Here is a 72,089-nt window from a genome sequence, read left to right on the forward strand (position 1 = left end):
TTTCCTATAAAGAATAGCACACGAGCGACAAATCGTTATTAAACAACCATAGCAGCAAGTACTGTTCAGAGAGTGCTCCAGAAAGAGATTTCACTTAATCACTCTCTCTCAACTATAACACTAACTGATTCTTCAGCTGTGACTATCATATTTTCATAGAACTCATGGTAGTAAAAAGACGCTTCCAGAACTAAAAACGAAATTTAATATGATATCACCAAGATTCTCGAATATCCTGAGATATTCATTTCTTCGCCAAAGTCACCAAATTCTTTGCCAACGCACCAAATGTTCTTTAAGGCTTTACTGACTCGCTATCCACTCAGAATCCCTTGCATTCTATAAAACTCTCCTCCTTCCTAGGAGATTTATTACTCAGTTAAGCAATGATACAAATCGTTACATTATTGTTTTCCTTGTTCATATTCTTCTTCGGAAGTACATTTTCTCTACATCATTTTTTTTTCTTTTAATCATCAAGAAAAGTGTACATTTTTCTCAAATTTTATTACTTTGATTTGGTATTATTGTTTCAATTTGAGACAGAATCAGGTTCATTAAGCCTATTTAATCGGCCGTAAAAATACGGTAGTTATGAAACATTTTTTTTAGAAAGTAAAGACTGAGTAACAATTTCTTTTAGATGCTGGAAGTCAAGAATGGTTTTCAGATATTTTATTTATTTTACCGTATATTGATTTTTTATTTACTGAAAATCAATGACGTCTGAAATAAGTGTTTCATATTTAATGCGCAATAAGTTTTTGTTTCAGTTCTGACATATCTGAAGTCATTGTAACAATTTATTTTTTATTCTACGGTGTCATTTGTAATGAACTTCATTAAAAGTTAGATATTAATATAAATTCATTTTTAATGAGTATCAAGGAAATTGCACTTTTAATTTTTTAAAAAAAATATTTTTCAATTAATTACTTAATGGATGTAAACGGACAAACATAATGCAGATATTATAAAATGTATTGATGCAATTTTTTAATATCTTCAGCACTTAATTAACAAATGATAATATGAAATTTTGATTTTTGTGTGCAACGTCGCGTGTAATTTATAATCAATTATTGAAATCTAGAATATAATTAAAATATACATAATTTTTTATTTTTAATACATTATGAAATGTATTTAAAGAAACTATTTTTCTCATACTCATTTATTCTAATATTTACTATAACATTGCTTTCTATTATTATTCGAAAATGATCAATAAAATCTGAAAAAATTAACTAAATTAGAACTTAAAAATATTCGTCATTAAATCTAATAAAATTTCATGCAAGAAGGATGGGAAGCTGGAAAATTGCATTCAGATGTGATTAGTAATATATGTCCCTGTGTCTAAGAGAAAAACCAATTAACTGGAAAAATTATTAATAATAAAAAGACCCGATTCTGAAAAAGGCATATGTAGCTTATATTTTGAAAATAAACAAATTGTCTTTCACTTAATAACAATAATCAAAATGCCTTTCACAAATTGTTTATTGATTTATATTTATATTAAAAAGAAACATCAGAAACAGTGAAATTTTAACATATTTTTATATTAGCATTCAAATTTGAATATCTCTTTTTAAGGAACATTTATAGACATTGTGTTATTCTGAAGTTTCCTGATTTCGATATAGCGTTCATACATTCAGTCAGCTTTTCGGGAAAATATTTGCATATAAAATTTTATATATTTGCATTTTGATTTCTGGAAGCAATAAAAGGAATTTGCCTTCGCATCGAATAATTACACTTATAATTACTTTTTGAGAGGAAAAAATATAGCAGAATGTATAATAAAGATCGAAGTATAATCTATAATAACTTAAAATTTCATGATATATTTGAATGCATTAAATATACATCCAAAAATGCAGGAATTGTTTAAATTAAAACTTAACAATTAATTATATTTTCAAGTCTCCCTGAAACGCAATAAAAATAGATAAAATTATTTTACCTCTAAAAGTTTACTCTTAAGTTCTGAAAAGACACTTATTAATCTGTATGTTTGCTCGTATATGATTATACAGAATGTAAATTTTAAATTCTTCCACTTTTCGCTCAATGTTTGAGCGAATAAAATTTTTATTGAAGTGAGAATATAGTTTGAATAATTTCGTTTTGTTTTTACTTCAAGTGTTAAATTGACACGACTTTCTAATTGGATAGGTTTATTTAAATTACATTCATATATTTAAATAAAATATTGGAATAAAATTATGGAATCTCATTATGATGATTAATATTAGAATTTCATTGTAAGTTAAGAAGTAATAGAAGAAAAAAAAATCTTTCGTATTGTTGATTTTAGAATAGATGCTAATAAGAAATTTATAAAATTTTGTTGTTTTAATATAAATCAGTGCTCTACACTTTCTATATAATGATGAATCGATCAACAAATTAATATACTAACTATTTTATATAATAAAAAATAACATAATTAATATGTCTTGGTGACTAGAAAATATGGATTGTTTTTCAAATAAATTTGATAATATTGAAACTTTCATAATTTCATAAAAACATCAATAATTGCAGTTGCGATACATTTTTATAAGAAACATTTATCGTAGGAAATGCGTTTGCATTTTTTTAGCTGACAAGCTTATATCTTCGATAGTTAAAATATAATGCATCTTAGTTATGGTAAAAAATATGTTTTTCGAATACATTAGAAGAATGACATTTCTTAGAATTATATGCTACTTAACAGTATTAAAAATATATTTTATAAAATTTTTGAAATTATCTGATAGACAATACGATTGAAATTATTTAATGTAAAAACTTCTTTATATTGTAAAATATTTTTTTTCAAACTTTCCTAAAAGTGAAATAACAGAATGAAAACCCAGATTATAATTCATATATATTCTTATTATAAATAAGTATTCATAAATGTGGTAATATTGTGCATTTTTGTCTATATTTTACATAATTAGTAGCAATCATAAATTTATACAAGTGTCATTCCACAACTATTTCTTATTATTCGATTTTATCATATATTATTAGTCTTATTAGTTAATATTTTAAATATAATGCATTTGTAAATATTGTATTCGAGCGAGGTTTATCCATAAAATAAACATGATATTAGCATATAATGGTTTAAATTAATATAATTTTAACGAAAGATTTTGGTGCTATATTTCTTTAAAAAAATATTTTATTCATTTTAGTATGATTTTTTTATATCTATGCAAAATCCAACATTGCTTCTTTATTTAAGTGCATGTAATATTTGTTTAAAAATATCTGAAACCTAAGAAAACTGAAACAAATTATCTATTTCAATGATGAAAATGGTAATTCTGAGATGGATGGAGTTTTAAGAGTTATGTTGATTCTTGAAATAAAACATTTAATTTTTAACATTTAATCGATACGGCAGCGTGTGCCACTGGCATCAGAATCTATCATGGAAGTATTTTTCCATTAAAGTTATCACTGTCAAAATTTCATTTCGGAAATAATTTTAAGCCATTAAAAGGCAGATATCTGTTCATTATTTCTCCCCATTGTATCATGCTTTGACGAAAATACATCCTAAATGCATTGCCTTTTAGCTCACTGTTTGAGAATAGAATTTTTAATGGGGCAAATGCACTATTTGAATAATTTCGTTCTGCTTATTCAAGAAGCAATGTTCTAATATGTCATTCTGAATAAATTATTTTTTGAGAAAAGCATTTCGCATTTGTCTAAATCATCATTTCGAATGAAATTAAGATATTCGATTCTGACATTTGATGTTAGAAATTCGTTTTAATGTATTGCGAAATGAGAGAAAAAAATAAACCTTTTTAGATATTGATAATGGTAATTGAAAGAAATACTCAAAGCCTATCATATAATCTTAATGGTTTCAACTTAAATGCATTGCTATAAGAAACCACTTAACTGAATGATTAAAGAATAAGCTGTGTGCTGAGACTTACGGCACTTTACAAGCCCGCTGACAGTTATCCGTCAGCGACTTAAGCCGAATGAGCGTCTCTTGGTTTTTCAGTAGTGCCAACTAGGGTCAAGAGTACGACTTAGTTACTGCATGTGCCACATTCGCTTGCACAACCCCTTTTTACAGGAGGGGGGACATTCACACACCTCACAAATAGAACACATATAAAGAAAGCCCACGTCCGAATCGGGACTCGAACCTTGGACACCCAGATCAAGGGGAAGAGTTGCTACCCCTATACCAGGACACCGGCAAGAAATAGTATTTATAGAAAATATAATTTTGTTAGTTTAAATTTGTTTTTTTATCCTTTAGATATCGAATTATTTATGATTTGAGGGAAAGCATTGCAAGCCTGGATATAGTACAGATTGAAATGGATATTCCATTTTAATGCTTCACATTTACCTCAATTGGCATTTAACCTCGCTGTATATATGAATGAAATTGTGTAGAAAATACACGGATGTTTTTGGAATAATGGCGTGATTAATAAATTTTATATTTTATATGAAATTAAATATGTTTTAAATAAAATTATATTTTATGAATATATCCAGGGAAGAAAAAATTAATATACGTTTGATGCAAAAATATAAAAGCGAAATTTTAAATTAATACACATTTTATTTAGTATTGTAATTGAAATTTTACAATGAGCTGATTTAAGACCATGCACAACATTTTCGAGGAAATTATTTTGTTTAAATAACTCTTACCACTCTAAAATTATTAATTATAATTAATTGACTATTAATAATTTGTATAACAGAATGCTAAGCAGATTTATTTCCAAGACATTTCATAAATTTCTTGTAAACTCTATTTTAACTCTAAAATATGTAAGAGCAAAATAAATACTTATTATAAATTCACTTATTATAAATATACTTATTATAAAATTCAACATTACGCCATATTTATAATAATTCAGATATCAAATATCTCTGTAAAAATTCTATATATTATTTCAATTGACAACATTCTTTGTTCCAGAAAACAACCTGTAACAAAGAATAAAACATTAACGGATAGGAGTTTATAAAAAAATAATGATAAAACACGTTGTTTAATTTAAAATCCAATTCAAATGGAAAAAAAAAATTCATGCCAAACAATTCCAATTAAATCCTGCAAATAATGTCAAATGACTTTATTAATACAAGTATACTACGTAAATTCTTATTTCTTTTATCTTCGATTTTTTTTCAGTTAATACAAAGCAGATGACGATGAATATGATAGCAGCAGATAAAATACTTGAATCACTTCTAAAATAGTTTTCTCAGGTTTTTACTTAAAATTTAAAATGAAGGGGAAAATAAGGTCAGAGAATACCTTAAATCAAACATGACAAATATTTGGAGGAATTGATTATCTGGCGATAAAGTAGTTTGAAGATATGAGTATGAATTTTCAAAAATAAAAATGCTATTTAGCCAAGCATTTTTTTTTCAACATCAACATATGTAGATAGTTGATGTAGTAGTAAAAGTAGTGTATGTAGATAGTTAAATATAGTTGTTGTACAGCAAGTTTTGTCTTTTTATGGTATTTTGAAAATGAGTAATTTGTTTTTTACTCTGAAAAAAAGCTTAATCATAAATATGCAGTTTCCTCACAGCATTTTTTTTTCAATTTTATAAATCCAATTGTATAAATCACGTAATTTATATAACCTCTTCAAGAGTCAGTAAACCTATGATTGATTTCATATTAATTGTTGAAAATGTTAGGCAAAAATTCAAGATGAGAACATTTTGACATCAAATATTATTTTCAAGGATATATTATAAGTTGAATTTCTATTCATATCAAGAAATTTTATGTGATATTTCGGGTATATACGTCATTAAAAATTTTAAATTTCAGTATTTGAAAGGAAGATGAAACCATTTGAGGGGATTGAACGAAAACTATTAATGGCTAACGGAATATAACTTATTTTAATTAAACATAAAATTTTGTCCCAAAAATGTGTCTTATATATTTGTTAACTTATTATTTTTATATCGCCTTAGAGGGCTTGAAGATTTATACCATATTATACAATGAGGGACATTAATAAAATTTATTGGATATTTCACATATATATTTTAAATAACAGGCCATTAGGCTCTTATCTAAACTGTAACTTCATGTCCAAGTTTTATTTAAATAATTTTTCGGCACTTTTTTATTTTTTCTAGATACATTTAAAAGATTATTTGGTGCGGCTTAATTTATTAAACATTTAATATCGGTGTGATCACCTAAATTGGCCAAACTTAATCATCCACGTTCATGATTTGAGAATCCGTAACAAAAAGAAAGTGTGGCAGCTCTGGATATTCAAAGAACCTTAGTGCATCGTCAGTTTGAGAAATCCGATGTTGGCTCTAAAATGGGAAATATTTGTTTAAATAAATCTTAAATAGCTAATCTGTCGACACCATCTTAAAAGTTGAACAATATGATTCATTTATTTTCATTCATAAGTTGGAATAATCCGTAAATGAAAACAATGCTATTGCATTTAAATTTACACATATGCAATAGCTTTAATGCTGATACCATCTAAGATAATTCATAATAAATAATTAATAAATAAAAATAAATTTAGAATTTTAAGAAGTAAGACTGTTTTCAAAACATCGATTTTTACAAATTAAACAAAAAAGTTAATTTTGGAAAAAAAAATGATGTTAAATTTTTATTCAACACACAAACAATCAGGAACATTTACTCTTTGATATCTTCACATATACACTACATTTCCAGTGTCTTACTTCTAGAACTTTTCATTGAAGTAATACATCAATTCATTTTTCGCTCGATTGTAACGTATTTTGTCAAGATAAAATCTTGAATTCTTTGACTTTTGGTTCAATGTTTAAGAGAAAAAAATATTTAATGGGCACGAGTAATGGCATTTGAATAATTCCATTCTCTTTATGCATGAAGAATTACTTCGATATGCTCTGTTGAAGGATTACATTGCCTGAAATGCATCCGGGTATTTATTTAAGTCTCAGTTTTGAACGGAAGTTACGATATTTGATTATGACATTTGATGCTAGACTTGCATTTCAAGTTAGGTTTATAAAGCTAATGGAAGAGCAGAAAAAAACCTTTCAACTGTAGGACAATTCCACAAGAATAAACAGGTGGTATTACAAATGTAAATTTTAACGCTACTAAATTAAATTCTTTGGAATCAGGGATTTCGAAATTAATTAATTAATAGAATGTGTTTCGCTTCATCATGGAAAATCTCTTTTGTGTTTTCTAATATTTGTTAAAGTTAAATTAGAATATAAGAAAATGCTTTAAAAGCCGTTTTATTATAATAATATCATATCCAATGTAAAGTTCAGCTTTATTTCATAAAATAATTTCCTGAAAACGCTAAATTAGCTTATTGTTAATATGAAATGCTCACTGGTGATTAAATTTTTGCATATAAATTGTTATTCGGGTATAGTCTTCTGTTTTTAATCTTCTTTTGGATAAGTCGATAATAAATTATGTTAATTTAATTATACATTCTATAACACAATAGCAAAGATATCTAATACCTAATGCATTATTTTAAAGAAAATTATTTATTAATATTTTAACAAATTTAGTTCTAAATCAAATGCTAGCAATAAAAAAAAACTGCCACGTTATTACAAATTACAGAGTTAATAGAGTAATTAAAATTAAATGCTATTTAAAGAGAAACAAAACGTGTGAGCTGTGTAATATTCCTATTTAAATAATATGCTCATGTATTATTAATTTAATCACAACAATTTAGTAATTAATACTCGTTGTTCAAAATGTTTTTAATGTACTTAAAATCTTAATTTAATCTTATAAACTTCTAACACTTTAAGCAATAATTACACGTTTTAACATTATTATCCGTTATTAAACTAATAATAATTTAAGGTGTTTTTTTTTTAAATTTTTATCATATTACTATAAAATTTTTACTTGTCATTACTTGATAATACAACATTAATGCTAATTTCTCTTGAAATGATTAATTAGAATAAAGAATATTGTTACGAATCTGTGATGCGGCTTCCCAGCATAGTTGGTTCCATAGGAGGTTCCAGAGCTTGGTGACCATTTTGGCGACTTTGGCGCCAAAATAGATTATACCCGAAACATGGAGAATTTTCCTTATCCGTCCAGTAGGAACTGAGATACGCTTCGAACGTTCCTGATTGTTTGAGAGGCCTCTATCCCCGCCTCCTGAGACCTATAAAAGGAGCAGCCTGTAGCTGCCGGAATAGTGCGAGAATAGTCGGAAGCGACAGAGAAGAGTAGGCGGGATCGACGGTGAAGAGTAGTCGGAATCGACGGTGAGGAACTGGTCTTCCAGGGATAAGCGGAGCAGCGACGGAGTCAAGCTAGTGCTGAACTAAGCTGTGCGCTACTGTCTGCAGTAGAGTCTGGTTGTATGCTGCACGTCTCGGCTGAAGATAATCGTCTTCTGCGCTGTATATAGTTGTCGTCTTTGTGCTGTCCTGTGTGTCTACGGGAAAATAAACATCGTTGTTTCATTTTCTACTGCCGCTTGCTGATTGAGTGTTCTCCACACCATGTAACTCCCACTATCCAAACGAACCCCGGAAATTTCGCAACAATATATTGTTATGAATATAATATTAGTAAAATATTTAATTAAATTGATATACAGCTGATGCACCCTTTAACTTTTATTTGCAATCATTTAACTTAACAATTAATATACTTCTCAGAAAAATTGAAAGATCATTTTGCAAAGAAAATTATTCAAATGCGTTTAGTTAGCAGTCAAATGTTAACTGTAAAATCAAATTTAAATTTTACCACTGATATCCATATAGAGAACTAGTTTTAGCTGCAATTTATAAACAGACTATGCTGAATCAAAAGCTTTTGTTTTGTTAGTTTTACTCTTTTTTAATGGATAGAAAATCAATTTATTGTTTCAGCTGCCTAATGCAAATATTGTTCCATTAAATTATTTAGATTGTCACCATCATTTCCCAAATTAAATTTCTATCTCTTGTTAAACAGCAGCTTATTTTACACTTTAATGTTGCATCTCACCATGTGTGATGGTACAATACAGCGTTATTTTGAAATAAATTTATTGTTTAGGAGAAAGAAATGCTGGAATCGGTCAATTAATTTTCAATCTCAATTAGTGAGAAAGAAAGGCGGAGTAATTTATTTATCAAGAAGGAAAGAGGGTAAAAAGAAAGGTGGAGTCATTTATTTTTTATTTAAATAAGGTATCTTATTTATTCATCAAAACAACCACTTTTTAAAAATTATTTTCCTTTATATTATATTTATTAAATTAGATTTTATCTTTAAGAATTGTATAAATAAAAGTTTTATATTTAAGTTATATTTTTTCATTGTCTTTTGAATGATGTTAATTATTACCGCATAACTTGTATAACTTAAATTTAATTCTATTAGAATTCATATTTATTTAGGATATAAATTTAGTGCTCAAATTTTGTTGATATTCTATTTAATATAAATTTGTTTGTTCTTATAGTTCGATTGTGGTAATCCTGCTTTCCACAAGATTGCGGCGTGGTTTAAGTTGCGTGCTCGTGCCAGCGGTTTAATAATGCGATGCATAAGCTAACTGTATTTTTTTCTGTGTTCACAAGATTTATATATATTTTGCTATATTCCATTAATTAGAAAAATTCTCAATATTTTTTAATAAAAATATTATGTTTAACTAAATTATTTAATTTAATTAATTTATTATGTTATTTTTAAATAAAAAAAATGTTATTTAAAAACATTAAGAAGAACAAAACATATTTAAATCTCGTGAACACAGAAAAAAAATGCTGATGGCTTGTGCATCGCATGATTAATCTGCTGGTACAAGCATGCAGCTTAAACCACGAAATCATCTTGATGAAAGCGGGATCAACACAGATTGTTTGATGTAGTTAAGAACCTGAAGCTTTTTCACACACAATTATTTTATGTTTGAAGAGGTTTCCCATGGAAAGATTTCACCTACTTCAATCTTAGCTCTCCAGCGGAAAGGATATAATCTGGTTAGAGTAGGATACTTCAGTGAAGGTAGATCTAATCTAAAGGAATAGATTCTATGAAATCAAGAAATAAACATGGTCTTTATCACTGAAAACACAGCTAGTATGATCTGGTTCTTTGCAGTTCTTTATGTCCGCAAGGTATTGTGTTCTTTGATTTGCCTTTCACTGATCGGATAATTTTTATAGACTGATTTCCTATTTTTTTGCCACAAGTTGTGTATTATAGTTTTGCGTGCTTCAATGAGTGATTTGATTTCCTTACAATTCATGAATTCGTGTAGCTGTAAATAAATTGTATCAATCATAATCCTCGTCGGTTATAAAACTGTGTTTGGAAATTGTTCTGATGTGTAGAGTTTTCCTAATGTTTTTCTTGCCGCAGTCGGTCTGGTGGAAAGGTCTTGGCTTCGGAACCAGAGGGTTTCAGGTTCGAGAACCGATTACGCTGAAGAATCATCGTGTAAGCGGGTATGGTGCACGATAAATTCGTCGGGGTTAAACATTCTCCCGCTGCTGTGGTGTGGAAGTTTGGAGAGAGGATGCCAGATCAGGTATCGTCCTCGTCATCTGACCACGGTTCAAAATTACGAGGTCCGTCCTAAAACAGCCCAAGTGTTGATTTAAAACGAGACATTAATATAAATAAACTGAACTAAAACAAAACCATAGTGTTTTTCTAGTAGTATCTAAATCATTTGTTTTTTGTTACTTGCAGTGAAACTCATGAATTTGTAAAATTGGTGACTTTCCCTTTTGAAAACATTCGTCTGTTATTCTCGAAATGCTTTAAATGGTTGAAACTATTTTCTTTGCGGAAAGATATTAACAATGACATTTTCCATCATGATTTATTATATTAGTTTTTCATTCCAAATCTTTAATTAACTTTTAACCTCGCATGACCTCGCATGCTTCAACGGAAGACCTCGCATGCTTCAGCGAGTCAATGGAAAACACATTATAGTAGATATCCAACTTTCGGAAATCAGAACGAATACTTTTGGCACATGTGCCAGATTTTGTGTCTATCTTTCTCGAGCCCATAATCATTAAGATCAAAAGACTTGACTCTACAATTGAATCACCAAGGATTTTTAATTACCATAATACAGTATCAAGAATTTTCCAATTAGAAACCACAAAAGTGATCTCATATATACAGGGTGGTTATAATTAAATTTCCCCTATAAACAGCATCCTACCACGCAAACGGGTGAACGGATTCCTGCGAAATTTGGTGTATAGACTATACACGATATACGCTCACGGAATTTCGAAAAAACGGAATTTCGACCACCAGATGACATTTTTTCCGAGGAAAAAATTAATTTTAACACAATAAAAGACTAAAACGGAATACAGAAACAATATTGACTTTTATTGACTAGTTTCTGATCATCTTGTCATCGAGCCACATAAAGTAATGGTAAGGAAAAAATAACAGTACGCTGTCTGAGAGGGGAAAAAAAAAGACAGTTTAGTTTGCAGAAACAAGAACAGATTAGGACGAAATTGCACAAAAGGAGCCGTTGTTAATCACGTCCAAGACGATGTAGACAAAGGTGCTCCATGTGACCATCCTCATTCACCTGCAAAATTTCAAGTCGGTGGACAGTGTGTTCGATAGCAGATCGTAACTGATCAATTGTGATACTTTCACATGAAGCGTGATGGAGTTCTTTAAGTCATTCAAAGTCACATCATCTGAACAGGATACCATCATCATTATAGCCAGGCACATCGATATAAAAAAAGACAACGACTGCAAACGTTTCTTACCCTAACCTGTTTTTATAAAGCTTCCTCTTCTTAGCAAACATGCAAATCTCGACATTTTTTTCCCAGAACTGATAGCTTTGCTCAGTTTTACATTTTATTACTCATAACTCTTGTTCTGGATTGTTAATATTGTTTCTGCGTTCTGTTTCGGTCGTTTATTGTGTTAAAATTAATGTGTTTCCGGAAAAAGCGCCCTCTGGTGGACATTATGGAACTAATTTCTTTTTTCTAAATTCCGTGAGTGTATAGTTTCTATGCCACATTTTGTAGCAATCCATTCACCCGTTTGCGTTGTAGGATGTTGTTTATAGGGGAAGTTTAATTATAACCACCCTGTATATTTTAAGCAGCATTATTTACAAGGAATTACTTAATGCCATGTTTTAAGGATATTTCGCGAGTGACTTGTGTTCTATGTTAATTTGCAGAAACTTTTGGAATTTGACCAAGTATCTTTGTTGGCATCGGTTTGTTTTTTATCGCATTTATGCTTTATATGTATATTTAGGAAGGCTTTCTCTAAAATATATGGATAAATATTGTTACGAATCTGTGATACGGCTTCCCAGCATAGTCAGTTCCATAGGAGGTCCCAGAGCTTGGCGACCATTTGGCGTCTTGGCGACGAATTAGATTATACCCCAAACATCGATAATTTTCCTGATCCGTCCAGTAGGAACGGAGATACGCTTCCAACGTTCCTGATTGGTTGAGAGGCTTCTAGCCCCGCCTCCTGAGACTTATAAAAGGAAGCACCCTCAGCTGCCCCAGTAGTGGTGAGTCGAGCGGTGAACCAGTGGTGAATTGAGTAGTCGGAAGCGACAGAGAAGAGTGGTCGTGAACCAGTGGAGTCGTCGTAGTTGTGAACCGACGGTGAATTGAGTCGTGGACCGGTGGAGTCGAAGAGTAGTCTTAAGCGACGGTGAAGAACTCGTCTTCCAGGGACTAGTGGAACAGCAACGGAGTAGAGCTGCTGTGTATACTGTTGTATGCTGCTGTGCATGCTGTTGTATGCTGCACGTCTCGGCTGAAGATAATAGTCTTCTGTGCTGTATATAGTTGTCATCTTTGTGCTTTCCTGTGTGTCTTCGTGTAAATAAACGTCGTTGTCTTATTTTCTACTGCCGCCTGGTGATTGAGCGTTCTTCACACCATATAACTTCCACTATCCAAACGAACCCGGAAATTTCGTAACAATATTTTTAATCATATAAAGATTCTTAAAAAAAATATTTCTGCAATTTTTTTTTCAGTATCTTCTATGTTTTACTTATCTCCTTTTAAAATTTCTCCGTTCATCTTTATTTTATCTTCATATAAATGCGTTTTTACGCCATTGTGTGTATGTATGTATGTATATTTATATGTAATCCTCAAAGACTGAGATTGTTTAAATAAAAATTTGCATGCTTATTCTTCAAGATAAGAGAAATAATTCTGTCCATATTTTAAAGCTCAAAATTTAATTAAATATTCATCAAATTAGAAATTACCGAAATGTTGTTGCTTTTCTGTAGAAACTTGGAAACGAAAAAATCATACGAGAAATATTTCAAAACTTTTTAAAATTGAAAATTTTACTTTTTTTATGATATCGCTTCCATTTTTTCACAATATATCTTCCAAGTTTTATTAATTTTACGAAGTTTAAAAATAATAAAATTTATGTTAGCATTGAATTATTTTACTAGTATTTTTTTTTAATTTATGTACCATTTTAATATATATATATATATATTTAAGTAGGTTATCATTTGCAACAAAATAGTATTTTAACATCTTCAAAAACAAATGTAAGACAATCACTCAAATGAGAAAAGAAAAACATAAACTTTGCAAACAAATGAAAAAGAAGTATACTGACAACAGCTGCTTTAGACTGAGAGAAATTAACCTATCTTTTGCTTTCTTCCCAAAAAATAAATTTCACCCTCATTGATTTGTTGATGATAATAGATCATTGGTTATTTATTTCAGCCGAATCATAGTGTTTGATACATTTCGAATCAGATTGTGAGGGTATAAGCGATTCGATAAAAGACGTTATCTAATTTTTAAAGATTAAATTTTTTGTGGTACAAGACACTTTGTGCATGTTAGAAATTATCACGAAATACAATTCAATGGTAATAGAAGACAACAATGCTTCAAATGTGATTAAATTAAAAAATAGATTGTACTGAAAACTTATCATCATATTTAAGTAAGAAAATAAAATATCAAATAAAACTGTCATCCTCCGTTGATACTTTCTAATTTAGTGTTGTGTACAAAAAGAGGTATATTTCCAATTATAATACAATATTTACGAGACAAGATGATATTAGAAGAAAGATCGGTTTGGCCTGATCCATTTAAAATTATTGTCTTGTTCTCCACAGCCATCTTCGACATCTAAGAGAAATCTCCGAAATTTGGCAGACTTCTCTGTCGGTCTGCATTTCTCTCTCTCTCTCTGTATATATATATATATATATATATATATATATAATGATAATTTTTTAAAACTTTCATTTTCAATTTTTCTAGCTTGGCAAACAAAGTTTTGGAGCTCGACCGATTTTGAGATGAAATAACAACAGCTATTATTTCATATTTCTACGTCAACCTTTTAAAAACGCATCTACTGTCAAAGAAGCATACAGAATAATAAAGCAATACTGATAAAAGCAGGTCAACTTTTTAAAAACGCATCTGCTTTCAAAGAAGCATACATAATAATAATGCAATGCTGGTAAAAGCAGGTAAAAAAATATATGCGTTTAAAAGATGATGATGAAAATTGCCATTTATGTTTTATTCATTGTCTACGCAATTTCGAGCTTCAATATTCATTGATTACACGATTTCGAGCTTCAAAATCCCCTAACCAAAACAACATCATGTTCTTACATGATAAAATATTATCAGAACATATTTCATTAAATACTCCAGAAAATATGTATGAAAATAATGTGTGGAAAAAATGAGAATTTTTCACCTTATATTTGATTCTGCAATATTTATTTACATTTATAATGTTAACTTGATAACGATGTAAACCGTAGTTTTTCTAGATGATTCATTTATTCAGACTGAAAAAAAAAAATCACAAATTTTCATGCTAATTTCACAAACTAAATGATTAATGGTCTCCAATAGATTGTTTTTCATGTCCCAAGAATCAATTCCCAACATGGATTCACTGAAACGAAATGCTACTTTGATGAGATTTATTGATGAAGCAGCAAAATGGAGCCCCGGAATAATTAAGAGGAACTCATTAACTTAATAAATGCAAATTTATTGCTGGGTTCTTTTCCGTCAACTTCTATGTCAAGAAGCAAATCTTTGAAATGTAGTTCAGAAACAAACTTTTCCTTTATTTTTTTTCACTCTCTCCCCTTGTTCTTCTCTCCCAAAATCCATTAACAGAAGCGCAAGGAACAGTAATGCAAGGAACTTGAAGACGAAACAATGAGTTCCAGCACTCGCCGAGAGCTTACAATAGCAGGTACAAGACCATTAATGAAGGATCTTTAACCTGTGGTGTGATAAACAGGGCTGTTAATGATGCCAATGGCATTTCATTGGAGAATTAGTTTGTTGGCGAATGCACTAAAAGTCGATAGCCTTTTCTTTGGCTTCGAACGGTCGGAATTCTCAAAAGATGCCCCATTGGATTGTTTAATTTAAACAGAAGTTTTTTTTTCTGTGTGTTCGGGACGTTAATTAACGTACATGTGTTTCTGTGCATCCGGTTTGGAAGCTTGTCAACTTCAATTGCCTTTGTAGTTAATGATGATGGATTGAAAATTAACTTGCGCTACGAGCTTGCATTACTGAGGCACAAAACACAGAAAATGACGTTCCGAAGCTGACACGTTAATAAAATAAATTGAATTGTTTCAGGACAATAAATCAATTCGAAACACTTTTGTTCAAGAAACGGCGGTGCTAGACAGTGTTAAATAATTAATAATCGATAAATCACTGTTAAATAAAAAAATAAGGTTTAGTTTTCAAATATTATTGCAAATTTCATAAGCAGGTGAAGAACAGTATAAAATAATTCACTCAGCTCATGTTAACATATATTTTCTTTTATATTGAAGCAAGTAAACTGGAAAGATATACAAACAAATCCAAATCAGATTATTTATTTAAATGTTTATAAATATAATGCAAAATGTTATGAAAACTTTTCATTTTTTCGCGTGATAATTCGTTACACATCATAAGTCCACATGATAAGTTTTTTTTCTTTGTATTTAATATTAAATATCTTACATTATTATAAGCTAACTAATGAGGTGCAATTAAAATATATGCAAGTTCTATTATTTGTTGACCGTCATATAGAATGCTTAGCACTATATAAAAATATGCTTCGCTATTTTGAGATTAACATTAATATTACTGACATACTGAGAACTGCAGGAGAAGAAGTAAACTATTATAAAAATTAGAATAACTAGAAAGTTTTATCTGTCACCATCTTTCAAATAAAGAAACGGCAAATGAATATCATCTGAAATCAGCATCAGTAATGAACAATATAATCAAGAGGAATGCTTGGGATATTGATTGATAATGGCCTTCTGCAGTACTTTTTGCAAATATATTCAATGGGAGTTATTTTCCCTTCCCTTTGTTATTAATACCTTTAAATGTACATTAAATTTGCTCAAAATCAAAATGTTGCCATTTTAAAATTTGAAATGGCAAAATAAATGGAAAAATTGGCACAAAGTTCTTTACTTCTCATATTCAATGTGAAAATATTTTAATTATGAGAAAAATAATTTATTCTATTTATTTAAATAATTTATTCTATTTATTTAAATAACTTATTCTATTTATTTAAATAACTTATTCTATTTATTTAAATAACTTATTCTATTTATTTAAATAATTTGTTCTATTTATTTAAATAATTTATTCTATTTATTGTAGTTATGAGAAATTTAAGTAATTTGCAATTGACTATCAATGGTAGATGTTCAATGCATAATTAAACTTTTTTAAATAGAAAAGATCCTCTAAATGAAAAAAAAAAAAAATCGTTGTCATTATGTGTGTTTGCTCTGACTCTCTTCCTAAATAACTTGACTATATTGACCCAAACTTTGCAAATTTATAATAAAAAGGGAAAGGATATTGGCAACATTAGAAAAAGGGAAAAAAATAATGAAATATTCAGTGATGAGTGAAAAAAATAATTAGAAATTAATGCAAATGATGCGTTTTTTACACTTTGAATTATTAATTTACGATCTTTTTTAATTTCAAAGAAAATTATAAAAGAGCATATCAAATCAAATTCGTGGTAAAGTGCAATTAAAATGATTATTTTGAAAAATCTGATTACTGCTGAAGAGCTTACCTTAAAGTTATCCAATTAATTGGTAATTAATAAATTTTACAGCAAATCTCATAGATAATATTAGAAAAAGATGCTGACAACAAGTTGTGGGGTCAGATAACAACAATAGAGGGTATCTGATACCACACCGTTTTCATACCCACTAGGCAGTGAGAACCAAACACCATACCGGAAGCTCTTCATCCCCATATCTGAAATATTCCGCTCCCTGGTGGGGGTAGATATATCATAATAAAACAGAAGACAGAATATAGCTAAAACATGATAAAAATTTAAAAGAATTTATGAATTTTAATAAAATTAAAAACGTGTGCATCTAACTTTAACTTTCCTTAGTCCTTGAAACGATTCCCCATTTTTTAGGAAGCTATAATCTTTTTAATTGAGTTCCTACAGAATTTTTTTTAATATTCGGAGTTTCATATGAAGCAATGGAAGATTCATCATATTTCTATCAGCCGAATACTCTCTGGTAATATTCATTCACGTATTGTCAACAATTCCTTTAAAAGCAATTTGAGTTTGAGTTCCTCCTAAACAAGTAAAGAAATGATGCTTTCATAGATTTGCCAGTATGAAATTGGTCATGTTTAGACCAATATTAATAACTGATGATATTATTGATGATAGAGCTTCCCCCAAACCTTTTTTTTAATTCTTTATTACCCTTATTATTTTTAATTTAATATTGTTCTTAATTGCCCTTATTATTTTTAATTACTTATTATTTTTAATTTAATATTGTTCCTCAATATTATTTATTAAATTTATATAAATAATATTTGAAAAAATTGAGATTATCGTAATATAATAACTCACATTTAAAATTTCATACTTAAATATCTTTTAAGTTTTACCAATTTCCAATTCTATATCCATATGAGAAAGAAGATGATGAATATTATTGTTACATACAAGTTATCTTCCTTGATAAAAGTATGGAAGCAGTTTCTCTCTCTGGTTTTATAAGTTGTTATTTTTCGCTCAGGGTTTTCTAAAATTCTTTAAGATACCATGGAAACTGTTTAAGATTGGTAATAACTAAATACAGAAATGACGAGATAGAATCAGTAATGAAAGACTATTCAAAATTTTAGAAGATGCTTCATGGAAAATTTGTTGAGAGATGACCCATAGTTAGATACTCTTTTAGCTTGATACTCGATGCGGAAAAGCATAAGCAATATACCATATCTTATCTAACATCTGGGGTCTTAATAATTGCGTAGCATGACAATAAAATCAGCACAGTAATTGGTCACAAACTATATTACTGTAATGAAGACCAATCACTCTTGTAGGAGGTACATTTTGTCATCAGTCTGTCTGATATTTCATTACCAGAGAAGTAGAAAAAAGTTTACTCATCTAGAAAATGCATGCCATCATCATGTGTGAGATGCTCTTTAGTTGTAATTATTTATAAGAATACTCTATTTTTCATTGTCAAAAGTTGGTCCATAAATTAATGTTATTATTACTTTGCAAAGTAAAATTACTTTTTGCATGTAACTTCGCAATGGTTAAAGTTACAAAGTCAATTAAAGCAATTCCAAAGGATAATTTTTTTATTTTATTAGAGATTCTTTTATATTTTTAAAATTTTATTTAATTAACAGTTTTCTAAACTTTTATTTATTTGTAGTATAATATATAAAGAAATAATAAATACATCGGCATGAAATATAATACACCTTTTCAGTTACAGTTTCCACCATATCTATTCGTAATATGTCTTCAAAATCTTCTCAAATATGCTCAAGTTTATTTTAAGCTTGGTGAATAAAAGCTTTTACTCCTTGCATCATTCTGTTTTTTTCACACAAATTCCCTAACTGGTAGACAAATCCTTTTCTGTGAAATCCTATTTAGAATGGAAGAGGAGCAAAAGTCAAGACTCGGTTAAAGAAAAGAAGACGTGGGATAAAACTAAATTTCCCTTTTCCCTCACATATTTTCGAAAAATTCAAACACATTCAATGCTCGAGTTTAAGAAGAGGAGTTCTGAATTAGAGCCACGTGAACAACTCCTAGAGGAAAAGAAAATTCTTGTTGTTATTCTCTTATTGTTTTATATCTGTTGAGAGTTTTTTAAAGCACACAAGTGTTTAAAATAACGTTAGGTAAGCTAATCTAATAATAAAAAATCTATTTAATAATGAAACATTAGAGGGTGTGAAATAACAGAAAATGAAAATTACTTATTTGAAATTTAATTTATAGTTTTGTTTATAAGGTAATGAAAAAGGACTTATTTTCCTAGAAACTAGATTAAGAATAATAATATAAAACTTGTGGCATTTTAAATCTTTTCAACGAAACTTGTATACAATAAACATTTGCATCACAAAATGCAGAAACAAACTAAACTTTCATTCCTGTATAAAAGTAAGTAAATATTGAATTCAAATCATGGTAGAATCATTCTATTTTATTCTAATAATACTTCAAAAAAGTATTATTCTAATTAAAGTATTACTTTAAGAAATATCATTCTAATAATGAATACATATACATATATTCTAAATAAAATATAAAAAAAGATATTTACATATATAAAATAAAAACTAAAGTATCAAACTTTTATTCGTCAATAGAGTAAACGATACTTAAATACAACTAAAGTTATATACAACTAAAGCTAAAAAACAAACAAAAAAAAAACAGTAAAATGTCTGAGTTCAGATTTGAAATAATAGGAATAAATATGAGGCAAGAAAAGAAAGACATAAAATATAAATATAAAAGAATATTTTAGAATTAAAAAAACTCATAAAGAGGTACTGTATCGTCTTACAGCGCCATCATATCTCTAAGTTTAAGATTAGAAATCCATTTAAAATGTAAATAATATAAGAAGAAGAGGATTTATTCAAGGAAAAAATCGTTATCAGGAATAAAAAAAATCGTGAAAATGATAAAAGATTAACAATTAAAACTAATATATTGTTTAAAACTAGAATTACAACTTTAAACATTGCAGCTAGATATTTTCTGTTACTTACAATCTCGAAATGGTTTTTACAAGCGATAACGGGAGCATTATGGAATATTATTTAATTAATTAAATAACCTTTCTTCATTTGCCCGGAACGAAAGTAGCAGAAATAACAAAATCATCTCCCTTTATTTTCATTATATATATATATACAAAAACAAAGGGATGTAAAAGTTATAACATTTGATTTAAAATATATATATTTATAACTGGTAAACAATCCTACATAAAAATTTCAGAGTAGCTAATATCAGTCGAAACAAAGTAAAATAAGCACTGTAACAATGTATTACTGTATGGCCCATGTGTGGAAGTTAATATTTATATATTATGGCAAACATGCATATGGTTCAAATAATATGTTTACAATTTCAAAAATTTGATCAGTTTGGTTTGCATGTCAGCAGGATACCAAGTAGCTGATTATAAAATATCTCCATCATATTTTATCCACACTACTGACAAATGATGCTGGTTTTAAAATGATTTTTGCATTTACTCATATTGAAAAGTTTAATGACCAAATAAATTTTGTTACCGCTTTTTACAATATACAACATTTGTTTTTCTGAGCAGTTAATTTATCCTTATCAGCTACAATGTTTCTGTCATTTTTTTTTCATGCCCTTGAAAACTTACCTCTCGGCAAATGCTGTCTAATTACAACTTATGGTTTCACGAAGGGAAAAAGCCAAGTTGCTCTTAAAATTTCTATGATTCCTTACAATGTTTTATTGGAATGGATTCTGGACTTCAAATGGAATATTAACAACATATCAAAGCTGATATTCAACATATTGAAAAATGAAACAATTTTTGGCCATCTATTGGTTTTTCTTTCCATACTTAAATTACCCTTACTGCTACTTTAGTTGCATTATTTTGAAGAACGATATTAAGTTTCTAATGAACATCATTGTTTCTGGTGTCATCATGATAAAAAGTGAGATGTTCTGTAATAATACACCATTGTTATGCTTTGGTTCAATAGACACAAGCATTGTGGACTTAATGAAGGCAAACATGCAGCTGCTCACTTCATGAACTTTGCTTGAGTTAGAAGGAATGGAGTTTTTTGCCTTTTCATATAGTTGACGGTAGCTCCATCTCACACCGTCCTCCTACTCACACAAAAGAAAAGTGTAAAGGATGACGCAATAATTGTGAAAGGAGTGCGTAAACGTGATATTAGCGTCTCCCATACAAAAGCACGAAAAATGATGTAATCGAAGAAATATGAATTTATACGTACTAGTAAAATTTGTGCGTTGAAATAATTATTAAACATCAATTGAAAATATAATTAATTATAAATTCCAGTATTATATTGACTATATTCGTAATTTTATAAACTTTTATAAGATATAAAAACTTGTCAAACACAAAATGGACAACACTATTCACATGCTTTCAGTGTATATGTATATGGATCACATCTGACTCAAATGACGTAAGGTTGCCATTTATTTCTTGCGTCGATAATTACAATCATATTTAAAAGATATTTTACAGCGCTTTTAAAAGCTACAGAGCGAACAATGTCATATAACCAAGAAAGTGTCCGAAAGAAAGTTAACAGATGCCTAGTGGAAGAAAACAAAGGAGCTCCTGATCTATGTACGGATGTAGGCGTTCAATCTCTGCTATAATTCGTCTTTAAATCTTGCTTCGGATATAATGCATTTAAACTGAGTAATCTCTTTAAGGTTTAATGACATTTCTTTGATCGTAATAAAAGTTAAAATGTTTATATTTTTTGAATATTTATATATAAATGTTCTGTAAATGTTCATTCTATATTATAATGCAAACTACAGACCACGTAATATTTTTTGTTAGTCTTTGAAATAAGCTAGTAGAAGCTAGTTGAAATAAGCATTACCGTAAGGTGTACGTACACACTAGAATATATTTTTTTAAAGTTTTAACTTTAAAAATCCAGTTTTTTCACAATAGGACATTAATATATGTTTAAACTCATTTCAGTGAGAAAAAAAAACCCTATTACACTAATTATTAATTAATTAAATAATATATAAATGAAATAATTTTTTGAAACATGATATGTTAAATTCTAATTTGTACAGACACATAATTCTAGATGGAAATGATGCCTAATATTAGTCTTTATGCTGTCTGCCTCAATAAAGTTGTAAAAATATATAGTTTTTTTAAACAATTTTTTCATCAACGATGAATAGAAAAAGCGACATTTTTTCTGTCATTTTAACTTTTAAATAGCTATTAACAATTTATTTCTATAAATATAAGTGTGACTGAGGCACAAAACATCCACTATTTCATACAGATTATTTTGATATATAAATACTTAAATTTGGTCAAATTCTTGTTGAGTTATGATTGTTTGAATGAAGCAACATAGTGGAAAAATATCATTCTTCATAAAATGAGTTTTTAAAAAAACCGAAACTAGATTTTTTAGTGAAAGTACCGCACAAAAAAAATTATTATAACTCAAGAAATATTCCGAATACTGACAGCATCTTGGTATCGTTTGAAAGTTAAAGGATTAGAACATTTTGAAGCAATAAAAAAAATCGATATTTTGAAAGATTTTCGAATTTTCAAGTGTGTACGTACACCTTAAATAAATTCTGTGTTTTTAATCCATGTACATAATTTCTAAAAGCAATTCCTACAAAAACAATTCAAATTTCTTCTGAAAGGTTGATTATGTAATTTTCATTACCTGTGGCAATGGTCTTGAATTCACAGACTCCTACTATGTTTGATAAAGCAATTTAAGCTTCAAAACATTGAAACCGACGAATAATATTTGCATTAAACAAAACACCTAAATAATTACAACTTTGAGAAATAATAGTAAAAAAATAGAAAGTACGACAATTTAGATTATAGTACAAAAATGGTGGATTATTTCCAAAAATTACCATATCATGCTAAAAACAAAACAGGTCAATCAAAACAACATAAAATATCAACAATCAAGTTTTTTATATTAACAATGATATATCTGCTAAGAGTATTTGGTAGAAATCGTTAAATTGTTTAAATATTCAAAAAATGTATAATATATTTTAACGTAATTATTTTTTTTAAATGTTGGTCTGTTAGATATATTTTTTCCCTGAGACGTTTCTGTGATTTTTATTTGGCCCCCTTTGGCGTTGAAGTTATTTACAGGCGTCCCCAAAACTTCGCCAAATGGCAGGGGAAGAAATATATTGAGCGTAACATTTTCATTATATTTAACAAAGCAGCTCCCTCTGTTAAAATACTTTTTATGCAAATTTACGAGAATATTTATCAATAGACAAACATTGTTTTGCTTGTTCCCTGCGTTCGCCTTACCTAACTCCTCTTACCTCCCTTTTCAACTAGACAGAAATGTTTCAATGGCTCTCGTCTGGGGAACTTTCTTCTTTTTATACCTTGTGTGTATTCACCAACAGTAAAAAAAAAATCGAAAAAAAAAATGATCGGGACATATAGTGCTAAATTAGTCATGACGACGTAAGAAGGGAGGGGAGGTCATCGAAAAATCCCCCAACAGTATTTTTTTTTTTTACTTCTTCCGTGGAAGTGCTCAGTTATTCGTAAATGTTTTACACATAATTTATTATGCACATCGCTGTTATCGAGTGATCGTGGGCTATGTACACACGTTTTGATCGATTGGTCGAAGGCACTGTTGACACAACGTTTAATGAACTGCAACCCCTTTCCTCCGCTGAAGATAGGATTACGGAACCCTTTAGGGGTTGGTGGAATGTTGTTTCAATCCCAATTTCGATGCCGCGCACAAATCCTGTTTTACGATCATCTCATGTGCGGAGATTTTTCTCTTTTTCTTTATTATTTTTCTTCTTTTTTTTGTGTGTGTCTGTCTTTATGCTTTAATACTTTGAAAGGGTGCACCGTAATCTTTTTTACTCGCGAGAAGGGAAAGGTGGATGTATTAAAAAAATATCTCGGGAAGAAACTTGCGATATTTTAGGTACTTATCCAAAGGCAGGTTTTACGACACGTATGGGAATTGGACGCAAAGGTTGAAATGTTTCGTCGTGTGTTACTGATTACTGCGTCACATTACTAGCCTTTTTTAATCCACAATTTAGAGATACACATTTATTCATGTAATGTTTATACAGATTTAAAAAGTCTGAATTTATTGATAGCAATCATTTCAAAATTTCTTGCTCATGTTTCTAGTATTTTAGGATTTAAAGCTCGAAGCAAGTATTTCAGCTTTGTTGGAAAGGGTAAATCGTTCGACAGTATCGATAACTCATGTTTAATAATAAAACGCGTATGTATATATCCACATAAATTTTGTAATTTTGCGATAGCTATACAGTTTCGAAAATAAATTTAAAAAAAAATGAAATCGGCTATCTCAAATTTCAAGTTATCATGTGAGGACAATTTTTTCGATGAATTGCTTAGAGCTAGAAAGCGGTATTTGAAACTCAGAATCGAAGCGGAGACGTTTTGCATTGAACGTTGACGGTTGTGCTTCAGAATCCAAATGCACACCTTCTGTGTTTGAAGTTGAGTGTTGCGATTAAGAATCTGCAACACACTGCATGCGTTTACACTTTCTTCGCTCACTTTGTAAAGCTATATTATGGTCAGGTTTAATTCGATCAGCTTCTAATTTTAAAATTTCATCATTCGTTTTTGTTGATTGAAGATTTTGTCTCTGAAGGTTTGATTGAAGGTTTTGTTCCGGCCTCTGTTTGCTCTTTCATTCCCTTTCTTTTTTTTCTTTGCAAGGTTTCATCGGGAAAAAGCTTAGGGTGTCCCATTTATGATTTATTCATTGCCTACGCGATTTCGAGCATCAAACCCCTCTAACCAAAACAACACCATGCTCTTTTTCTGTTCTCGTTTCGGTTTCTCGACTCCTAATAACGTACGCGACGTAAATGTGGTATCTTTCGATAGAGGACATCGAGTAGAGTGTATCGATGGCAGTCGTAAAGACAGTTTTTGCAAAAACGAGGTGGAAAACCTTTCTCAAAAATTCAAATTTTTACAATTTTGGGAGCCTGAATCTCGCGAATCACTCAGAGTAGCAACATGAAATTCATTTCGTTACATGCGTTTGGGCGAGTACTATCCAACGATATGAGCAAATGCAATGTAACTCGAATTTGTAAATTTCGAGACCCGATCTCGGACCCTATCGAGACACGAGTTTCGGTAAAAATATCATTCGACTCTATTCATTAAGACGAGTATTTAGAAGATGGCACTTATATCTACGTTGCATAGAAGCCGAGATATAACAACTACCGGTTTGACCGGAAGTTGACGTCATCGACATCCCGCGACCCAGAGGAACTCTATGGTATCTATCCGACATTGATTTGATCAATATTAAACAAAATCCGTACTGCACATGCGCAATGGATCCAAAATTTTGGAAGGCTTAGATGATCCCCGAGTACTTCTAAGTGAAAAACCCGTGTCTGTAACATATGCAGTTTACGAAATATAACGAAAATCATCTGCGCATGCGCAGTATACGACTCCGTGGGGCGGTCTTTTACTATGGTTACCCCGTAGGATTACTATGGTGAAAACCCCATGTCTCTAACAGCAGGTCAGCCTTTCAAAAATGCATCAGCTTTCAAAAGAGCATACATAGTAAAAATGCAATACTGGTAAAAGCAGGTGCAGCAGATGAAGATGAATATTGCCATTTATGTTTTATTTATTTCCTACGCTATTTCGAGCGGCTTCAATTATTTCTTTGCCTTCAATTATTCAAAATCCCATAACAAAAACAACGTCATGTTCTCACATGATAATAAAAAAAATAATTATTTCAAAAGCTGAAAATTAATGCACGTTATCTGTTATGTATATAAGAGAATAATATAGCAAGTTGCTACAGTTTAAATTGTTATAATATTGTTAAATCTTTTTTGTTACTGGAGAAACTGAATTAAATATCACAGAACGATTTAGATTTTATTCAATTCAATGCATTTCAGACTGTTTATTTTATGGAAGAAAGAGTATCGAAGAGAGCTATATAAATATTAATTTTTTTAAATTTTAAAATCAGCAAATTTGATACTAATATATTAAATTGTATTTATAAATAAAATCGTAATTAGAACATTAAGAATATACTGGGTGTAATTATACATAGATAAAGTTTTAAACAAAGATTTTGTGTACTTTTCCATTTGTGACTTCATATCGCACAAAATATGATAAAAAAATTGAAGTTTTTATTAAATGCAAATTAAAAGAAATTTAAAATAAACATATCATTGAATTAAAAACTTTAATAATAACTAACCGCTTTTGATGGCCTACTTTTTGGCCAAATATTTGATATTTTGGGTTGTTAAATAATTAATACGTAATGATTTTTTTTCAAAATTATATCTTGTCTTTTGATACGATTGTAAAATGTGAATTTAATTGAATCGTTAACTGCGAAAAAATATTACGAATTTTGTATATTACGAAACAAAAGCAGAAATGAAAATCTGTAATGGAGATGAAAATTCTGATGAATTTGTTTTAATTCCGCCATAACATTTAAAAGCATTGTTATAGGTGTGAAACCAATTGAATTAACAATATTATTAAAATCCAGGGGAAAAAAATATACAGAAACGTTGCTGATACCATTAAAAAAATAATTTTCTTAATCTTAAGACAGCATAAAGACCATTTCGTCAAAATAAGAAGGAAGATTTAGAAGTTATTCATTTCAACCACCATAGTCGTCGCAAGTTAAAGCTATTAATCATCAAACGATTGTTGAGTCTATTTTTGCTTTCTGTTTGAAGCCTATTTACTGATTTCCCCTTTATACCTATTCTCTGATTAAGCGAATTTTTTGTAACAAGACGAACCCTCTTTTAACATTTCTAATAAGTCTTGTAACTACATTAATTATCTAAACGGAGCGCTCAATTCAATGAACTTGTAAAAATGCTCAATAAAGTATTCTGAGTTTGTTCAATGATTTTGGTTACATTTGACATCTATCATTTCACAAAGACTAATAAAAGCGATCACTGTGTCCCATATGTGTTAGCATTATATATATATATATATATATATATATATATATATATATAATATTATATATATATATATATATATATATATATATATATATATATATATATAATATATATATATATATATATATATATATATATCTAATATATAAAATTCTCGTGTCACAGTTTTCGTTGCCCTACTCCTCCGTAACGGCTTGACCGATTTTGATGAAATTTTTTGTGCTTATCCGGTATCTATGAGAATCGGCCAACATCTATTTTTCATCCCCCTAAATGTTAGGGGTAGTCCATTATTAATTAAAAACTAACTTTCCCGCCAAAAAAATCTTTCATTTTTCCCAACGCCAACTTTTCCGCCAAAAAAATCTTCCATTTTCCCCATCGCCAAATAAGTAAGGCATCAGTTGTTTTTTTCTCCCAACAGTAATTAGGCTAGGGTTAACATTTTTCGACGGATTATTTCAAACGATTCTGTTTATTTTCTTAATGTTTTATGCATTTAAAATTAAACATTGTTAATTAATCCATGTTTCACATTCATTCTGAAGTACTTTTGAATTAAAATAACACAGAATAAAGGAAATTAAAAATGTCTAATCTGCATAGCGTTACCCCAACTGGCGTAGAAAAATTTACGCATTTGCGTTGACGTAACTGGCGAAGAAAATCCACGCATGCGCATTGTTCTGATTGTTGGCATGACAACCAACGGACGATTTAAATTATTTTTAGGTTAGTTGCATGCTTTTGTAAGTAAAATGTATTTATGTTAGTTATATATTTTTTGTATATGCTTATAGTTTTAAGTACATCGTTTTTTAAGTAGATTTTTTTAAACCTGTTTTCGACCGATTATTTTAAACGATTCATTTTATTTTCTTAGTGTTTGATGCATTTAAAATTAAACATTGTTAATGAATCGATCTGTTCATGATGAATCTGAGAAATTTTTGTTGACAAATTCTTGAGATATTACATAAATTAAGAAAGATATTCTTTAGTGACCATAAAGTTTAAACGCGCAGTGACTCTATTATCAGTAATCATATTATTAAAAAAAATGCTTTGTTTCAGTAAAAAATATTATATTAATTGCAGATTAATCATTTACACTGTAATTTAAAGCATAATTTCTACGAGGGGTAACAGAAAATTAGAGAGATATATATCACGCAATAACTGAAGGCCTTTATAATATTATGAGTGAATTATATGACTATCAAAATTTGAAGTTTTAAAATATTTTGCTGAAGAATCTATTAAAGTTGGAATTGCGTAAAATGTTTAATGGTACGACCGAAGTTTTATCCCCTGCTTGGCGAAATTTTTAAAAATCGCAAACAACGGCCTTGCGAAATGTTCAAAAGCAAAGAAGCAGATGTTCAATTATAGTGCATAATAAAGATTGCCAGCTTTGGTGCGTTATCGCAACTTGGCGAAGAAGGGGGTTAAACTCCGGTTAAACCTATTTAATTATTAAAATTTAAACGAACATTAAGATTGGCGAACCGGCTGGTCGCCAAAGGCGGCTAGTATAATATATATATATATATATATATATATATATATATATATATATATATATATATATATATATATATATATATATATATATATATATATATATATATATATATATATATATATATATATATATATATATATATATATATATATATATATATATATTAATTTCCAAGATTTTATCTAAATTTAGCCCATAATAACTTCATTTTAAAAGTATTCTCTTAATTCGTGATCCAATTCCACTTTGGGTTTAATTAGTTCCTCTGAAAAACTAATGCGCCATCAGAACTACGTTTCAAATGAAAATGATACTTTGTTGCCCTTCTCAAGGTCATCATTTGTATTCCATCTGCACGTGGACGGAAATCCTATGTTATATAAGACTAGTGATCATGTATTTAGCCCCTTTCCGCTTCTATCTTACATCTGTTTTTGTGCCGCGCTGCGTATTCGTGTTAATAAATTGCTTTCCCGAGATGGATATTAAAGAGAATTAAAAATACAACTGAAGACACCTATGTCTTCAAACCTGCACTCTGCTTCAACCAATATATATATATATATATATATATATATATATATATATATATATATATATATATATATATATATATATATATATATATATATATATATATATATATAACATATTTCTGACAGAATATCGTATATTCGATTCTAAAAAAATATTTCGCTTATTAGAAGACACATGCGTAGATAATTATTAGAATTAAGCATCAATTTGATGACCTGTCATTTAGTAGAAGACAAAAGAGCAATGTTTATTAAGAGGATGATGACGAAATACAACTGCGATTCAAAATTAGAAAAGGCATTTAATGCATTAAAAATGTCTATCTTTAAAATAAGAAATAAATCTAATCAAATCAACAATGATTGTATATAAACTTTTGGTGCGTGGTTTAACACGCATTGCCAAATTTACTTTAAATTAAAGTATTAAAACATTTTTACTTAATAAAAACTGCCAGCCATGTAAATAACAAAAATAAATTTTAATTACAAATTAAATTAACAAATATAAATCATGATACATTGGCCGTAATTCCATCGACCAGTACGAGGCAGAAGTTCTAAGCCAGCTGGCGAAGGCAGGAAGTGAGTCACTCGTATTCGTTGGAGAGCAAAGTTCATCTCCTTAGGTATGATTGATGCTTATCGCCAACTGGCGAAACAAACAGTCATTTATCGCCTGTTTGGCAGCTGCAAACTTAATAGAAATCTATGAACAGAAATACTTTGAAATTAATTAGAATTGATAAAAATAAAGACTTTCAGTTTTGCATATTTTTTATTTTTATTTTTGATGATTGTAATTACTCTATTGTTTTAAATTTAACTGATGCAAAAAAATTCTGATTTTATTAATCATATTAAATCCAAAGTATGCTGATTTCGAAATAAAAATTAAGGTGAATATTAATTCGAAACCTATTTTCTTACAAAAAATAAATAAATACTTTAAAACGCAAGAGTTTCAGTTAACTCCTTAACACCCAGTTATTTTTTTCTCAATTCCTAGAAGTTCGTGAACTATTTACTCTTATATTTAATTGCAACATTTGAAAATAAATTAATACATTTTTGAAATGAGAGTTGCTATTTATCAGCGATGTTATAATAAAGTCTCAGACATAAATCTTAAGATTCCTAGAATATGTATTTTCCTTCTGTTTTTATAATTTTTATCACCTTTTAAGCAGTATTCATAATTATTTCTAGTTGCTAGAGGTTGTTTTAAATTCCAAGTTGACAACCGCAGAATATTTCATGAGCTCCTTTGTCAGCAAGATATTACAGTAAGAAGATAAGTGCATTTCGAACAAAGTGATTAATTTAAGTAGCTGCTCATATTCCTAGAAATTAGAATGTGTCGTTAATTACGTTGGAAGCATTTAGGAGAAGGATTTTCCAAACAATTTGTTTTTATCGTCGCTAAAACAAATGATTCTTTTAGATAAGAACGAAAAAACGTGTTTGTGTGACATGCTTGCTAAAAATGCATAACATATCGTTATTTAAGGCGTAAATGTGATATGTAGTATCATTAACAAATTGTCAGACTTACTCACTGTGCATATCTAAGCAATGCACATTTTACTATATTAGATTTCTGATGGTTTTAAACTTTAAAAAAATATTTCGAATATTAAAACATTAGATGCTACTTAATTTTCAATGAACAATAATGAGATCAAATTTAAAGTTAATAAATATTTTAAAAAACAGTATACATGTACCGCGTGATGATAAAAAATGTTTCAATATATGACGCAGTAACTATCAGAGCATTTACAAGAACGGAATAGAAGATCAAGAAGGTATTTTTAGGTATGGGTTCAAAAATCATATAAACAGCTGCAGTTACTGTTACAGTAATAAAATTTCAAAATTTTCAAATGGCAGCACCAACTTAAAAAAAAAATGGAACGTGAAATATTGCATTCAGCACAAATGTTATAATACAATATAGAAAATATGGAATTGTTGCCTAAGTCTGAAATACAAAAATAAGATACGGAATAAATAAAAATAAAATTATAATATAAGTGTAAAAGTAAATAGATATTATAAAAAGGTTAGAAAATGGGAGGAAAAAATAAATATATAAAGAAAAAAAATGAATTATCCCTGTAGGTTGAAGGTCCCAACATATCTGAACTTTATTAACTGACACGAATTATAACGCGCTTAAGTTGGGACTGTCAATTGAGGGCTAGGAACTAATTGGTAAAATGAAGTTTTTCTTTAAAGTTTTAATGTTTCTTACAAAACCTAAAGAAATGAACTTTTAAATTCACGCATAAAAATTAATTAAATATGCTACGATACAAGCTCAGTTATAAATTGAATCAAACGCCTAAATCGTTAATTACGTGAAAATCACGTGGTATGAATAGTTTTCTGGAGCAATGAAATTCGTTGAGTTTTTTTAAAGTAAAGAAACATTAGTGGAAATTATATCTGCATCAAATTAAAAAAAGAACATTCATTGTGCCGTTTTTTCTTTATACTCAAAAATTGTAAAATGTTAAATTGATATCAAACGAAATGTAATCATTATACTTTGTATGATAGTTTAAGAATATTTTTTGAGAGATTATGTTTTTGAAAGACATGAAAAGAACACCGACCATTTATTTAATTTTCAATTAATTTATATTTTAATTAACCTTTTGATTTAAAAAAAATAAACAGGGCTCCTGCGCTCATTTCGAAGAGCAAATGTAGTAAATTTTATCAATATTGGCCATGAAGATTTGAGGATTTGAATGAGGAACAAACAAACAAAGAAACATTATGTTCCATAATATAAGGAAAGGTGAATCTTACGTCAGTCGCAGATCGAAAAGACGATTCAATTGAAAAAGCTTCAAATTAGAAAGCGTAAAATCCTCACTTACCAACATATAGTCAAATTGATTTTATCATGGAAAAAATCTATCATTGCGTTTTTATTACTTTTTATTTTTTGATTGGCTATCCTAAGCAGGTTTATATGATTGCTTTCAGGTACCACGTACGATAGAAAGATGGTGGTGAGAAAATTGAGGGTATTCAAGTATGAATAAAATCTAATCAAATAAATTGTAGGTATCAAAATACTTAAAAAATGAGGCATCGAACGTTAATTTTGTTAATAATACTCCTAGAATAAATTTTGAAAGTAGTTTTACATTTGGACAGATGTTCTTTTTGTTTAAAAGGATGTACCATGACACATTAAACGAATCACCTCATTAAAATCATATAAAAACTTCTGATTGCCATCTACATTATATTTAAAAAAACAGAGTGATCAAACAATGTATATAAGTATTTTCTATCTGCATGATTCGCCAACAAAAAGAAACTGATACTCTAAAACTCCCACTGTAAGATTTATTGAAAATATTAAATAGTAATTGGTTTTTAAATTATTAATGTTCACGATCAGAAAATGTGTTCACATTGAATGATTATGGAAAAATATTACCTTCAATTTGAATTTTCATCATTTTCTTTCCTGAAAGTTCAAACGACGATTTTTCGAGTTAAAGGGTATTAAAATATGAGGAAAAATCTAATTAATACTTAATATAGTATGATCCTGAATCGTAATAATACATTTTAAGAATTAGATTCTGTTTCGGCCAGAGTATTCAAAGAAATAGAATATATGTTGTTACGAAATTTCCGGGTTCGTTTGGATAGTGGGAGTTATATGGTGTGGAGAACACTCAATCAGCAGGCGGCAGTAGAAAATGAAACAACGACGTTTATTTACACGAAGACACACAGGACAGCACAAAGACGACAACTATATACAGCACAGAAGACGAATATCTTCAGCCGAGACGTGCAGCATACAACAAGAATCTACTGCAGACAGTAGCGCACAGCTTATTTCAGCACTAGCTTGACTCCGTCGCTTCTCCACTTATCTCTGGAAGGCCACTCTTCACCGTCGATCCCGACTACTCTTCTCTGTCGCTTCCGACTACTCTCCGATCTGGTTCACGACCGCTCAATTCACGACTGGTTCACAACCACCCGGCAGCGGCCGGACTGCTTCCTTTTATAGGCATCAGGAGGCGGGGCTAGCAGCCTCTCAACCAATCAGGAACGTTAGAGGCGTAACTCGGTTCCTACTGGATGGAAGGGGAAAATTCTCGATGTTTCGGGTATAATCTATTTTGGCGCCAAAGTCGCCAAATTCGTCGCCAAGCTCTGGGACCTCCTATGGAACCAACTATGCTGGGAAGCAGCATCACAGGTTCGTAACAATATGTATTTTCCGACGACCCTGTTTTTATTCGATAAAAAAAAAGAAAAAAAATTGCCCCAGAAATCTATTTAACTATTTTAGTAGGTACTTTTGTGTATATCAAATAGAATATCAATATAGAATTCCTAAAATTTTGCTCAGATTTTAAAAGGTTTTAGCACATTTTCCCAAGTGTACTATTTTTTTTTTAAATTTTGCTCTTTCTTTAAATAAGTTATTTCAATGCTTTTATTCCTTTTGAAGGTCTTTATAATATCTATTATTTTATAATTTAATATTTTTGTATACAGAAGATAAATAGATGTGTCATCTTCTTCTTCCCTGCCTTGTTTGGATCAATATTCTTAAGAAATTATAGAGGCTTACTTTGGATAATGAATTCAGCAAACTCAAAACAATGACGTTGCCGATTTTTTCCTTTCGATGTTTTTCATAACAAATAGTGGGGCCTCGGTGGCCTGGTGGTAAGGTCTCGGCTTCAGAACCGAAGGGTTTCAAGTTTGAGGCCTAATTCTACCGAAGAACCGTCGTGTAAGGGTGTCAGTTGCACGTTAAATCCGTCATGACCAAATGTCCTCCCGCTGGTGTGGTGCGGTGTGGAGAGGGGGATGCCAGCTCAGGTTTTGTCCCCGTCATCTGACCGCTGTTCAAAATTACGAGGTCCGTCCCAAAATAGCCCTAGTGTTGCTTCAAACGGGACGTTAATATAACTAAACTAAACTAAACATAACAAATGGTCATGAAAATAAATGTAATTAAATAATAGTTAAATTATAAATAAATATTAAATAAATAAATAAATGAAATCCATTATAGACAATTGAAAGATTAATCATGCACAACGTACCGTTATTCATCTTCGAAACCTACACTTATTGAATACAAACTATTACCCTTCTAACCTTCTCTGAAATTTGGTACCGTGGCATCTAATATTGTGACAATGTGCATACATTTAATAATAGTTAAATCGGATTATATACAATTACCAATCGCAATTTGGTTTAATTTTGAAGTACTCATTTATCACTAATAAGTGCAATTAACGAGTTCCATTTACGCTGGCACATATGTCGTAAATGCAGCGTAAGATGATGTGGAAATTAACAAGTCTGGTGAAATTACTAAGTTATATGAAAAGGATCCATCCACTACCGGACACTGCCCTTTGATCCTTAGTACCTGTTGTTTTTATAAAAGAAATAGCTAGAATTACTTCATGATTACCTGATCATTAATCAAGTCTGAATGCAGCTGTTAGAATGATCCAGTGTTTTAATAAAATATTTGTGAATCGTCGGATTTTTATGCGTGAAAGGCAATTATTCTTATGTGCCTTGCCTTTGAGTAAAGACACCCAAATTTGTCATTGGTGATATGCAGGGTGTTCATTAATTATTGTCGGGGTTTCCGTACCTCATAACTTTCGAATAAAAAATATTACGTAAAAACCGATTATGTATTCGTAAATTACAACTCACTTAATTTTATTAATGATATTAAAGTGTAAAGCTTGCATAATTTGCACTTTGTAGGCATTCAGTTGAAGGCGATTATGTATTCGTAAATTGCAACTCAAAGAATTATGAATACGTAAATTACAACTCAAAGAATTATGAATACGTAAATTACAACTCAAAGAATTATGAATACTTAAATTACAACTCAAAGAATTATGAATACGTAAATTACAACTCGAAGAATTATGTATTCGTAAAGTACAACTCAAAGAATCGCCTTCAGCTGAATACCTACAAAATGCAAATTGTGCAAGCTTTACACTTTAATATCATTAATAAAATTCTTTGAGTTGTAATTTACGAATACGTAATCGCTTTTTGCGTAATATTTTTTATTCGAAAGTTATGAGGTACGGAAACCCCGACAATAGTTAATGAGCACCCTGTATATGCAGTTTGTAAATGGCTTGCAAATTCCTATTCCGGCTCTCATATCAGTCAGATTATTCGAAACAAATAAAAAAAATCATCAATGATGTATTTACCAAATCTAAATTATGAATGTGAAGAGAGCAAGTAAGAAAATTGTCAATGCTGTGAAACTCAGAAACTCGATGCATGTTCAAATATTGTATTTCACTTTAATGAAGAATGTATTTTAGTCGAACATTGCAGACTCATTATTTGAGAAACGTAATAAGAATTATGCACCGATGCTTTATACAAATTTTTAGTAATAGAAAGTTCTAACTTACTACGTTCGTGATTCAAATGATACATTAATATGATTTTCAAAGTATACCTACCAGCATCTATTCTTTCCAGTGATTATTATAGCTGGATCATCTGCAAAGATATCAGCTGCATCAAGCAAGCTGCCAAATCTGCTACTTGCTATTGTCAATATTCTAGCATGCAAGAATTTCGAAGAGAACGGATTGGGAGCTGCTGATACAGATTTGCATTTACTGGAAACAGTCCTAATAGAGGAAGAATAATAGAAATAATTAAAATATATTTCAACTAAATTAAAAATTAATTTTTCTTCCTGGAATGTGAGAACACTGATTAAGATGTGACACCATATATACAGATGAATTTTGCAAAGGCTGTCATAATGAGATTAATTTCTGTCATATTAACATCTAATTTTGAAAAAAAAGTCGTCAATTTTTGAGGTTTTGATACTATATCAATGGAACCCCCGGGGGAACACCTCGAAATGAGGATGAGATGCTTCCGGCATGGTGGTTGGATCTCGCCACCCTGGAGGGTATACAAATAAGTGGGGGATCTTACTCCTCCCATCGATGAGAGGACGTACATCCTTTGGGGAGGGTTGTACCGTGGCCGGTGATGGCCCTTAGGACTCAACCACAGTTCCCGCCTATGTTGCTGTTGAGGCGGTCCTGTTATTCAGTTTTATGGTTTAAATCTGTGTACCTTCTTGGCGGGTCGGAGAGTCAGATGGCTGACTTACCATATCAGTAGAAGAACACTTTGGGTCTCTCTGCTCATATTTAAGGCCCTTATTTCTTAGAATTGTTTCTAGAACACTCGAATCTCCGAACACGAAACCGAAACTCTCCCAAGGGTTACAGGAGCCATACACTATATTAAACGTTTTCCTCCCATTCAAATCTGTTCGGTAATAGATACAATTTTTATTAAAGTAATAATAATTACAAAACTAAGGAACAATAAGGAAAATAATAAAGACAACCTGAGGGCAGAAGTTCCTATCTAGCAAAATTAGATGAATGCAACATCACCGAGAAATTGATAAAATGCTTATAATGTTTTGAAAAAAAATGTTCTCCGCTTAAAAACAATTGAGTAGGCGTGGGTATAATGAAATTAAAAGTTTTACACGTATTAAGTTTCAAAAAGTTATATTCATTTTATTATTATTGTTTCTTTCAGAATGTATATCTAACTCCTTTACTTACAGAGAAATTTTTATATATGTGTAACAAACCGAGTTCTTTTTAATTAATTTGAGATGTAACGTTTTTAAAAATATTTCTTGGCTGAAAATATTTCTAATATATTATATTTCTTGGCTGAAAATGAATTTTTATAGTTTGTAACAAGTAAAAACAGGTAATTTTTTTATGAGTTTATGAATATTCGGAAACATATATAAGTTTCAATATTGTAAAGCTTCTATAGCCGTAACCGGGTTCTTTTTAATTAATTTGAGATGTAACCTTTATTAAAATATTTCTTGGCTGAAAATATTTTTAATATATTATATTTCTTGGCTGAAAATGACTTTTTATAGTTTGTAACAAGTAAAAACAGGTAATTTTTTATGAGTTTATGAATATTCGGAAACATATCTAAGTTTCAATATTGTAAAGCTTCTATAGCCGTAACCGAGTTCTTTTTAATTAATTTGAGATATAACGTTTCAAAAAATATTTCTTGGCTGAACATATTTCTAATATATTATATTTCTTGGCTAAAAATGACTTTTTATAGTTTGTAACAAGTAAAAACAGGTAATTTTTTTATGAGTTTATGAATATTCGGAAACATATCTAAATTTCAATATTGTAAAGCTTCTATAGCCGTAACCGGGTTCTTTTTAATTAATTTGAGATGTAACCTTTATTAAAATATTTCTTGGCTGAAAATATTTTTAATATATTATATTTCTTGGCTGAAAATGACTTTTTATAGTTTGTAACAAGTAAAAACAGGTAATTTTTTATGAGTTTATGAATATTCGGAAACATATCTAAGTTTCAATATTGTAAAGCTTCTATAGCCGTAACCGAGTTCTTTTTAATTAATTTGAGATATAACGTTTCAAAAAATATTTCTTGGCTGAACATATTTCTTGGCTAAAAATAACTTTTTATAGTTTGTAACAGGTAATTTTTTAGGAGTTTATGAATATTCGGAAACATATCTAAGTTTCAATATTGTAAAGCTTCTATAGCCGTTAAATTAATATGTTGTGCTTGTAATTTCGTCTTCCATAGCTCATATCCTGCAATCTAAATACTGATATTACAATGAGATAAATCTGAAGTACATGTTTCTTTTAATGTTTCTAAGTTCTATTAAAATCCCTTCCAATATTTGAACTACAGAAATGAGGGCCACTGCCTTGTTGCAAAATCCTGATAATACTTCAAATAATTTGTCTCAAAAATTACTGCAGCCTGTAATGTGTGTAGTTTTGTTATGGAATCAATAATTGACAAACAAAATGCAGTTTAATATGTATTTTAATAAATATAATCCTTAGTGTTAAAGAGAAGCATGTAAGTTTATCTATTACATTTTTAGTCGTCATTTTTTTCTGTTTATTATTATATTATGGTTCCATTGTAATGGGAAGTTCCTTATAACTTTAATTCTCATTGCAATTTTGAATTTTCGGTATAATGGACTTTCATTCTAATTCATTTTCTTAAGCACTCTTCTTTCCATGAAAACATTTTTTTTTTTATAATTAATGAATGAAAGAAGCAGAATAGATGAAAACAGTTTGCTATCGAAAACGAAATTTTTATAATGAATTTTAATGCATTCATGCCATTCTTTTATCTTTTTTTGCGGTAAGCAATGTTTATCCAGTACAAAGAAAGAGCTTAAAAGAGGATGGAATTGTTTGATATACAATCCCCGGAGCTGAAGAGGCGCATTCTACAGTGGAAACAAATTACTATTTATGTTTTATCATCAAAAGTAATGTTCTATTTGTGTTTCTAAAATGAACTGCTAATAGCTTGCAGCATTCTTAGTCGTTAGTTTTCAAGAGCTGAGAGTATAATTACACGTGAGATTTGTGGTTTAAAGTCGCCAAATTATGTAACAGAAAAACACCTGAAAAGAGAGTTTTCTATTTTTAAAACTCATCCCTTTTTTTTTATTTCTTTGTCACTATGCCTTCTGAATTTTGAATTGCAGTCTCGCTGTTGAGAGAAAAAAAAGAAATCTCCAGTATTTTTACCCTGGTTAAAACAGTCTTTTTATTTCTTCCTCATCGCACGCTTTAACGTGATTTATTACACAGACGCTCGTTAGTTTTCATTACGATGTTTATGGTACTCGTGTTGGGGTCAGCCGAGGTTACGATTTGTTTTATTTTTCTACACCGAGAGAAGTTGCGCTTCTTAAATAAGAGCAAACAAGATAACGAGGCAGAAAGAAGAGAAAATTGGACAGTGATTTTTCAAGGAAAGAAAAATGTTAAATTAGGCTGGATGGATACAATATGCTTAGCTAGAAAGAGATGCGTCTTAATGAGCATGACAGGAAAATATGATGCCAGTCAGCTAAAATGTTATCCAAAATTTTAAAAGCTATTATCGAAATAAAAAAATCCTAGAATTCAAAATCAGGTCTATTTAGTAATATTCTGAAAAGAATTTTCTCCAAAAGATGTTATTTTGGGTTAAGTGTCTTATTGCTAGACGTAATTAATTTCCACAAACACTGCAAAAGATCCTATTTCTGTATACCGTTTTTTGAATAAGTTAATAGAGGGGTAATTACTAGAAGGATAATTACTAGATAAGTTAAAAGTGTATGTCTATGTTAGTAATATTTGTTAAAATAAATTGCTTATTTTGTCTTGTTATATAACATTGTTTAAAATGTTTTTGACTTATTTTACAATTTATTAATTATAATTTCCTTATTCATAAGCAAGAAATACATTAAAATATTTTAATTTTGATATTACTCTCTAAATTTTAAATTTTTAAAATGCCTTCATTCACATTATTCAATAGTGATATTTTTATATTGTGATTTTACTCACCAAATGGGGTAGTTGTGGCATGGTGTAAGGTCTCGGCTTCGGAGCCGAAAGGCTTCAGATTCGAGACTCGATTCCACCGAAGAACCGTCGTGTAAGCAGGTCTGGCGCAGACTAAATTCATCGAGGCCAAATGTCGATTCTTTAGTCTGGTGTGGAAATTTGGAGAGAGAATGGTAGTTCAGATGCTGTCCTCGACATCTGACCGTGGTTCAAAATTATGAGTTCTGTCCCAAAATAACCCTGGTGTCACTTAAAAGTGGGACGTTAATATAACAAAACTAAACTTTATTCACCAAATAGGTTACATTGATAGTCAATAGTCACAATAAACTACAAAGATACAAAATAAAAATTACCATATCATAACAAAGAAGATACCATATTAAAAATCATCCAAAAGAGTCGTCTGTTGGTATTTTATAACCTCAGAACTTCATTTAACAATCTGTATTTTCCCCCTTAACTTGTAATTTAAATTTGTCATATAATGGTAATAAGAATAAATTTATGAGTAAAATACCAGAAATGCTATTAAATTCCAGGCAAAATGATATATATATATATATATATATATATATATTACAATTTTGTAATTATATACCATTAGGTAACATTTAGAAGAAAAGTGAATTCAACAATTCATTGTATTAATTACTGTTTTTCAACTATCATGGTGCTTATTTATTCTTGAAAAAGATTTTTTAATTAAAAGGAAAAAAATGGTTTAGAATTAAGGATTGTACAGGTATCAGATAAAATTTAAATTTATATCTTCATTTTGCCTTTATCGCATTCTTTATCATGATTTTTCATCCACTTATTCGTTTTCATTATGATGCTTACTAGAAATGTTCAACAAGGGATTCTGATTATTTTTGTAATATTTCACATATATATGTAATATATTCTCTATTTCTTGAAGTAGTGCAAAAAAGGTAACGAAGCTGAAAGGAGAGAAAATGAAATTGCGTGATTTCTGAAGATAAAATGTTAAATTAAGATTTGACAGAAACGAAATATTTAGAATGATATGCTAAACCTTTAATTTAAGAATCATCATATTGAATATTTATTGTTTTTATGGACATAATTCAATAAAAAAGCATTGTATTGAACTTTCTTTCTTGTTCGCACAACTTATAGAACATGAAAGGAAAAAAAAAATGATATCAATTGGATAGAATGTAGCTGAAAAGTTTAGAAATTAGGAACGGGAAAAAAAATGGTAAAATATAAATTGAATTTTGCTTATTTTTGTATTTTGCATTTATTTCTTCAAAAGAGTTTGCTTCAAATTGTTGCTTTTATATTGATAGAAGTGGTTTAAATTGCAGAAACATCAAAATATATTCCCTTTTGGTTTATAATATTAAAAGAACTATAAAATCTTTCAAATCTTTCAGTTAGGATTAACATTATAGCATTATTTTAAAGTAACAATATAAATATATTTGAATGCATTATCATTTAATATGCTTCATATACTCACATAGCCTCTAATTTAGCTTTGTTTACAATAACAGATTGCTGATTATTTCCTGCAACTTGTTGTTGTTTGTTTGTTTCTTATGGCACTTGCCACTGACAAGCCCGCTGTTACGAAGACAGCGATTTAAGCCTGAGGGGGAACGTCTCTTATTTTTTATAGCAGCTCCAACTAGGGCCTAGAGTACGACTTTGCCACTCACGCATCATTCATTCGCCTGCACAACCCCTTTTTACAGGAGGGCACATTCACACATCTCACAGATAGAACAACAGAAGAACAACCATGCCCAAACCGGGACTCGAACCAGGGACGCCCAGATCACGGGGAAGACGCGCTACCCCTATGCCAGGACGCCGGCATTTCCTGCAACTAAATGATATTGCTTAAAGTATTAGGAATCATATCTGTGAGACAAAGCATTTCGATAGTAAATTAAAGTTATTTACTTTTATTAGATGAAAAGTATAAAGATTTACTGGCATACTGATAATTTTATGCCCGAAAAAAATTTTCAAAAACTTATTGATATGGAATAGATTTTGATATCATTGTTTAAGATTTGATTAAATTCAAAAATTAAATAGAATTGATAATCTATCATCATATATAACTATGAAAAAAACGTCAAATAAATTTATTCTCACCCATTGATAATTTCTGATATGCGTACAATTAGAAATTCCTACCGCTCAGCACATATTTGCAATTATTTTGCAGTATTTACAAGTATTAATGATACTACATTTTATAGAAGTAATAAATGCAATGTATCGAACTATTTTCAGCATTTCAATTACACATGTGATTCCGAATGTTGTACCGAAACTCGAAACTATTTCTTCCATTCGTAATTTTGGAATGAATTTCCTAAACAAGAAGGAATTTTAAAATAACTATTTAGTTTTGAATAATTATTGATATTTAAAAGCTGCCAAATCACATTCTTATTTTCTTATTTTATTTAGAACATCGACCAATTTATCCACAGAAACTTTACAGGAAATTAAATTACTCCGAAAAAATTATACGCTGTCAGAAAATAAAATACTTTACTTTTTTAAGGAAACTAATTACATTTTTATTTAAGGTGTGTATACATACTTGAAACTTCAAAAATCGTTCAAAATATCGAATATTTTTTTATTGCTTAATAATGTTCTCTGATCTTTTAGCTTACAAACGATACCAAGATGTTGTCAATATTCGAAATATTTCTCGAGTTATAATACTTTTTCTTGAGGTGCTTTCATTAAAAACTCTAGTTACGGTGTTTTTAAAACTCATTTTATGAAGAATGATATTTTCCCACTATGTTGCTTCATTCAAACAATCATAACTCAATAAGAAATTAACCAAATACAGTTATTTATACATCAAAATAATCTGTATGAAATAGCGGATGTTTTGTGTCTCAATCAAAGTTATATTTATAGAAATACATTTTTAATAGCTATTTAAAAGTTAAAATTACAGAAAACATCTTGCTGTTTCTATTCATCGTTGATGAAAAAATTGTTTAAAAAAACTATACATTTTTATAACTTGTTTGAGGCAGACAACATGAAGACTAATATTAGGCCTAATTTCCATCTAGAGATGTGTGTCTGTACAAATTAGAATTTAAGATATCATGTTTCAAAAAAATAGGCTAATTAGCTCATTAAATATCATTTAATTAATTAATGATGAGTGTAATATGGTTTTTTCTCACTGAAATTAGTTTAAACATATATTAATGACCTACTGTGAAAAAACTGGATTTTTAAAGTTAAAATTAAAAAAAAAAATCTTAATTTTTGTTTCAAATTTTCTGAATTATTTTTTTAAAAATTCACTTAAAAGAATTTAAAATAAGGAAGTTTGTAGTTTTGTGGAACAATGAAAAGATATTTAACTAATCTACCACTATTTTTCCAAATTTCTCCAAAATTTTAGAGATGTCTTTTACCGTTGTTTCCAATAGCGGTAAAATGACCATTGAAAATGGATTTAGGTGAATATTTGTGAGTAGGTATTTCTTTACAGAACGTTAAAACTCTGTGCTTACAATTATCACTGCTACTAATTCTACATCATTTTTCTATACTCATTTTCTTTACTCATTTTTCATTTAATATACCTCATTTTTCTATACTCATTTTTCATTTCATATACCTCATTTTTCTATACTCATTTTTCATTTCATGTACCTCATTTTTCTATACTCATTTTTCATTTCATATACCTCATTTTTCTATAATCATTTTTCATTTCATATACCTCATTTTTCTATACTCATTTTTCATTTCATATACCTCATTTTTCTATACTCATTTTTCATTTCATATACCTCATTTTTCTATACTCATTTTTCATTTCATATACCTCATTTTCTATACTCATTTTTCATTTCATATACCTCATTTTTCTATACTCATTTTATTCTATACTCATATTTACTATTTCTTTTAAAAATTTATCTGTTATTTACATATATCAGACATATCTTTTATTTACTTACAGACGTCATAAAAACCCAATTTGTATATTATAATTTTTATACAAAAAGTCTCTATATTATATAACATTATACATGAAAACAGTTTAAGCCCGGGCAACCCTGGATCTAGTTGCACTATAAATTACATTACATTTGTATTTGGGAAAACATTTATTTATCAATTTATTCTACCACTTTTATCATAATAATAATATCTGATTTTACAAGCCTCATCTCAAAAACAAACAAACAAAAAAAAAAACCATGGTCTAGTATTCTTATTTTGTTAAAAGTAATATTCTTCATTTCTTGTTTATCACATGCTTTATTGTAATTTACCTCTCAGTTTGCCGTCTTTATTGCAATGCTTACTGCACTCTAATCAAAGTCAGCCAAGGTTAATGGTTGCTTTGTTTTCTTGCTCAAAGAGTTGTTATGATTCGTAAATAAGAACATGCAAGATAAGTAAGAGGAAAATGAAAAAAAATGGGCAATGATTGCTGAGGGTGTAAAAGAATGTGGTGTAAAATAAAAGAAAGATATTTTTCTAGGTGAGATAAATCTTAATAGTTTTGACAGGGAAATACATATACCCACTAAAATATAATTCAGTATTTCAAAGAATCTCACTGAAATAAAAACATTGCAAGATTTTTTTTTCTACATTTCGGCCGGGAATAAAATATTTTAAGTCTGCTAATTGAAAGTTACTTTCAAGGGTGTTTAATTCAATGAAGTTTTTACAGAAAAATAATAATAATTAATTTTGTTCTTTTGTTCAGGCTTTATACCTTTTTTAAAACTAACGTTTCTAATAAAATTAAAAAAATAGATAAAATCATGAAAGCAGTGATTTATGATAATATTGCTGATAGTAATAATATTCCGTTCTCGATCATTACATTTTAGACTTTTGAAGGAAAATCTTATTAACATTAACAGAATCGTGCGAAGTGGAAAAAGATTAATATTTCGATCAAAGAAATAGAACCTATAAAAACTGCGCTTATATTAACTTTGAAAATATTATTAAAAATCAGAGGAAAAATAGAAAAAAACAATGAAACTTATATCTCTACAATGCTTATATTTTTGTTTGAATTCGTCAAGTAGTGTGAAATTCCATAAGGTTTAAAGAATGAAACAAATATTCAATTTTCTTATATAGATTATTACATTATAAAAATATACTATTTAATATAATAAATGTTTATCTTTCCAAAAAAACCCCACTTTAATATGTTGTTTCTATACAATTCAAATATCACCCCCGTTTTTGAATACACTTATTAATGAAAACTAAAAAAAATTATTTCATTAAAGATTAAAAATTCTCGTTCGCTAAGTAAATTATGTACATAAGTTTAGCGTCTTATTTTCAAAAATAAGTTGCATAAGCATGTTCAATTCGAAAATCCTTAAATAAAAACACGCTTAAAAAAAAAAAAAAACTTGTCAAATTTTTATTTTATATTTTTTATTTATTTTTTAGATTAACTATTTTCTTATGCTAGAAAGCTTTAAAATCTTATAGATCAAATTATTAATAATAATACGTATATCGTATATGTATTCATTCCAGGTATATATTTTCATACGTTCAATTTTACTCTTGTTATTTAAAACTCATTTTGGATGCGTAATTATTATCAAAATTTCAAAAGTAACGGCTCAGAACATAAGCGAAATTTTAAAATGCTTAAAAGGACGCGAGCAGGAAGACGTCAATCATATCGTCCACTGATAACGATTCAGTTTTCCTTATCTCACATTCCCTTCTCATTATCTCACAGCTTGAGATTGGGGGAAGGGAAAAACATGAACCCGTTAAAATACGGGCAGTGACAATTTTAAAGGATTTTTTGTTTTCGTCTATAGACGGGTCCGCCATTTTGAAGGGAGAAAAGATTCCGTCTTTTTCCGGGTTTGTCACTTGGAGGGTTAATCTAAAACAGTTAAAATACGAAGAGAATTGCAATGGAGTTGTACTATTCCAGCCACGATAATTCTCAATGACACACAGCAAAAAACATTTTATACTGATGAAATATTGTACAATGCCGTGATAACAACGTAACAACATTGCTCTAATAGGATTAAATAGCGCTGAAAAAATTCTTTAAAAATTAGTTTCACTAAACTGGAGTTACAATGGCAAATAAATAAATTTTATGCCTTAAATGATTCAAATGATTAATTCATTTTAAAATCAGTTTCATTTCTGATATATGAACCGTATATATTGTTACAAAATTATTTTTCTACTGCAAATACCGCCAATAAATCGTAATGACGCAACACATTTAATCGCTAATTATTAGTTCAGCAGCTTTCTTGCTGTCTAATCCTCCAAATTTCTCTACGTGTCGGCGACTCCGACTCCTCTCACACACACCACTTCTGACGATACACACGACTTCTCACGATACACACAACACGACTGAGTAGCAAAATTACAGATTTGTAACATTATTGTTACGAATCTGTGATGCTTCTTCCCAGCATAGTTGGTTCCACCATCGGAAAGAATGTTTTACAGTCATCGGTATTGTACGGAGTCCGGTGTCGCGTCGGAGTGTCCCGGAGCTTGGCGACAAACTTGGCGACTTTGGCGCCAAAATAGATTATACCCGAAACATCGAGAATTTTCCCTATCTGTCCACTACGAACGGAGATACGCCTTGAACGTTCCTGATTGGTTGAGAGGTTTCTAGCCCCGCCTCCTGAGACCTATAAAAGGAGTGGCCCGCAGTTGCCGAGTAGTCGTGACCCAGCAGTGGTGAACCTGGGAGCAGTCGAAGAGTTGTCGGAAGCGACAGTGAGGAGTCGTTGTCGGAAGCGACAGTGGTGAATTGAGTAGTCGGAAGCGACAGAGAAGAGTGGCCGTGGACCAATGGAGTGAAGCTAGCGGAACTAAGCTGTGTTCTACTGTCTGCAGTAGAGTCTATTGTATGCTGACATCTCGGCTGAAGATAATCGTCTTCTGTGCTGTATATAGTTGTCGTCTTTGTGCTGTCCTGTGTGTCTTAGTGTAAATAAACGTCGTTGTTTTATTTTCTACTGCCGCCTGGTGATTGAGCGTTCTTCACACCATATAATTCCCACTATACAAACGAATCCCGGAAATTTCCGTAACAATATATTACATAACAACAGAACTTATTTAGAGTCATTGATGTATCTGAAAATTAATTTTTGGGGTGAGTATCATCCTTCACGTGAAGGAAGCAATTTCTTCGGAATTGTTACTGGGGAAAAAATAAAGAATACGCTATTCTAATGTTATTTCTCATATTTAAAACTGTTCAAGGATATTGATGTAACATTTATCAAGATAAAAAAAAATTACAAAAATAAAGAATATTTGAAAATAATAAAAACAAAACGAGAACAAAAATTCCTATTAATAAGAATGTGGAATCGAACGTCATCGAAAAATTGATGAAATTACTTAAATGTTAGAAAAAAATGACCTGAATTTAAAAAAAAAATGATATAAAGTTGTAAGTATAATCAAATAAAAAATTCTATGATATTAAGTTTTGAAAAGTTATATTCGTTTGATTTATCTTTATGTTTCTAAAAAGTATTAAAAAAAATTCATTTACAGATAAAATTTTATGCATGCAAAACGAAATTCATTTCAATGCATTTGGGATATAATGTTTCTTAAGCAGTTATTTTTACACATTTTTTAGTTCAAAATGACCTTTTAATAGTGCATATTGTAACGGTAAAATATCTAATATTCTAGAAAATGGATATTTTAGAACATTTCTAAATTATATTCTTGTAACGTAAGAGATAATATGCTTTAATATAACGTAAGAGATAATATGCTTTAATATAACGTAAGAGATAATATGCTTTAATATAACGTAAGAGATAATATGCTTCTTTCTCCATTTTATGTAATGTAATAAAGAAATTGGAACTTCTTACTGATTTTAATAGAATGTAGCTCTAAGCAGTCGAATCCTTGTTTTTCCAGTTTCCAATAAATTCAAGAAATGAATGAAAGTATATAACAAATTCAATATCATCGTAATAAATTCATGTCGATCTGTCCAATGCGTAGGAGATATAATTTGAAAACCATCTTTATTCCGGGAAGAATTTTACAATTATCATTCTATTCTAGGAAATAATATATCATTCAGGAGCAATATTAGTTTCCAAGGATTCCAAAGCAATTATGAATGTCTTTTACTAGGAATGTGTGCCAAGAACCAAATTTAGGGAATAACAAATAGAATGCATTTATGGTTATAATGGAAATTTTCTCTCATTTTCTCTTCTACTAATGAATAACATAACATAACAGCCATAGCAGCAAATTCTTGATATTTTTTTATATTCTAAATCCAAACTTAATGATTCTAAATTTTTCAAAATTTAGTTTTCTATGTCTTCCCTATTTGTTTAATTTACTCGGAAAATTTGTAAAAATTCTTATGATATAGAGTATTTGTTTTGTCTAAACTTTATATAAATCTTGCCCACAAAGAGAGTTTTTGTCAATGAAATATCAATGGTTTTAACACTGTATTAGAAAAACTGAAACTATCTTGTTCAGTCAATTACTTTCAAGATTATTTCGTTACAATTCTGTATCATTCTGATTTATATTTAAAGTGATATATATGATGAATTATAATCAGATGATTTTAAATCCTTCATCTTTAGCATTTATTTGGAATTTAATCCCTTGACGAAAATTTCCATTACGATAGCTATGTTTCTTGCTTTCATTTGCGCTGTTAAGGAAATCTATTTCTACTACAGAAAATTTTCGTTTTCATAATGCATTTTTTTTTATCATATGAGAACATGATGTTTTGTTTTGGGGGATTAGAAGCAGAAACATGGCCTGACTAAGGCAGGGGCATACGGGCAGTAATCCCGGGCCTCCACATCAGAGAGGCCCCTAAATCGAATTATTTTACGTTTCCTTTCTTAATAAACGTTCTTCCTTACTGAAGTAGTGAAACAGACTGGGAGGGGCCCAAAGAAGTTTTTGCCCCGGGCCCTAAATAGACTAAGTTGGGCCCTGAGCAGAAGGCGATTTTTTGCTTTTTAAGGCATAAATGTTTTGCTTTTAGGTCTATTTAAAAATGAAAAAGAAGGTTGTTACATTTGGCGACTTGTCGACAACAAAATGTTAGAACTTCATACGAATGTCCAGCTTGTACCTTATACTTCTGTCTGGCCAATAAAGGGCAGGATCGTAAGAAGTTATTTGCCGAAGAAGCACAAAGAAAAAAATGAGAGTGAACGCGGAACAGTGAGAGAAATATCGAGAGTCTTATATATATATATATATATATATATATATATATATATATATATATATATATATATATATATATATTCTTCCTTCAGAAATGAAAATGCTAATTAATTAATTTTACCAGTGGTTGTCTGTTTGATATGTTCCCATATTCCATGGCAGCAGCTAAAAAATATTTATAATAAAATTAATCTTAAATTGTGGAATAAGTGAGCCCTGGATTTGGATTATGAAGAAATTATATTATAATTTTCGTTTTGTTTTCTCATTACAAAATGAAGAGCTTGCAACCTCATACGTTGCTGTTGCCACCTAAAAATTTCCAAGAGTATTTAGAACTCATCAGTTAGCTAAAGATTGAAAAATTGACATATCATAATTTAAGAATTGCATTGTTGTTTATATATCAGTTTGGATAATTTCTGAAGAAAAAATGAATTCTTGAGCTCTGTACTTGCATTTTCGATTCGAATAGGTGTTTTATAGGTGTACATTGTTAATTTAATGTCTTCTTGTTTTCAAATTTAAAATCATTTAAAACTAACTGTCTTTTATTCTTATTCATTTTCGAAATGAAAAATCAAAAAGAGAAAAATCCAAACATTTTGAAGTTATAAAATTATTAACTAAACTATTTGAGCGATAGGAAATAGATCGTACCAGATTTCCTGATCACTACTCGTTTACGAAGATCTAGAGCTGAGACGACCGCTCGTGGTTGATTCAAATTTGAAGAACGATTTTGAAAGATTATGAGTGCTTTCAGAATCCTAGTTTAATTACTTAAAGATCATTCCCTGGAAGGAAAAAATATATCTTCTGAAATAATTTTCCAGTAGACTGTTTGTGGAAAGGCAAGAGAATATTTTCAACAAGAATGACACCCCCCATACACCCACACACAATCGTATACAAACAACGACCCAAAGCCACTTTGTCATACAAAGCAAATATTTTATATTCTTTCTTAGGAATTAATTTAAATGAAATTATTTTATCTTTTCAGGACAGAAAAAAGAATGGAGAAAAGAAAAAAAAACATGTTTTTAATGTATATTTATAATATTGAAGAAGATATATCTCGATATTATTAGAAATATATCGAAATATTTAACTTTTGAGGAAAGTCCTTGGAGAGATCCTTCGAAGTCCACATAAATTCACCACTCCTTAAAAGGCACGGATGTGATCTTATAATTGTTGTTTGTTTGTTTCTTATGGCACTTGCCACTGACAAGCCCACTGTTACGAAGACAGCGATTTAAGCCTGAGGGGGAACGTCTCTTATTTTTTATTGCAGCGCCAACTAGGGCCAAGAGTACGACTTTGCCACTCACGCATCACTCATTCGCTTGCACAACCCCTTTTTACAGGAGGGCACATTCACACATCTCACAGATAGAACAACAGAAGAACAACCATGCCCAAACCGGGACTCGAACCCGGGACGCGCAGATCACGGGGAAGACGCGCTACCCCTATGACAGGACGCCGGCGATCTTATAATAAATACGATATGAGATATTTTACCGGAAAATTGAAAAATTCTTTGTGGAGATTCACATGTTCGTTTTTGTTTATTTTATCTACGAAATTGCGATACGTTGAACTCACTGAGAATGGCTACCTATTAACAGGTCAAAATTAAATAAAATTATCAAAAACTTTCTCAAAAAAATACACTAATTTGTAATTTCGTATGAAACAGCCTTACATATTACATTAAAAACTATTTCTTTCTTCGTGAGATAACATATACTTTGGAATATATATTTTCTTGCAAGACTAAAAAGAATTCGAGTTTAATTGATATTCTGAAGTTTTTAGCAGAGTTGATTACATGTATAAAGAATATGTAACATGTATGGGTTTATATTGGGCTGGGTCAAATCAAATTGTCCGAATGCCTATTATTTTCTTTTTCTTTCTTTCCATGTAAGATTCTTGATCTGCGGATAATCTCATCGTCATCCTCTCCATCTTTTCTTAATACATGCTGGATAATTTCAAATCATCCAGACATTGTTATGCGAAAAAATATCGATATTCTAGGAAGATTATACTTAATTTTGAATACATATTTTTATATTAAATTCTAAATTTTGGTTTATTCCTTAAAAAGTGCCAGTAACAACATTAAGAATAATTTTTAAAGCTGATTTTTTAATCATCCTGTTCAACCAAGATTTTTTGGTATAGGTAGGTATAGGTAGATTAGAAATAAATTAAAAGTGAGTCAAATTTGGCCAAATGAATAAATGATAAGACCTTTTGTAACTGATACAAAACAAAAGATTTCAAATACAAAATTCGGCATTTTAAATATTCAACCAAGAAAAGTCAGAGGATTATCAAATAACAATGGCCGATATTTGCTATTTTGTTTCTATTGAAACTTAAATTCAACTTCAGCTCAAATTTGCCATAATTACTGGACCACATGTATAATATTTTTACGGAAAATTCTACAATATTTAGCAAAATCAACCATTACCAATGGGTCCAGTGTTGTGGAGGATTAGAGAAATAGTCCATCAGGCTCAGTAAAAAATAGATGCTTATTGGGCACGAAGACAGCAGTTTTTATATTTACATACAGTCTTCTTCTTCTTTAACATTTTCACCTTTTTTCATGAGCCAGGGAATGAAAATTTATATCCTTAATCACACGGTTTGTAAACATGTTAGTCTTATTTTTAGCAACCATTACAAGAAGAGACAGCATATATATTCTTTCCCTATTTCCTTGGAGACAGTTCAATGATATTGAAAACAATTTATGGTTATTTGCGATCAACTGCCATTGCAATCGTTTCTTCCCTCCACTAGATCTCGCTAGCACAAATCATTTGTGATTTAGCAATATGTCGGGACGTCCGCGAATGGAATGGAGTAATCCACAGAAAAAAAGTAGCTCATTGAAGAAGTAGGAGCATCGAACTAAATATATCACTGTGATTGGCTACATTTTGTACATATTACTCTTCTAGACGAAAATAAATTGCAAATAGAAAGAAAAAAAAATTGTCTTGTTTCTGATCACACATTCTGACATTTTAAGTTGTTCTTCGCTTAGGTTAACAAAAGTGTAATAGAAACTAAATGCATAAATTAAAATATATATATATATTATTAATTGTTAAAGCAGCGTTGCAGAATACAATTTTATCAAGTTATTTTTTATAGCATAATATTATTTATTTTATATGGTTATATATTATTGATAAACAGTAAAACATTCTTAAATAGTTGATAACATAAATCTGAAGTAAATATTTAGTGTTAAAAATAAGTCAAAGAATTCATGCAAAAAATATTGGCACTTATTTAGTAATGGCGAAGGAGATTGGAAGTTTCCATCAAATGAGGTGGACAAAACCTGTCTCGAAATCTTAAGAACGAACGAATTTTCATGCTGAGATATACAGTTTTTTTCAATACAAGAATTTTTGAAATTATTTGTTATGATATTTATTGTATGATATTATTTTTGCAATTATTTATGCTAGTCATAGTAATGTGAATAAAAAAATCTCTTTAAACCCATTTATGATTTCGTAATTATAATTTCTATTTTTATTGCATAACTATTCGTTCATCATAAGCCCAAATAACACGTTTGGAACTTTTGTTAAATTTAATAAAAATATAACTTTTTAAATAATTACTACTTTTTTAATAATTACTAATTACTTTTTAATAATTAATATAATAATTTTTAATAATTCTTTATTAAATTTAGGATGGACAGGGTGCAAGTTATATCAGACATGGAATAAATAATAATAACAATTGCACTCTTAAAATTACTCTTAACTACTAAAGTACGAAAGATATTTGAAAAAAAATATTCTTTATATCAATATTGTGAATGATATCAAGTAGTTCAGAATAAAATAAAATTATTGAACCACTCAATTTAACATTAAGTGAATTTCAGAAATGTCATTTATGTTAGAAATACTCACTTTTTTAATGTATACCCACATTTTGCAAATGAAGCATTATATTTAATATACTTCACCAAAAATGTTTCGAACAACTTCGCTTGTTAAGATCATTTTTTTAATTTATTTTGATTGTTCTTTATATTATTATATTTATTTATTTATGTTAACAATCTATTGTATTAAAGTATTTGAAATTTTTCACTTTCACCCTATTTTTCTTTCGTTTTTTTTTTTTTTTTTTTTTTTTTTGGTTATTTTTCTTTTGATTTTTTTCCTTCTTTCTCTTTTTTTTTCTCGTTTAAATTTAATTGCTTCTTCGTATTCTTTTTCAGACATGTCCAATTGGATACAGACATTTTTGTGTGTGTGTGTGAAAGCTGCACTTATGCTCTTTTTGAAATTAACCATTAGGGACATATCCAATATATGAGGGAGAATGTTAACATTAGCATAGTAGCAAATGTAACTTCAAGCATGAAATTACAAGAGAAAAGTTGTGTCATCCGATATTTCATATAATTCTGTAATTTTACAAAAAAGACTTTGCAATGAATAAAAACATTATACAATTTTAACTTCGCAAAATAAATAAGACGAATATTTTTAAAAATACCAGTTAACTCCATTTATTCAAAATTTAAGAAAAAAATTCTTTCTCTAATATATAATAGGAAATATGTGTTCACAACCTCAACGATCAATTTTGGCAATTCACTGCCTATGCTTCAGTAATATCATTAAAAATCCATTGATAATGCCAATAAAAAAAGTAAAAAGCTATAGCATAAAAGATTTCAAACACTTACTAATTTTGCAACTAGCCCCTAACTCCCAAATTCTGAAAATGAAATTACAATGGATGTTCAATGTTAACATATTAATACAATAATATAACGTAACCGTTAACATATTTGCCTGTGCTGCTAGTGGAGAACGTAGCGAGACATCTATAGATGCGATTGGAATCTCCGGCGTAGATCGCAGCATGTGCAGGAGAGAGAAGAGGCTCTTATAAAGAGCGCCGTTCAATTGACGTGGCAGTGCATGTGAAGACAGGATGGAGACTGTCTTTACTGTCACGTACTGTGAGACACTCCGAATACTACGCAGGTCCATCAAGAACAAAAGACCGCGGCAACTCACGGAGAGTGTGGTTCTGTTCCATGATAACACGCCTCCACACGTCTTCAGGATCACATACGCGGAACTGGCCAAGTTCAAGATGGAACAGCTCTACCATCCGCCTTACAGTCAGGACATGTCTCCCTGCGATTTTCATGTATTTGGCCCCCTGAAAAAACATCTGAAAGGAAAGCACTTTAACTCGAACGGTGAAATCAAGGACGTTGTGAAGGACTGGGTCTCGTCACGGCCACAGGAATTCTGAGAACAAAGAATCCTTCTGCTCGTTAATCAATGGGTGCTCAGGCCTATGGTGTATACTTTGAATAAAGTCTTCATTTATACCCACAGGGTCGGTTCGTAACTTTTCATTTGAACACCCTTTGTAAATTATATTCAAACTTTTCAAATGAATTAAATAAAAAGAAATTAACAATACACTTTTATTAATATTCTACAAAGTTGATCTATTTTAATATTTTTCTATGTTTGTAACTTAAATTTATAATCCATTATTACAAACAATATAAAGGTTTGTAATCACTTCTTTATTCTGAAATTTTCTGTCTGATGGAGGGATTTAAGTAGGAAATTATTGAAATGAATGAATTAATTAACTTTCAAATTTTAAGAGCAAAGCATGATCATTATGAATGCACAAAACTATAATTTCACAGCACTCACAAAACTGTGCGATTTTTTTTACGAAATTCTGTTCTTTTAAACATAAAAACTAGTGAAATTTAATAAAAATATGGGAAACTATGTAATAGGAATAAGGCAAATCAAAATTTCAAAATCAGTCCGGAATTCATAATATTTCATAACGATATAACGGTATTTTGCTTCTCAATAAACCTGCTTATATTTTACAATTAAAAGAAAATCCTACAACCAAAACTGCGGGTCTATGTATATAAGAAAAGATGTAAAACAAATACCCACAATAAATAAATCTCTTCGGCCTCTTAGTTTTCTTTTCTTGTGATATATTTATATTCGATCAGGATAAATTAAACAATACCCCAAATCCAACCCTTCGAAGCTTGCTTATACTATGTTTGTTTAAAGATGATTTTTCCATCCCTACATACACGTGCTTTATTTTCCTAAAAATGAATTATCTTCCATAAATATGTGCTGACGCCTTTTGTTCGCGGTGGCTTTGAAAGAAGAGACATTCAACGGCTGCCTTTACATTCTATTCATAACATGCCATTCCAAGGAAAAGAAGAGAATGCATTGGTGGGTAGCAGTCACGTGAGAAGTGGGAAGGGGGGGACTAGCGTATTATTTCAGTATCGGTCGGAAATAGAGAAAGTGGGAGGTAGAAAGTGATAGTGGAATAGAATCGTTAAATCACTGATACAGCGGTGCGGAATAATATTTATTTAAGGCTAGGAATAAATTAGCTCCCTGGATAAACCAATAAATGCGCCGCAACTATCCTGACGACATCGGTTTGTATTAAAATAACGTCTTGAATGTGGGAAGTTTAATTCGTGGGGTAAAGTCTCCACGAACAAAATAATTTAATAAGATGTCAGGAATTGTAATAACGAAATACTTTTGCTCATTGAAATTTCTTGAAGATAATATAATTCTGTTTCTGAAAAGGTTTTTTTTTATGTTTGGTTTTATTAAATTATCATAGTTATTATATTTTGACCCAAAATTATAATAGATCTTATCTTTTTTTTTAATATCATCAGCGATTGTTATTGAAAAGGTAAAACAACTTTAATAATTGTATTAAAGCATATATTAAAATGATTTAAAAATGTAAATATTTAATTTTGTTTACAATATTTTCCGAATTTAATTCTTAATGAAGTCGATTGTAATTTAAATTAAAACGAATTAAAACTGCCTCCTTTTAAATAGTTCAATCTAATTTAAAAATTTTCTTTATGTATTTATTGTGTTTCGCAAATATGTGTTGAGTCATTTAAATTATCATTAAAAAAAGATTTTTAAAAGAAAATTTCAGTTTAAATTGATTTTTTTTAATCAAGATTTGTGGTAAAAGCTGATGTTTGGCCTATATATTTATTTCCAAAAATACATTAATGCTCATGCCTGTAATTAACTGAAATTTGTGAATAAATGACATACATTTGGAAAATGTGGGTAAAATTATGTCTCCATTTTTATCGTTATTTTCTATGGTTATTCATATTTGTTAACTACATAGGCCAAAAAGTTATTATTTGAAAATTATTTTAATTGTGGTTAATGAGTTTTATTTTATTTTTTAATGCTGATCCTAAAAATAAAATCCATTTAGGTCTATCACGTAAGGAGTTTTTTATTAAGCGATTGCATAGTTGGAAGAAAACATCTGAAATCATGAAATTTTGATATTTTGTTTGGACATTATTTCATAAATTCATATAAAATACATTTATGTTCCCATTCAAACAATTATTAAATATGTGTGGAAAGTTACAAGTCCTTATAGTTACATTTTTTTAATTATCTTCAAAAGCTCTTTTCCCATTATAGTTCATGTGAACTTTGTAGATATTGTCTCTTTATAACATCCAGCAGTAGTCGGTTTCCAAGTTGGCGTTTCATTTTTTTTTAAAATCATTCCTCCGTTTTCTTTATATTTTAGTGAAATCTTTCACCTTTTCCTCACTGATTGCACCTAAACTTTTAGGAAATAAGTCAAGTTTGAATTAAGAAAATAATCTTTTATGTTCTGAAACCTAAAATCCATATTTTTTTTAAATCATTTTTCTAAAACAGGTTAGTAGTTTTGACATTTTCTGCTTCAAAGAAAGTTAGTAATAACTAGTTTTAAAGATTTCAAGGCTTTCCTTTCATTTGTTTTCATTTTAATCTCAAAATTTTAATCTTTCTTAATTTTTATCATATCTAGTCTTACAAACACACATTTCTTCACTTTAGTTCCAAATATCTTTGTAAATAGTTTCGGGTGTCATTTAAAAGTGACGGAAGTTGCGTTTGTATGATTAGACATCAGAAAAAATGGTAAATTTCCTGAAATTACCTGGGAATTTTGAGACTTTCCATCTGTAAAATCTTGACAATTTTTTTTCATAAGACTTAATTTTATGTCAAGCGGTGGGAATCGAACTTTCTTTTAGATCAACCAAATTTTCTCGTTGATTATTTTTGACTCTAGGATCTAATCACTTCCCGACCGCTCACTTTTTAAATGTAAAATTGCTCGTAATCTCGGCGTCCCAATCGCATCCAAAATAAGAAAATTCCGCAAAAATTGTGTGTGTATATATACATATATATATATTGGTGAGAACTAAGGACCATTACCGACCACGGTACAACACCTCCCACAAGAGGCACAATCCATCATCGGTAGCGAATAGCTATCCCGTATCGTTTTTGTACCCACCAAGGCGGCGAGAATTAACCACCAAACCGACTTATAATCTTCATGTTTCAAGTACCCCTTAGACGGAGATATATTAAGGTAAATATTATTTTTTTATAAATAGGGTTACGGAATTTTTGGGAAAAAAAATAGAAATATATATGAATAATTTCAGTCTAAATAAAATCTACTTTCAAATAAATTACACTTTTATTTCTACTTGCAAATATTCTTTTAAAGTTAATAAAAGTAATAACATATCTTTTAAAAAACCTTACCGTTATTGCTTATTTTATGAAGCTTATTTGCTTATTTTATAAAAGTTATTGTTTATTTTATAAAATTGAATTAATTATTATGCACAGAATATATTTATATTTTCGAGGAAAATTAAAATTCAAAAGCTGCCTTTACGTCCTGTTCATAACATGTCATTCGAAAAAAAAAAAAAAAAGTGTGTGTGTGTGTGTGGGGGGGGGGTATAAACACCGACCATTACTTGGTAATTAGTTTGGAATAGACAAAGTTTGAAGGGAAATTTGTCGAACTAAGTGATGAATGAACATTTTTTTTTTTTTTTATTCTAAAGGAATCCGTTGTTTGAAAAAGCTCGGTTGCTTCATTTATAATTTATTTGACTAATTAAAACAACTGCTAATCAACTTTCGGAGTTAAAAGTATTCTTTTATAAAATGTGTGACGCAAGCAAGAAATCGATGCTGTTTTTGTTGTTGTGACTTAAGGCACTTTACAAGACTGCAGACAGTTATCTGTCAGCGATTTAAGCCGAGGGAGCGTCTCTTGTTTTTTCAGCAGCGCCAACTAAGACCAAGAGTGCGACTAAGCTACTTCATGCGTCATATTCGTCTGCACAACCCCTTTTTACAGGGGCGGGGGGCACATTCACACACCTCACAAATAAAACAATCCCGAATCGCCCATGCCAAAACGCCTACATGGAATCTTTAAATTACTGATATGGTAATTTTTTTATATATTTAATATACAAAGTTTAGTTTTCCGAATAAACTAACATCTTTTAAGTAGGAAATTTAATACGCGGGGTGAAATTTTTTAGATTAAAATCACTCGAGATGATGTGAAGAACTGTAATAATGAGACTCTTTTTTTCGTTTAATATGTGAAATAAAACATAGTTATTGAGTTTATTTTTACCATACAATATTTGTTTGGTATTGCAATATGAGTTAGAAGTAAAATTGGTTTATTTTTCTTTTTTATATTAATTTATAATAGTAATTAACAAATTAAAACACATGTCGTTTCTTTAAAATCACCAGCATAAAGCAAAAGCATGTTTGCATTGCATTTTATTTATATTATCATAATGACACGTTTTTTATGTGCTTTTCAAAACTATTCTTAAGTTTTGTCTTCCAAAACATTAAAATTAGAACACCATACATATTTAGCACTTTAACATATATATTCTCTATAAATCGCTATAATGATTCATACTTGTGATTTGGACTATCTATCTAATTAGATTACTCCTTCTTTGCTGTCTTTTAAATATAGTATAGAATTGATTATTTAAATAGAAAATAAATAGGAATCACAGGCAATCCGCTAGTAATTTACCTATAAATTTACCTCACTTTATAACTCTCTTAATTGATTAATTACTTGTTCATGTTCAATTATTTTAAACCGATAAATCTATTCAATTCTATAGTACTTTCGTGCATGTTTAATTGCTAACACTTCAATTTTACTTCAGTACTTTTTTATTAAATTTATTTCAATAATTTAATATTAAACATCTATTAAATATATGTTAATTTAACTATTAAAATCAGAAAATCATTAGAATGCTTTTACTCTTAGATGATCTGAAACTGTTTTCAGTTGGTTTTTATTTTTTTTTAAGTGGGCAAGTTTTAAAACCAGTTTTATAGATCTGCATTTAGTATACTTCATGTAAAATTTTCAACTGGGGTGGAATTTACAGTACTGTATTAAACAGTCATATCAAGAGCTCTAGTTATTCTATTCCTTTATAAAAATAATCACTATAAAATTTTATAACATTAAAAACTACATTCATTGGACGGATATAATAATATGCATTTGTTTTACTAATTCCCACTCCTCACTTTCAAACAAGGACTTAGTAACAATTAATTGCATTAATGTAATAAAAATACTATTAATTTGCTCCATGTTTTATAAAAATCGTATAGTAAAGTTCTATTAATATGATAACAGTGCACGAATCAAGTTTATTGTGCAAAGAATACGTAAACTATTTTAAACATGCAATATTATTCTCTTCTAAAAAATTAGAAATAAATCTTTTATTAGCATAAGGGAAAATATTTACTATTTTTGGATTGAGCGGATTGAAAAAATAAAATCTTCTCTCTTTACTTTGCATAGTTAACTTTTTTTCCGTTCACGTAAGTGGTTAATTTACTATGTAAAATTTCATCATCTTAATCATTTGGTAAATATTTAAAGAATCTTCCTAGCGATGAACGCTCGAGATGTGTTATATTTAATTATGCGCATGAATAATTTTTTTAATTTAATTCTTAACGTGGAAAGGGAAATAAAAAAAATGATTGAAAACAAACACTAATCTAATAGCAGCGCTTCTGTATAGTAAAAAAAAAAGTTGTTTAAATAATACGTACAGTACTATAAACGGCAAAATGTTTCTAGTACTGCTGCATTACATTTAGCATTAATAGAAAAAAAATAATAATAATTGCATTCACATGCAAAAAAAAAAAAAAAATCGTAATGTGCATATGTGTGTGATTAATCGACATTTGTTTGAAGTTATTAACTTTTATGATTTCAGATTAATTTTTATTCAATTTAATATTGTAATGTTCTGTTAAACTTTTGCATCACTTCCATTATTATTAGTATATTTCCTAATTGTGTTTCCTTTGAATCGTAATTAGATAAACAGAAGGATATTTTAACTCTCTCTTTCACTCCAAATTTCATTTCATTTTCATTTGTGGAAAGACGCTTGAGTATCATGAATCTACCAAATCCACGCAAAGTGGTCTTCAATTTGCGATTTTCCAAATTTAAAACAAATCCTCTTTGCGAAAAAAAAACTTATTGAATTCTTTGAAGCATAAAAAATGTTTTTGTATTTCAATTCTCAAAATAAAAACAAGTGTGTTTGACTTAAATATCTATTGAAAATATGTGTACTAACAAATTGGCAGCCGCTGATGCTATCTGACTTGTGATTTACACCTTCTATTTGATTAGATCACTCCTTTATCTTATCTTCTGTTTCTATTACGGTTAAGAAATAGCAGAGAAGGTATTATCGAATAAGAGAAAAGGTATGAATGAAAGGTGTATATCACGGAACAGAAAGTGTTAAGTCCTTCATAGATTAGAATTGTCTGAATGTAATACAATATATTACAAAAGCAATTTTTATTTGAAATAAATAAAATTATTACAAACTCGAAACATCTGGTGCTAAATCTTTTACAATAAAAAAGGAAGAATTAAATTAAATAAAAAAATAGTTTGTGGATTCATACTTTTATTTGATTTATAATACAGTATTATAAACTATGGGATATCCTATAATTATTTTTTTTTCACATCAAGGTGGAGTCACTGAAATTCAAATATAATTGAATTAACCGATTAAAAAAATAAGACCTACAAATAATAACGTAATATATCGTTATTTATGTGTGTATAAAATTTTAAGATTCACACCAGGAACTGAATGAAAGTTGGACTGTAAAATTTAATCTTTAAAAGTCAAAGTAAACAAAGTTTGGCAAAAGTCACGTATAGAAAAACAAAACAAAACAGATATTCTAGTATTACTGAAAAAAGAAAAAAAAAACTTTGTAATTATCAAAAAGTATGCATAAAAAACATCAACGCATCAATGTATTCAGTTGATGATGTTTCTTTTTAATGAACATCAGAATCCACGTAAACTCAAATTAATTTTCAATGGCGCATTGCTGTAGCAGTATGAAAAAGCAATTTCTAAATGGGAATCTTAAAGTATTTTGGTAATTAAACATTTAAATGTTTTATATAATTAATAAATATTAAATATTTAAATGATTTCTGCATATGTTCATTTATTCAATGTCTTAACATTTATTTTGAAACTTCTCATTCTGGATTTCTATTCCCTGTGATATGAAAAAAATTGCTCCTGTTTCTATATGATATTATGTAGAAATAATCAGTTATTCTCGTAATATTGTTTTTTTTCCATGATAACTTTTATATGTTTAATACTATATACATATTCTTCTAAATTTATAAAGTAAACAATTGAGTGTTTTTTAAATCTTAAATAAAACTGAAATTTTCAATGAATTCTACAGTTTAATAGACATATTGTTATCAGCCGTGGGGCATGAGATGGCATTCTATAAAAGTAAGATACAAAGGTGGTGTCGACATCATGAGTTATCATGAGTTTTGTAATAATTGTTCAAAATATTCCACAACATAGACTATTATGCCTAGAATTTTTTAATTTAGCATTCAATTTACTTTTAGTAAAGTATGTATTGCTGTATGCATTTTTACAAAATTTTAATTACAGTTTTAATTAAACATTAAACGATATTTTACAGATTTGCTTCAATATCTGCGGACACCTGTTTAAAATTTAAAAACTAGCGTTTTAAGGATGTCAGTTTCATTACTTTACAATTCTTGACTTTGAATCTTTGATTTAAAAATATCATGATATTTGAATTCTATACTTTTCATTGCTTCAATATTAATTTTATTAACATGGGCATTGGGCAGATATGAATTGCGTTATATTATGTATTCTCACTTTGTTGTAATTATATAATAATTTAATTTTAAAAATAAAATAAAAATAAATGATTAAACTGAAAATATTATCATGATACTATATTTTGGAATAAAAATTCCGATTTAATTAAAAAATTTCTAAAAAGCTGATTATCATTCTATATTTACTTTCATGCTCTTACTTAACATTGGTATTAAATGTTATTCAAAGTTATTTCTGAAATATTTTACTTTAAAATAAGTGATTTTTATATTGATATGAGTATTTTATGAATATTTTTTTGACTTGTAAAGTTGTTTAAAAAATAGAAATTCAAAAGAAAATATGCTTGCAAAGTCTCTGTTGATCTTTAACTACAAAAATACATTCTTTTTCTAACATTTCATCTGCTCCTCTCCGATTCCGAGCATCCTCTTCATGGCCTTGAATAGACCTCACATCTGCTTTTCGGTTATTGAAAAGGACATGAGTTTATTCACAAAATGACTTTGTATTCTACAAAGACAGCTAACAAAAATAAATGTTAAAAAATCGATAACAAAAATATATAAGAAGGCATAACCTAATCTTATCCTCCTACAATGTCCATCCCTTGCGATGCACTTGAACTATGTCCAATGGAATTTGGTCCCCTTCTCAAAGCCACTTTCTTTCCCGGGGTCTATGGGCCATACCCTAAGTGCCTTAGATTCGCCGATGAAGCGTACCTGGGTAGACTCGACAGGGATTTTTCTCGCTTGTCAAAGTATATCTCTAGGTAAATGTCCTCAATATGTGATCTGACTTGAAATGTGGGCTGCAAACGAGTGCTACCTTGAGATATTTCTTTTCTTTTTTTCCCGTGACCGTGAGCTTAAGGGCATTTCTGTAGATAGGGAGGAATCTTTGGTAAAAGATGGGGACATCTCGAAATAAAATAGATCTGACGTCTGAAGTAGGTTTCTGAAACAGACTTTTATAGCTGGCTGAGGTAGTCATAACTTAAAAGATAAGTCATATGATTTTGCTACGCATTTTTTTAGATCTTGAATTATAAGTTACAAATCAGGGACAAGTTTGTAAAAATTCGAGTGATTCGATAGAAGTGAACGCGGAAATTTGAAATTTTGGGTTACTATACTTAAATAATTTGAGCGAAACATATTGTTTTTGTTTTATTAAATTGTTATGTAAAAATGAACACAACCAGTAAAAATATTTAAAACATTCGATTTCTATATTAAGTAAACTTTAATTAAATGCTTTATTTCTTATTGGTTCACTAAATCGAATTCTAAATTGAACAGTTTTTATTGATAATTTTTCAAAAACAATATAAAACAATCTCAAAGTTATTCGTATTTATTTAGGTAAAAGCATATGATGTGTAATGAGATGTGTGTCAAAAACATAGTTTTCTCAATAAATAAATAAATAATGATATATCGAAATGTTGAGGCTAAATACACCTTATTAAGGATATAATGTTTGCATCCACTAGTAGTATACGTATTTTGTGCAATATTCTGTGATATAAATAATATTAACAATATTGTATAATATTGTAACACAAGCTATGTTATTTGTATCTGTATGCAAGGAAATATCATTATGACTGAGAAAGGAATCAGAGCTTAAGACTGGAAGATAATTCGAAACAATAAAAACAGCTTTAAAATGACAAACGGGCAATGAATAATGTTCAAGTATTTTGAGAGTTGTGGGCTATTTTTATTGAATCAGATAGCAGATAGTTAAAATACAGTAGAAATCTGTATGATTTCGCTACGTTTATTTTAGATATTAGGAACTAAAAGTTGCATATTTTTAATAATAATAATAATAATAATAATAATGATAATAATGATAATATATATATATATATATATATATATATATATATATATATATATATATATATATATATATATATATATATATATATATATATATATATATATATATATATATATATATATATATATATATATATATATATATATATATATGTATAAAAATTTTCTTCGTCCAAATGTATAAAAAAAATCAAGAGAAGCGTGGAGTGGGAAGAGGATACCAGTTAAGCCTTCTGTTCTCTCTCTCATTTTTAAATATAAAATTATTTATAGATATTAAGCTTTCATTATTAGGGAGAATGTTATATTATTTCATTGATTAGGGTTTTTCTTTTACTTATATATTTTCTATAAATTTTTGAACTTGCATTGATTGATCATTCAGATGTTGTTACCCGGTACTATTAAATGCTCTTAAAATTTTGAATCGTCTGCCGGTGTCCTGGCATAGGTGTAGCTCGTCTTCCCCGTCGTCTGGGCGTCCTGGGTTCGAGTCCGTGTTTGGGCATGGTTGTTCTCTTTGTGAGATGTGTGAATGTGCCCTCCTGTGAAAAGGGTTGTGCACACGAATGAGTGATGCGTGAGTAGCAAAGTCGTACACTTGGAGCTATCTGGCGGTAGTATAAAAACAAGAGACGCTCCCCCTCCGGCTTAAATCACTGTCTTCGAATAGCGGCTTGTTCGTGGCAAATGTAATAAGAAACAACAACAATATGAATCCTATATTAGTAATTCAACTAGAAAAGATAAGAATAAATTCCCACGAAGCGATTGCTTTGATAATAGTATCAAAACCTTAAATCGCACATATAAGTCTTGTTCATTTCAGGAAATATTTGGGAAAATGGCTAGAAATTAAGCCAAACTTAATTTATGTAAAATTGCTACGACAGACTATTATGAAATGAGATATTGAATATTTTTAAACTAATGCAATTGTTTTTTATAATACTGCATTCCAAAGAGATGTGGTGATATTGATCCAATGTTCAAAAATTCACTATTTATTGTATGTGTGATTTGCACAAGGTTTGTTTATTTCGTCACTGTAATGTATGTATGATATATGAGATACAAATGAGAAATAAAACTTCGTTAAGAGAATTTCAAATATTTTAAATTACAATTAGAATAGACATCCTGACAAGGCGCAAAAGACTTAAGTGATGTCATTTTCCCTTAAATCTTTTCATGTGTACTGAAAAATAAATGTAGGAAACAATTATTCTAACAATACGGAGGAATTGCCCTTTCCGGTCTCAGAAAATTTATCAATGGTACTAGATAAAAGTACCAGTTCATGAAAGAAAAAAATGGATTTTGAATCCAATTGTATAATTTCGTTTTACTTAAATAGCAAAAGAATTGTTACTAATATAAATAAATGTAGGGAATATCAAAGATCAGCCCCTTTCAGCTATTCTGATTGTAAATGAAGTTGAGAGTAATCGAGATGAATGGCTGGTGGATATTGTTGCCACTTGTTTGGAATGGCCTTCCGGAGGGCCATCCAATATCCAGAAGAATGGTTTGGGTCTCGACTAACGGCGATCGTTTTTCTGGCAGCTACTTAGTAAAATTGGAACAATATTTACACAAGTCGTTGACTGGGGAGGAAAAATACCCAGTTAAGGTTACAGGGGAATCATTATGTTAAGAATGGAGAATTCACAGGGAACTTTCTTTATCTTTTATCAGCTAGTTTTGCTGTTGATTCAATTTATTTTTCAATAATTGATTAAGGTGTACGTACACACTTGAAGATATTTTTTTTAATTTTAACTTTAAAAATCCAGTTTTTTCACAGAATGTTATTAATATATGTTTAAACTCATTTCAGTGAGAAAACACCATATTACACTAATTATTAATTAATTAAATAATATTTAATGAGCAAATTAGCATATTTTTTGAAACATGATATCTTAAATTCTAATTTGTACAGACAGACAATTCTAGTTGTAAATGATGCCTAATATTAGTTTTCATGTTGACTACCCCAAACAAGTTATAAAAATGTATAGTTTTTTTTAAGCAATTTTTTCATCAACGATGTATAGAAAAAGCGAGATTTTTTCTGTCATTTTACCTTTTAAACAGCTATTAAAAATTATTTCTATAAATATAACTTTGATTGAGGCACAAAACATCCGCTATTTCATACAGATAATTTTGATATATAAATAACAGTATTTGGTTCATTTCTTGTTGAGTTATGATTGTTTGAATGAAGTAACATGGTGGAAAAATAGCATTCTTCATAAAATGAGTTTTAAAAACACCGTAACTAGAGTTTTTAATGAAAGCACCTTAAGAAAAATAATTATAACTTGAGACATATTTCGAATATTGACAACATCTTGGTATCGTTTGAAAGCTAAGGGATCAGAAAACTTTATTAAGCCATTAAAAAAATATTCGATATTTTGAACGATTTTCGAAGTTTCAAGTGTGTACATACACCTTCAGTTTACATGCAAAATTTCCTTTCCTCTTTTTAAATAAAAACAAGGGGGACATGGAAGTAATTTTAGTCAATGTTTTAAACCATGGTATCCCATCCGATATACTGTATTTCATAATTACATTTTTAAAAATATTCATTCTTAAAAAATTACTTTTTTTAAAAAAAAGAGTCCTAAAGGTTTCAAGTATAAATTATTTTCAAGAAACTCCAAATCGCTCATTAATGCAAAGGGTTATCTCGTAAAGTTTCAAAAAAATGCCTGTTGCTTAATCTTGGATGTTGAAGTAATGTCTGTTTTTTAACATTAAATTCGATTTAGAGATTGGACGAAAAAATTAAACAATATTAACTTGGCAATTAGTCATGATTCGATAGCACTATAATAAATAACAATAAATTAGAATAAATCTCATTCAAAGAATATATATATGAAGTTATCTATTGAATAGTGTAAAAGCAGAGCAGATTTCATTTCTTTTATTACTGTAGGATTGATAGCATAGACAGTAAACCCCAAATATATAAATAATTATTTACTAAAATTTTGTAGCTTTTATTTATTTAGAAAAAAATAGACTAGAGGTGCTTTTGATAAAAGTTTATCGGTTCATATACAAACAAATCTCCAATAAGCTTGTGAAATTTTAACCAATAAGAATATGAAATTTTAAATTAGACAGAAAATACAAATCTCGAAAAGTGAATATATCAGCAAAATGGTTTCAATGTGTTTGACAGATAGATCTAACGTTTATTCTATTCAGAGCATGATAAAGAAAAACCAGTTATAATAAAAGGAAAAAAAAATCAGTGAAATGCATTTTCTGATTTCAAGAAAAGCAAAGAAAAAATTGCATTTACGACGAAATAGTGATTCTTTTCCATAAAATTCTCCAAAAAAAAAAAAAAAAAAATACAATAACTAAAAAGAAAATGTTCAATATTTCAGAAAATCTCAATTGGTTTCAATAACTCTAGTACTTCAACTGCTTCACATGGGTAAAATAAGTATTATAGGACTTTTAAATCTTCTTTAATCGAAACATATAAAAATACCAAATCGATTTTAAACAATGCATTTAAGAGAAAGAAGAAAAAAAAAATTAAACATGATTTAGTACATTATTTCCTTCTTTTTTTAGGTATATTTAGCACTTCTTTTTCAGACTGTTTTAGTAGATTAAGGACTGATGAAAAGGTTTTTCTCTTTTGATTTTTTTAATTGAATTTTCTTGGAATTCTTCATCTTCCAAACTCTTTTGAATTAGTTAAATTTGACATCATCAACATCTCAAAAAACACTTAAGTAATTAAAACACGTTTTCGCAGGATATAAGAAAAAATAAATCTGGGTCCCAATTTATAAAAAAGTGCAATCATGAAAAGAAATTTCTGTTATCTTAAAACAAAATATTGGACCGAATTGAGAATTTATTCTCTCAGAAAAAAAGTCTTAATTGATACTTATATTGACTCTTATATATCCCACAGATAAAACTGTAACATATAAAATGCACTCCATATTCACTATTTACAAAAAAATATGTTTTAAAAATTATTTGAGCTAAAAGAAAATTGAATTAAAATAATGAATTTCACTGAAATAAAAACACAAACTTCTGAAAAACTAAAAAAAAAAAAAAAAAAAAAAAAAAAGCATTTATAAATTACTGTCAAGTGATGCCATGTTCTATTTTCAAAATCATTAGAGCGAATTTTGAAGATGATTGACAATGAATACTTCTAAGAACTTTTTTTGTAGTTCGTGTGCACATAAAACATTTAATGTAAAACATATTTTAATAGCCACTGATATATGAACTGATTTGTTATTAATTTTGATTATGCATGGGTATTTGAATATTCAACTATTACTAAAGAGTTAATATTTACATATAGTGTTAGGAAAAGTAAACAATGGAGTAAAATTGATTTACTTAACTGAAAAAAGCAAGCTTATCTAAGTAGGTAGAATGTGATTTGAGAAATAACTATAGACATTTTGCTCCTAGATGTTTTGAAGAAAATGAAAATCTGAATTATAGTGCATTCAAATATTTCTGAGAGATATGGGTTTACCAATTCTTTTTAACAATTTAAATCTAATAATTTTAGCTACCTTATATTACATAAAATAGCTACAAAGACTTTCTGTTGTTTTTCATTAAAAATATACACACTGAAAACTTCCCTTATTGTAATTCTTTTAGCAATATAGAATAATTCTAAATATATATATTTTTAAAAATATTGGTGGTAATAATTAGCTAAATAAATCTGTTAAAAACAATTTTCAAAAAGAAACTTTGATTACTTGATCGAACAGTGGTTAATTTTTTAAACTATATTTATTCTACGCTTTTTATCTTTATAAATCCTTACTATAAATATTATTAAATGTTGCAATCAATTATTTTTAATATTCACTATTAAACTTCAGATTAAATTATTATTATGTGCATTACTTTTTCAAAAATAAAAATTAGTTAATTTGATTTATTAATCTACATTGTAAATATGAAAATAGCAAAATAAAGTATTTTCATCCAGGGTATATAAATATACTAATTTTAAAAACACTAACATACGAAAAAAGGCTAAATATCTATTACAAATCTTTATCTTGACAAATATGAAGAAAGTTAACTTAAATAAAAGGATTTGAAAAAGAAAAAAAATAATAGGAATTATAAGTGGAACACTTATAGGCAAATTTTTGGTGTTATAGACAATCTATTTAATATTGTTCAAGCAATTTTCAAAACCCTCTAGATGCTTGATTACAAATTTGAGCCCCGCGAGATGTTTGATTAATTCATTAAGGATTTTGTAGCCCTTTTGATTCTAACATTGAGACGGAATGTTGAATATTCTTGTCTCTAAGATTAACTAAAAAACATAAAAACTCTAACTAAACATTTTGGCCAGATATTTATTTATGAAAATCTATTTGGTAAACTAAATAGACATTCTCAAAATTTTTCGTGAGTGTATATTGCTAGAAATCGCAGGTGCTCCAGCTGTTATGGTGTGGAAGTTTGGAGAGGAGACAGCTCAGGTGTCGTCCTCGTCGTCTGACGACGGTTAAAGATTAGAAGGTCAATCCCAAAATAGCCCTAGTGTTGTTTTAAAACAGACATTAGTATAACTAAACTAAAACTAAATCTAAAGCTAGAAATCTAGTTGAAATTGCATACCAAAATTTCTAGAAGCACACAGAAGCAAAACTTCGCAAAGTTTCAAAATTAAAATAAATACATGAATATTAAGTGATAAAGTTCAATTCTAAATTGCCCTGTAACACGATAACAACAAAAAAACCCAGCTTGCCTTAAAATGTATTTTTAGTCATTTAATACTAACTGTTCTTAAATCTAAATGAAAGTTTTAAATATTTTAAGGAATTTCAAACAATATATTTTTATTTGTTTCGGCAAAATACTTGGTTCGATGAAGCAAAATATTAAATAATGTATTTTTTTTCTTTTTCATGAATGTTAAACAAATTTATTCAATGCGAATATATTATGTTATGGATGATACTACTGTCATGCTTTAGAAAAAAAAGGTTCTACATTATAAATAATACTATATTTTATGACCTTAGAGGAGCTGTCAGTAAGAGCTCTTTAAAGGTAAAAAGGCAAAAATAAAGGTGCTTTTAGCAGGAAACTTTAGTTTACAAAATTCTTTAAGCTGGCAGCCAAAAGAATACCGTAGCTTGATAATAATATTCTGTGTGGATTCTGCCTTAAAAAGCGCTTTTTCAAGACCTCCATTGAATTTTAAAGCGATGATAAAAGTGACAGAAAACTGAACTCAATATATTATTCCTTTGTGAAGTGAAATCTTATTGCTGAAAACTTTGAAGCTGCTTTAAATAGAACTGTTGCATTTTGAACTGTCAGCAACATCAAACATACATTATTACTTTGGAATAGTAAAAATCGATAGCGTTTATGTTTATTCATCGTATTCTTTTATTCCATCGTTTCGGTTTTTGCACACTCAGGGAGTTATTTCATGGAGAAAACGCCTAATGAAGGATAAAACAATTTCTTTATAGTGAAACTTGCCAACATTCTTGTATTTTTGTATATGAAGATTTTAAAAATAAACAATATTTTTGTTCATAAAACTTGTATTTCGTGTTATTGCAATATTTTGCAAAAATAACGGATTTGACAATCTAAATATAGTGGAACCATTATTTAGAAGTGGATATATTGAATGCATAGATTATTTTATATGAAGTCCGTCAAAAGAGAATTCGTGTGGTAATTTTCCTATATTAAACGTGTATTTATAGACCGCTATCAAATGCTTTTCATTATACTACGAGAAAATATATTTTGTTTTTAAGACAGTTAATAAAATATTTTTCCTGTTGCTGTAGAAAATTAATGATTAAAAATGTATGAATTTCTTTTTTTATTTTTATAAGAGATTTGTCTTTTTATTAAGATTCGAGCTAACTATATCTTTTTCAAATAGCAAAACCAAATTCCTCAGATTAAATTAGCTCGGAATTATGTTTATTTCCTATTCGACTGAAAAGAATATTAAAGCATGAGCAATCAAAAAATCTTTTAATGGTAAATGAAGTTTGCAAATTTTTTTCAACATATATCTTTGTATAATAAATCAATTGAACTAATTATTCCCTTCCTTTAAACTGCTATTTAAGATAAATAAGAACTGTCTATTATTTTAAGAATTTAATTAACATCTTAGAATGTAAATTAATTATCAAAGTATCATCTTAAAAATTATCGACAAACAACTAAAAAAATGATACAAATCTGAAATTAACAACTGAAGTACTAATGTGCAAGAAAACAGTATTCGTTCAACGATCCAAAGATACAAATAATGAAACACCTGTGAATAAAAGTGACATTTTTGAATGCGCTTCGTAAGCATTAAAATATAATAATAGCCACTAGATTTTTTATAAATAGCAATATATATATATATTCTGGTAGTATGTATTAGCTTTATTGAAGTTCTGTAATTCATGGATATTTTTTCAAAAGCTTAAAATGTTGGACTATTTAGAATTTTAAAGAGGCCAAATTGTAGGAGACCATCTAACTGGAGCAAGTATGACCGAAACATCCCAAATTTTAGACGTTTCTAGAGGTACGGTGTTCAAATTCATGAAAGAGTACACACAGCGCGGCAAGATATCTCTGTAAAACAAAATAGTGGGCGGAAAGAGAAGCTCAGAGAAAGAGGCCAAAGGGTATTGAAGCGGATTGTAATGTCTAAAAAGCAAACAACTGCAGCAGAAATGACCGCAGAGCTCAATACCCATCTGGATTCTCTAATGTCTGTGATTACAGTTATAGCTTTTTCATTTTTCTCGAACAGCCATTAGAAGTTAACATTTTCTGAAGAAGAATATCATTAAGTTGTAATAGAAAATAAAGTATATCTTTGAATGCTATTTTATATTAACAATTAAGTGCTTCATCGTCAATTAACCCCTATTTTCTATTTATAATCCGAAAGAAGTTTCTATTTCTTAG

The sequence above is a fragment of the Argiope bruennichi genome, chromosome 2, assembly GCF_947563725.1.
Source record: "Argiope bruennichi chromosome 2, qqArgBrue1.1, whole genome shotgun sequence".
Classification (NCBI taxonomy): Eukaryota; Metazoa; Arthropoda; class Arachnida; order Araneae; family Araneidae; genus Argiope; species Argiope bruennichi.